The sequence below is a fragment of the Salmo salar genome, chromosome 01, assembly GCF_965601325.2.
Source record: "Salmo salar chromosome 01, fSalSal1, whole genome shotgun sequence".
In the NCBI taxonomy this organism is placed as follows: Eukaryota; Metazoa; Chordata; class Actinopteri; order Salmoniformes; family Salmonidae; genus Salmo; species Salmo salar.
Genome location: NC_138291.1, coordinates 22,867,213 through 22,939,301, shown reverse-complemented (window position 1 = coordinate 22,939,301; position 72,089 = coordinate 22,867,213). Strand labels below are relative to the sequence as shown.

At 43.0% G+C, this 72,089-nt stretch overlaps 1 protein-coding gene and 1 long non-coding RNA gene across 2 annotated transcripts in view; both read right to left on the bottom strand.

The window, feature by feature from the left end:
* Positions 1-50,854: 50,854 nt before the first annotated feature.
* LOC106576162 (uncharacterized) lies at positions 50,855-69,806 on the bottom strand. The gene is made up of 3 exons (XR_001321903.3): positions 69,555-69,806; positions 53,365-53,597; positions 50,855-51,764 (listed from the first exon to the last, which is right to left on the bottom strand). It is a non-coding gene; the product is annotated as an uncharacterized LOC106576162 (long non-coding RNA).
* Positions 69,807-71,893: 2,087 nt separating this feature from the next.
* Positions 71,894-72,089, bottom strand: part of LOC106576115 (hepatocyte nuclear factor 3-beta) — a 2,694-nt gene continuing 2,498 nt past the window's right edge. The window contains exon 2 of the mRNA XM_014153041.3: positions 71,894-72,089. This exon is cut by the window's right edge and continues 1,390 nt beyond it. The gene's annotated coding sequence lies outside the window, so the exon portion shown is untranslated.

Genomic DNA, 72,089 nt, shown 5'->3' with positions numbered 1-72,089 from the left:
ACAAAAATTATGACAATAATAGGCCTGCATTACGGTAGGCAGCTAATTGTTAAATTACATTTCCATCCTTACCTTGGAAGGTCACTGTCGCTGCGCTGATCGCCTGTGAGTGAGACAACGCTAGCTAGCTAACGGGAGCGTAGTAGAACGCCCCTCTGAATAACGGGGTGTGGTTTTGTCTTAACTGCTTTGGTAAAAAGAAAGACGCTTGCCTAAAATACCCTGACTACACAGCTCGCATCGCGTGCGCGAGCGTTGCAAAATAAATTTAGAAATCTATGTTATTCAATTATTGCACCCACACTGCTCGTGTGCATCAACGAGCGTCTGCGTTGCCAATGGCTAAAATAGAAGTCCTTTCTATTTCTGACACAGATAGCGCTGCAAGTCCTGCCTCTCCCATCTCCTCATTGGTTTATAGAAGCAGGTACGTGCCATCTCCTCATTGGTTATACCCACGTGGGTGATTGATAGACGAACTGTGTTGCCAGTCGTCGTTTCCAATCACCATATAAGTTCAAAGATGAGAAGCCTGGAAGGAGGAGAGATGACTAGAAACGATTCGGTTGACCGTTTTATTTGTGGATTAATTGTCGGAGTAGAGGACCTTGTGCATTTCAGGTAAAATAACAACTCAATGTTTATATCCCAGGACAAATTAGCTAGCAACAACAAGCTAGCTAAATAGGACAAATTAGCTAGCAAGTGCAAGTTAACTAGCTAAATTGCCATAAATGTTTAATGCTTTTTGACCTGTCCCCAAATTAATGTCATTGGTTCAAAGTTTGTTTTGATATTTTAACCTGCGCGTCGTGGTCACTTTTGGTGTAGGGGGACAAAATACATTTATGCACGATGGCGCACGCACGCAGCCGGTTTGGGTTCCGTGTAAGCCTACATGTTACTAATGATGCAACAATTTCATCACCAGTCTTGGTTTTTCCTTTTCCACCTGCAACTAATAAAATGTAAATTACATACCAGTAACGTTAGTAGTAATTAAATGGAAAATAAATCCACAAGAGGAAAACATACTTGGAACGATGCCATGTGATTCTGCACATGAACTAGCTAGCTGTTTGCCTCTACTAGCCAGTATTGTAAAACTTCCAGTGGTGTGTACTCATGGATGCCAAGAGAAGCCAGGCATCCTAAAACCATTTACCAATAAATATTATTTTATATGTTTTATAATTTATCTTTTGTTTGTGCTTCATAATTATCCTTCAATGTGCAAGAGGATGAATGTATCTCACCAAAGAAAGCATCCGAGTGAGCGAAACAGCGCCTCTCTCTGTAGACCATCTACTATATCTGATACTGTCTGGTCCAAAGGAGTGTGACATGTTTTCCAACCGTAGCATTGAATGCAAAGCCAGCGAACATTTGGCCTCCCTTGATTAAAAATAAATAAAATAATAGCCAATCAGCATTGAGCTAAACTGAGCGAGCTCCACTGTGAATGGTCCTGGCGCACCAAAAAAAAGTGTCAATGGAAGCCAGTATAGATTTGGCTTCACTCCAATCACATTGCATCAAGAGCATACATCACTGACAGAAACTCATTGTGCATCTCCTTGTGTTTTTGTCCTCAGGTGGCTAGCTAACTAGCTAGCTAAAATTGGCCCATCAAATGCATTTGGTGTCATAGTGGTCTCTGACCCAGTGGTCAGACTGGCTCAGGTAAAACAAACCTAAATTTGCGCCTTTTTTCAATGCTAAATTGAATGTCATTGAGAAACAGAAATGTGTCAATGTATTTTTTTCGAAACTTCCTTTCTAAATTTAAAAGTAATCCAAGAGGTAATAATTTAGTGGTAAAGATGGCACCGACGGAGAAGGGAAACATCTTACGAGTTCCAACCCGTCTTTGCTATTTGGTGACTTTTTCCATGTTTACCTTTATTATTTTTTTACAGAAAGTTCAAAGTATTAGCACATATGACCACCAAGCACTTCTGGACATCAGATCGACAGTTAGTAGCCTTTCCTGCAGTCAAATGACAAAATCGCCCTCTAGTAGCCTCGGGTGGAATGTTATTAATATTTTTCAGAGTTGTATAATTAATTAACTTTTTTTTTTTAAATGACCGCCGGAAATCCAGTGTTTCTATGTCAAACGGTTTTGTTTTATTTCCATCATCTGTGAGGTATATAAAGTGTAATATCGGGATGCAACTCAAAATGGAATACATTTAAACTCTATATTTTACATGATACAGGTGTCTTCTTTTTTAAGCCCATAATCATGTGTGTGAGGTGTATACTTTTGTTTCAAAGTAGATTTGTTTAAAACTACCAAGAAACACTCTGTGTGACCCTGATTTAGCCCAATACAGTAAAAGGTTAACTTCGATTTCGACTTTAAATCCGACTTCAACTCCAACTCAGCTGTTCCCTTGTTCATACCGGACCCCATTCCTTTGATACATGGGATACCAAAACTACACAGACGTAGACACTGGAAACGTGCCGGCATCCTGGTGAGATTGAGACTAAGAGATTATCGATCAGCACTCCCCTCCGTTCTATTGGCAAATGTCTAGTCACTCAAGAAAAAGATGGATAAACTTTGTTCAAGAGTCTTCTATCAGAGAGACTTGATATTATATGCAATATTATATGCCTTGCAGAGACATCACTGGATGACTCTATGTACGAAGGGCTAGACCACTTTTATTCTACCCGCAGAAACGCGTATAAGGCCCTTCCTCATCCTCCCTTGAGGCAAATCTGACCATGACTCTTTTCTCCCGCTTCCTGTTTACTAACAAAAGCTAAAACAGGAAGTACCAGTGATACAGTCAATGCTGAAGTAGTTTTATGAAGCAGACGCAAGTCTACAATACTGTTTTGCTACTACAGACTGGGATATGTTCTGGGATTCATCTGACTGCATTGAGGAATGTACCACATTAGTCACAGGCTTCATCTATAAGTGCATAGACGACATTGTCCCCACAGTCACTATACGAACATATCCAAACCAAAAACCATGGATTACAGGCAATATCCACACTGGGCTAAAGGCTGGAACTACCCCTTACATGAAATGGGACATGCACATGGACACATGCACGAAAGCCCGCTACGGCCTCCGACGCGACATCAGACATGCAAAAGGACAATGTAGAAGGAAGGTGGAATCCTATTACACCAGCTCCAAGGCTTGGTGTATGTGGCAGGGCTTGTAGACGATAACCTCCAAAAGAGCGAAAGGCCTTTTATGCTCGCTGAGGAATACAACACTGAGTCTTGCATGAAAGCCCCTATTGTTCCAGATGACTGTGTGATCTCGCTCTCCGTGGCCGATGTAAATAAAGCTTTTAAACAGGTTAACACTCGCAAGGCGGCCGGGCTAGACGGAATACCAGGGCACGTTCTCAAAGCATGCGCAGACCAGCTGGTAAGTGTCTTCATAGACATTTTCAATCTCTCCTTGTCCCAGTCGGTGATCCTAACATGTTTCAAGATGACCACCATTGTCCCTGTTCCCAAGAACTTCAAGGTAACCTGCCTAACTGACTATCGCCCTGTAGCACTCACATCTGTAATTATGAAGTGCTTTGAAAGGCTGATCATGACACACATCAATACCATTATCCCAGACGCTCTGGACCCACTGCAATTCGCATACCACCCCAACAGATCCATTGACGACACAATCTCACTTGCACTTCACACTCCCCTCTCCCACTTGGACAGGAGGGGAAATAACTTTGTGAGAATACTGTTCATAGACTACGGCTCAGCGTTCACCCTGGGACTGAATACCTCCCTCTGTAAATGGATACTGTACTTCCTAAAAGGATGGGCCCAGTCAGTGAAGGTAGGCAACAGCACCTCTGCCACGCTGACCCTCAACACTGGGGCCCCTCAAGGGTGTATGCTTAGACTTCTCCTGTACTCCCAGTTCACCCACGACTGCGTGGCCACGCATGACTCCAATACCATCATCAAGTTTGTTGACGACTCAGCAGTGGTAGGCCTGATCAATGAGGGCAATGAGACAGCCTACAAGGAAGAGGTCAAGGACTTGGCAGTGTGGTGCCATGACAACAAACTCTCCCTCAACATCAGTAAGACCAAGGAGCTGATCGTGGACTGCAGGAGAAAGAGGGGAGAGCACGCCCCCATCCACATCGACTGGGCTGTTTGGAGGGGGTTGAGAGCTTCAAGTTTCTTGGCTTCCACATCACTAAGGACTTAACATGGTCCACACACACCTGCACAGTCGTGAAGAGGGCAAGACAGTGCCTCTTCCTTCTCAGGGAGCTAGAAAGATTTGGAATGGGCCCTCAGATCATCAGAAAGTTCTACAACTGCACCATCGAGAGCATCTTGACTGGATGCTTCACCACTTGGAATTGCAAATGTACCACCCTTGACCACAAAGCACTACAGAGGGCGGTGCGGACAGACCAGTACAGCACTGGGCTGATCTCCCTGCCATCCAGGACATCAATACTCTTAGAAAAAAGGGTTCCAAAAGGGTTCTTCGGCTGTCCCCATAGGAGAACCCTTTTTGGTTCCAGGTAAAACCCTTTTGGGTTCCAGGTAGAACCCCTGTGGGTTCCATGTTGAACCCTCTGTATAATGTGTTCTACATGGAACCTAAAAGGGTTCTACCTGCAGCCGAAGAACACTTTAAGGTTCTAGATAGAACATATTTTTCTAAGAGTGTACATTGAGTGTACAAAAGATTAAAGACACCTGCTCTTTCCATGACAGATTGACCAGGTGAATCCAGATGAAACCTATGATCCCTTATTGACGTCACTTGATAAAGCCACTTCAATCAGTGTAGATGAAGGGGAGGAGACAGGTTAAATAATTACTTTTAAACCTTGAGACAATTGAAACATGGATTGTGTATGTGTGCCACTCAGAGAGTGAATCGGCATGACTAAATATTTAAGTGCCTTTGAACGGGGTATGGTAGTAGGGGCCAGGCGCACCGGTTTGTGTCAAGAACTGCAACGCTTCTCGGTTTTTACACTCAACAGTTGCTTGTGTATATTAAGAACCACCCAAAGGGCATCCAGCCAACTTGACACAACTGTCGGAAGTTTTGGAGTCAACATGGGCCAGCATCACTGTGCAATGCTTTCGATACCTTGTAAAGTCCATGCCCATGACAAATTGACAAATTGAGGCAGTTCGGAGGGCAAAATGGGAGGTGTTGCGCAACTCAATATTTGGAAGGTGTTCTTAATGTTTTGTACACTCAGTGTATATCAGGCAGTGTCAGGAAGGCCCAACTTGCCAAAGACTCCAGCCACCCAAGCCATAGACTGTTCACTCTGCTACCCTCTGGCAAACGGTACTGGACCATCGGACCAACAGGTTCTGAGACAGCTTCTACCCCCAAGCCATAACCCAGCAAACCAGAAACATTCCCAGAACATTAGATTCCCCTTAAGTTATAGTTAGGGTTTTATCTAGCATTAGGATGAAAACATCCCAAAATACATTCAGAGAATGTTTTTGATCAAATCTGTTAATTTATCAAAAATGTTTTAGATAAAAAATATCCTTTGAATGGAAAACAACTGTAACAACCACCACAGAACATTCCCCAAAGTTTGTATAAAACATTTGTGTGATGTTGCAAGAACGTTCCTATAACTTTGTGGGCTATACTCGGCCTTGTCTTAGGACGGTAAGTTGGTGGTTGGAGACATCCCTCTAGTGGTGTAGGGGCTGTGCTTTGGCAAAGTGGGTGGGGTTATATCCTGCCTGTTTGGCCCTGTCCGGGGGTATCATCGGATGGGGCCACAGTGTCTTCTGATCCCTCCTGTCTCAGCCTCCAGTATTTATGCTGCAGTAGTTTATGTGTCGGGGGGCTAGGGTCAGTCTGTTACATCTGGAGTATTTCTCTTGTCTTATCCGGTGTCCTGTGTGAATTTAAATATGCTCTCTCTAATTCTCTCTTTCTCTCTTTCTTTCTCTCGGAGGACCTGAGCCCTAGGACCATGCCTCAGGACTACCTGGCATGATGACTCCTTGCTGTCCCCAGTCCACCTGGCCATGCTGCTGCTCCAGTTTCAACTGTTCTGCCTGCGGCTATGGAACCCTGACCTGTTCACCGGACGTGCTTGTTGCACCCTCGACAACTACTATGATTATTATTATTTGACCATGCTGGTCATTTATGAACATTTTAACATCTTGACCATGTTCTGTTATAATAATCCACCCGGCACAGCCAGAAGAGGACTGGCCTCCCCTCATAGCCTGGTTCCTCTCTAGGTTTCTTCCTAGGTTTTTGGCCTTTCTAGGGAGTTTTTCCTATGGAGTTTTTCCTAGCCACCATGCTTCTTTCACATGCATTGCTTGCTGTTTGGGGTTTTAGGCTGGGTTTCTGTACAGCACTTTGAGATATCAGCTGATGTACGAAGGGCTATATAAATACATTTGATTTGATTGATAACACATTTAATCTGTTCTTTAAAGGTTCCCAGAATGTTTCATTAGGTTGTGGGAACAGTCTGTTGGGAACATTGTGGGGACATCACAAAACCTATGTTCCCAAAACACAAGTTGTGCGGATGACTCTACAATGTTTATTTTGGGGTGCAAGAACGTTCCCAGAACACATTTTGTCTGTTCTTTAAAGGTTCCCAGAATGTTTCATGAGGTTGTGAGAACAGTCTGGTGTGAACATTGTGGGGATGTCACAAAACATATGTTCCCAAAACACAGAAAATGTCCAGTTGTGTGGATTACTCTACAATGTTTATTTTAGGGTGCAAAAAACATTTACCTGAAGTTACAAGGAATAAATGAGCCCATTCTCTTATAGCTCTTCCCACCATTTTACATTACATTTACATTTTAGTCATTTAGCAGACGCTCTTATCCAGAGCAACTTACAGTAGTGAATGCATACATTTCTCTTTTTTTTTGTGCTGGCCCCCCGTGGGAATCAAACCCACAACCCTGGCGTTGCACACACCATGCTCTACCAACTGAGCTACAGGGAAGGCTGGGGGCCAGCCTCATCTGACGGGCACACACACATACTTTTACAATCATCATTTGCTGCTGCAACCATGTTCTTTATTTTACTCTTATTATTATCTATCCTGATGCCTAGTCACTTTATCCTGCTTTCATGTACATACAGTATCTACCTCAAATACCTCGTACCTCTGCACACTGATCTGGTATTGGCACTCTGTATAGCTCCACATTGATCTGGTACTGGTACTCTCTCTATATAGCTCCACATTGATCTGGTACTCTCTCTATATAGCTCCACATTGATCTGGTACTCTCTCTATATAGCTCCACATTGATCTGGTACTCTGTCTATATAGTTCCACATTGATCTGGTACTGGTACTCTCTCTATATAGCTCTACATTGATCTGGTACTCTCTCTACATAGCTCCATTATTATGATGGTCCAACTGGGACTGGCCGTGAAAGATCTTGCCGTTGAGTCGCGTCCATGTAAATCCGTGTGAATAATGTATTCTACTGCTCATACAGGAAATAGAGATACCAAGCAACGTCATTGCCTGCAATTTTTCAAAACTTTTAACATACAGGTCAGGTAGTCACCATCTTGTTTTTATGTTGCCTGCATCCAGTACTCTCACCTCAATGATGAAAGGAAGCCACCGTGGAATACTGATCCTAGACCATTTGTTTATTTTCTGCCAAGGTTAGAGACTTTTCATATACAGCAGTGTTGTAAAAACAGATATACACATCTCCAGTGGTTCATGAACACTTCTCTAACTAAAGAGAATATCCAGTGATGTGGTAGTTCCATATAAAACATTCCAAATGTGCATCTGCCCTGTAGGCCTATGTTGTATGGTATCTACAGAACATTTTCACAGCGCTATAATGAAGTGAGTAGATGGCCGTGTTTGTAGTGTTTCGCTTGGGGTCTTTCCAAAGTGGGCCTAGTCTTCAGCTATGTGTGACCGGGGCACTTAGTGGCTCACACTAATGACCCTAATTGGGAAAGTGGGCCCCGTTTGGGGGTCATTGATAGACTGACTGGCATGTGTGGAATGTGACTAGGCAGCCCTTTCTCTCCCATTGTCTGGGTCATGCTATCAATTAGCTGCCTGCAATGGATATCTTAGTGGGGGAGAGACTGGTCATAGAGTGATGCTAAGAGTTGTCCACAGACACTGCCTCCAGGTTATGTTACTCACCAGCAGTACCCCAAACACAGTTTTGTCTTATGTGAGACTGCTAATAGCTGGTGTTGCTAACAGAGCTGATATGATGACAGAAATCAATGTTGCTGCCTTGACCCAAATTTCAGCTTTCCACACAGAGGTTTACATTTTTCAAACACCTGTAACAGCTATTTCCTGCAATCTAGAAATATAATCATTATACCTAATTCTATGTAAACAAAAAATATATATATTTTTTCTTTTCTGTATAGGTTATCTTAGCTAAGATACAGTAGTTAGATAAGCTACTCTAACAAGATTGATAGCCTGAAATTGCTTGGTAGCAGGTTATGAGGTTGGGAGGTTGGAAACCTATGTAGCTGGCTAGCTAAAGCCAACTTCATAAAATTGTTAGGTGGCTAGTATTACAGAGAAACAACAAAACATTTTTTGTTTTATTTATTCATCAAGAAGGAATCAATAGGCTAAATAGCATGATCAAATTAATTTACTAGCATACCTCCTGGGAGTTCTGCCCATCACCAGCAGCTAAAATCAAATCGACCTCTGTGTTGTCACTTGACACTCTCTTTCCTCCTCCACTGAAGATACTACAAGCACTAGAGTAAGCTGTAGCATCTCTTTGCTCTATCTGCCTTCGAAGAAACCACTTCAAATCAAATCAAATTTTATTGGTCACATACACGTGATTAGCAGATGTTATTGCGGGTGTAGCGAAATGCTTGTGCTTCTAGCTCCGACAGTGCAGTAATATCTAATAGGTAATATCTGACAAATTACACAACATATACCCTATACACACATCTAAGTAGGAATGAATTAAGACTATATAAACTTAACAAAAAAACGGCCCGTCCCTTTTTCCCTTTTTTAATTTGTAAAAATCCAAATAACTTCACAGATCTTCATTGTAAAGGGTTTAAACACTGTTTCCCATGCTTGTTCAATGAACCATAAACAATTAATGAACATGCACCTGTGGAACGGTCGTGAAGACACTAACAGCTTACAGACGGTAGGCAATTAAGGTCACAGTTATGAAAACTTAGGACACTAAAGAGGCCTTTCTACTGACTCTGAAAAACACCAAAAGAAAGATGCCCAGGGTCCCTGCTCATCTGCGTGAATGTGCCTTAGGCATACTGCAAGGAGGCATGAGAACTGCAGATGTAGCCAAGGCAATAAATTGCTGTGAGATTGCTGTCCGTACTGTGCTGTCCGTACTGTGAGACGCCTAAGACAGCACTACAGGGAGACATGACGGACAGCTGATCATCCTCACAGTGGCAGACCACGTGTAACAACACCTGCACCACATCCTCCTCCCTCATGTGGTACCCTTCCTGCAGGCTCATCCTGACATGACCCTCCAGCATGACAATGCCACCAACCATACTGCTCGTTCTGTTTGTGATTTCCTGCAACACAGGAATGTCAGTGTTCTGCCATAGCCAGTGAAGAGCCCGGATCTCAATCCCATTGAGCACGTCTGGGACCTGTTAGATCGGAGGGTGGGGGCTAGGGCCAATCCCCCCAGAAATGTCCGGGAACTTGCAGGTGCCTTGGTGGAAGAGTGGGGTAACGTCTCACAGCAAGAACTGGAAAATCTGGTGCAGTCCATGAGGAGGAGATGCACTGCAGTACTTAATGCAGCTGGTGGCCACACCAGATACTGACTCTTACTTTTGATTGTGCCCCCCCCCCCCCCCCCCCCCCCCCCCCCCTTTGTTCAGGGACACATTATTCAATTTCTGTTAGTCACATGCCTGTGGAACTTGTTCAGTTTATGTCTCAGTTGTTTGAATCTTGTTATGTTCATACAAATATTCACACATGTTAAGTTTGCTGAAAATAAACACAGTTGACAGTGAGAGGACATTACTTTTACATGGACGAGCGATGTCAGAGCGGAACGGACTAAGATACAGTAGAATAGTATAGAAAACAGTATATACACATGCGATGAGTAATGCCAGATATGTAAAAATTAAGTGACTAAGGTACCGTAGAATAATACAGAATACAGTATATGCATATGAGATGAGTAATGCCAGATATGTAAACATTAAGTGACTAAGATACTGTAGAATAGCATAGAATACAGTATATACATATGAGATGAGTAATGCCGGATATGTAAACATTATTAAAGTGGCAAGTGTACCATTCCTTAAAGTCACCAGTGATTTCTAGTCTATGCCTATAGGCAGCAGCCTCTAATGTGCCAGTGACGGCTGTTTAACAGTCTGATGGCCTTGAGATAGAAGCTGTTTTTCAGTCTCTCGGTCCCAGCTTTGATGCAGCTGTACTGACCTTACCTTCTGGATGATAGCGGGGTGAACAGGCAGTGGCTCGGGTGGTTGATATCCTTGATTAACTTTTTGGCCTTCCTGTGACATTGCGTGCTGTAGGTGTCCTGGAGGGCGGGTAGTTTGCCCCCGGTAATGCGTTGGGCAGACCACACCACCCTCTGGAGAGCCTTGCGGTTGCGGGCGGTGCAGTTGCCGTACCAGACGGTGATACAGCCAGACAGGATGCTTTCAATTGTGCATCTGTAAAAATTTGTGGGGGTTTAAGGTGACAAGCCAAATTTCTTTAGCCTACGGAGGTTGAAGAGGCTCTGTTCTTACTAAGGAGAATGGGGGGGGGGGGGTCCAGTCAGTATGCCCCCTCGGAAAAATACAGTTGACAGATCTTTTTACAAATAATTATGACAACGCATGGGCTTAAAAATGAAGTATAGTCATTCATTTAACATCTGAAAAATATTTACTGGACAAATCTAAGGGGACACGTGCATTTGTGTCCCCCCCCATGCGCATGAGGCCACTGTGGGATAGTAATTAATTTCACACGTCTAAAGTTTTCAAAGGTGATAACTAAGACCGACAAACCCATACAAGGAAATAGTGTGTGAACCATCCGATTCAGAGTACAAGCACATTCCTTCAGTGAGAGGCTGAGAACAGAGTATAGTGTGCTTTGTTACTAAGGGTGTGGTGGGCCATTTGTTTGTGTTATATATTGTAACTGAGTTTCCCAACATTGCGTGGGACCGAGAGGTCTGGATGGACAATACAGAAACTGGAGACTGGAGAATGACTAAATGGAGTGGCTCATACTGTAATGAACCACACCAGAGGTATTCCTCTCTTTGGCACCACAATGCCAATTAATTACCTTTTGAAGTGGTTTCCAATGCATTGTGGCCCATGCCTGTGATGAAGTTATAAATGCATCCTTTGTAAGTACCTTAGTGCCAGAAATATTGCAATCTTTATTTGCTTCCTGTATCTTTCAAACCCTTACTAAGATTGATTCAGTTCACTGGTTTCCTTTTAATATTGTGTTCTTGACATCATGGGGTAGAGGGATATGAAACCACATAACCATAACTGTCTATGGTTTCTTCATAGTAGTGGCGTGCGTCATACGCCTATCTTCCTGAAACGGGTCACATTTGAGCCAACCAGTCTGAGCTCTTTGTTATTCCAAAGAGAAATCTCCATCCACACAAAAACGTGTCTATGGGAACCTGTGATCTAGCATTGGGAGGCTAAATGCATTACTCTTTCTGAATACTGTCTGCCACCTGCAGACCTGCGGTAAGGTCTAGATGTGGCTCCACTAATACCACTACCATGGTACACTGGGCCAGCACCCAGCTGTCTGTTGCATTTGTAGGAGCGTGCGATTAAAGGCTCAGAACGTGCAAACTCTTCTTTTCAGAGGAATTATTAGCGGACACTGCGTTGTGGACTCCAGACACAATTCATCTAGCAGATGTTCATATTGTTAGTAACAGCAAAGAAAACATCAATGTGTTTTCTATGTTATGGTCTAATGGTTCAGTATAGATACCTTTTGATAAAAAGTGAAAGCAAGAAGCTCCAAGATTGGGGAATTGGAAGAAGGATTACTTAAAGAAGTTTTAAGAAATGCACGTATGTGCACCTAGCTATGTACTGTACCTATATTTAGTCATCCCTTTTATCCATGTTATAATATTTGACTCTACAGTGAGCACTTTCGCAGAACTACAAAAAACAATACTTTGTTTAAAGCCCAAGATATCTTCTAAGGAAAATCCAAATCCCAAATCCTTGATAATGAAGCGTCTGAATTCTCATATTGCCAGGTTTTAATTTGTGCAGCTAAATGTAAGCCACTGAGAGCCATGGGCGTGAGCCACGCGGACTCAGGTATGTGTCAATAGTGTTGCCCTGGAGCTGAACCCTCAGATACAGCTAGTTTGGAGGGAGAAGGAAAGGGTGAGGCAGAGAAAGGCAGGTGTGTCCTCCTGCTAGGTGACTCAGCCTGAGCCTGTGACTGCTGAGTGACAAATCAAATGCCCATTGAAAGACCCTGTTTGCTCCAAAGCTACTGGCTCCTTCCTCTGCACAGGTGGTCCCAGTCTCACACATCACACATATGCCAACGAACACGTACACACAGAGAAACATATATTTAAACATTTTGGGGATACAGTAGTATTATTCTGCATAGCTAAGCTTTTACTGAAAAACAATTATGTTTTGAGCTTGACAAACACTCCTGATGAAATTCAAAATCAAATATGGAAAGAGGTGGTGCTGCAAGTGGCGTGGCGGTCTAAGGCACTTCATCTCAGTGCTAAAGGTGTCACTACAGACCCTGGTTCGATTCCAGGCTGTATCACAACCGGCCGTGATTGGGAGTCCCATAGGGCATCGCACAATTGGCCCAGCGTCGTTAGAGTTTGGCCGGGGTAGGCCGTCATTGTAAATAAGAATTTGTTCTTAACTGACTTGCCTAGTTAAACAAAGGTGAAATAAATAAATTCATAAATAAACTGATGCTGTTCTTACAGGTAGGTAAAAACAGCTCACTCTTGCCTATGTCATAACATCTCTTGACAGGCCAATGACACACAGACAATTGGGAAACAGTTTATTTATTTTTATAAAGAAACTTGCACCACTTTCAGATGTCAGTCACCAGGCTAGTTTACCTAGATAGCTTTAGCATATTGTCAACTTTAATCTATAAAAGGTTGATGTTTGCAAAGTAAAGAATCCTTAAGAGTAATCTATTTGCTCACAGGGCCAGTTTAAATAAATGCATTACATAAACTTTTTCAGTATTGGTTTGTAAACACCGGGTGATGACTGCTGAGTAAATGTAGTCTCTGAACACGTGGCCATAGAGGAGCCTGAGGGAGTTCAGTAAATGTTTCAGTGTTCCAGTGACATCAGGTTTTGGGCCAGTGACTGTCTGTCAGAACTGCTAGCGTGTATATCTTCATCCGTCTGTCTGTTTTACCTCGGGAGACATGGATTAATGGCCTATTGTATGTATGGCTGTGTAGAATATGATGAAGAGGGAGGCAGACGGGCCAGATCGTGTCTCATCACCAGTAAAGCCTTTGGGTTGCCAGAAGGGACCAGAGCATCAATCAGACAGGGAGCTGCATAAATGCCCAGTGCCGACCAAGGCCTGGTTCAAGCCTTATCTATAGAACCCCTCTGGTTTTCTCCTAGCCCGCTGCCAACCTGCTATCCCTGTCTGGCAGCAATATGCAGTGTGTTATTGTGTCTGAATTCCGCCATCCCCATGCCAAGCTTTACTCTACGTCAATTGCCTGTTTCAGGAATTGAGGTTGTGATGTGGTTGAAGTACTGGAAAAACAAAGAAGTGATGAGACAAAAAAGGGTGGCTTACACTTTGCTGTACGTATGTATACAGCAGGTGGTGAAAGAAATCTCTGACAGAACCCCTGATCTGTGCAGAATTGTGTTGCTTAAAGGATATTACCACCAGATGCCCACTTGGAAGAACATTAACTTTCCAATCATCTCCTTTCTGTTCAATCCAAACACCATCCGCCAAAAATCAAGCCAAGGCAACATCTTGGCTGTCAGAAAGATAATGAAGACAAAAAACTTCACCAGACTATGTACTAAACATAGGCCTATTCCAAGCTGATATTCCAAGCTGAAATATATGTGGTGACATTAAGATGCTAATAACGCAACCATGCACATCTTTCGTCTTTGTTTTGGGAAGAAGGGTCTGCATTTCAGCATTGCTTGAAACACAGCCATAGATGGCAGCATTTTGCTTCCTTTTCAGGATCTAACACAGTCCAACTGCTACTCTGTAATTATTTTTAGGAGAACATTTCCAGATATAGGCACAATGTATTTGCCAATTGTCATAAGAAAATATGGCTTTGTTAAGATGAATTACATAAATGCAAAAAAGGCAATCATCACTTCAAATATCTTCAACAGTTTGGGAAAATCATTGTGCTTGATTTCAGCTAAATTGTTTTTATGTCAAATGCTTTCTTCTTTTGAAATCATATCATCTGTATTATCCAAATGCACTATTACAATGATTTACATTATTCTATTGATAGTAATATTGATAATATATTGTATTCAGATTAATAAAAGGCATATCTGATTACTGGTCCTCGGGTGCATCAGCATCATATAATGTGTGTACTGATTCATTCTGCTGTTATGTGTTTCAGTCCGCTGGACGAGGAGGATGCATGTTTGTTTAGCCTCAACACACGATGAGTGCGAGAAAAAGAGGGAGAAAGAGAGGAATGTCTTTGTGACAGTTGTGGAGAGTGGTAGCTTTGTCTGCCTCCCTTGGTCAGTGTGGATATATACAGGGAGACCCGTATGAATATGGCATCTAATTGGGCAAAACTGTAGATAATTTGAAAATGGCATGTCAAAAATTCTAGTAGTTGGTGATCTTTTTAGTCTTGTAAAATACATCTTGATTATTTACCCTCAGGTGGGTAATGTATACAAACTGTATGATCAGGTCCTAGACTGGATACATTTGTAACTATTTGAATATTAGCATCATCTAAGTCTTTACCAAAAAAAGGTAATCCCTCAAAATTGGCATGTAAAACATAACAGAGAAAAACTGCAAGCTCTTACAAATGTATTCACACTTCTAATCATTTCTAAAGCATGAACTGTGGTGGTGGTTTTCTTTAAATTACACTTAATTAGTCCAGTTTTTAAAAATGGAAATTCATGCGAAGTGTTCCCTATACATGTTCTTGGCAGCATTGGGGTTCAGTGGTGCATAAGACAACCCTGATATCCTTCTCTTATTTGCTGATATACAGTGCATTTGGAAAGTATTGAGACCCCTTGACTTTTTCCACATTTTGTTACGTTACAGCCTTATTCGAAAATTGATTAAATATTGGTTTTTTTTCCTCATCAATCTACACACAAGACCCTATAATGAAAAAGAGAAAACTGGTATTTGAAATAACTGCACATTTATTTAAAAAAATTAAAACCAAAAATACCTTATTTACATAAGTATTCAGACGCTTTCCTACGATACTCGAAATTGAGCTCAGGTGCATCCTGAGCTCAAACCAAGCCATGAGGTCGAAGGAATTGTCCATAGAGCTCCAAGACAGGATTGTGTCGAAGCACAGATCTAGGGAAGGGTACCAAAACAGTTCTGCAGCATTTAAAGGTCCCCAAGAACACAGTGGCCTCCATCATTCTTAAATGGAAGAAGTTTGGAACCAGAAATACTCCTCATAGAGCTGGCCGCCCGGCCAAACTGAGCAATCGGGGGAGAAAGGCCCTGGTTAGGGAGGTGGCCAAGAACCCAATGGTCACACTGACAGAACTCCAGAGTTCATCTGTGGGGATGGGAGAACCTTCCAGTAGGACAACCATCTCTGCAGCACACCACCAATCAGGCCTTTATGGTAGAGTGGCCAGATGGAAGTCACTCCTCAATAAAAGGCACATGACAGCCAACTTGGAGTTTGCCAAAAGTCACCTAAAGGACTCTCAGAACTTGAAAAACAAGATTCTCTGGCCTGAATGCCAAGTGTCACATCTGGAGGAAACCTGGCACCATCCCAAGGGTGAAGCATGGTGGTGGCAGCATCATGCTGTGGGGATGTTTTTCAGCGACAGGGACAGGGAGACTAGTCATGATTGAGGGAAAGATTATTGGAGCAAAGTACAGAGAGATCCTTGATGGAAACCTGCTCCAGAGTGCTCAGGACCTCAGACTGGGGTGAAGGTTCACCTTCCAACAGGACAATGACCCTAAGCACACAGCCAAGACAATGCAGAAGCAGCTTCAGGACAAGTCTCTGAAAGTCCTTGAGTGGTCCAGCCAGAGCCTGGACTTGAACCCTATCCAACATCTCTGGAGCACCCTGAAAATATCTGTGCAGCAACGCTCCCCATCCAACCTGACAGAGCTTGAGAGGATCTGCAGAGAGGAATGGGATAAACTCCCCAAATACAGGTGTGCCAAGCTTTCTAAAAATCAGTTTTTTCTTTGTCATTTTGGGGTACTGTGTGTAGATTGATGAGGAAAAAAACGAATGTAATCCATTTTAGAATAAGGTTGTAACGTAACAAAATGTTCCAAAGTCACGCGGTCTGAATACTTTCTGAATGCTCTCCATAGGGGATTTGTTGATAAGTTCCACATGAAGAAATTGTGTTCAGACATCAGTACATTTACTTGGTCTTTTGCACTGACTGGGCCAAGGTCAGTTTTATATTCTACTAAATTCAGAAAATGACACTCGAGATAAACAGAATGTTTACACTCCCCATGTGAGCTTGGGGTGATATGTAAATGAAGCCTTATTATTTCATCAAATTTGCATTTACCCTCTTAACCAAACACTACAGGGCTCCAATTCAAACAGCACTAATGATGGCTGGCCCTTTATGGCCGATTGCTGTATCGGCAAAAACGGGAAGAGCAATTTAGCAGGGAATGAATGGAGTAAAGCATAGTAGCTATCTGTGAGTGGCTGACAATAATTGGATCAACTTTGCTGAGAAATGGATGTGTTTTGATGCTCTAGTGCCTAACTGTCAATCACCTGGCTTTCCGCCAATTTATCATTCCCCTTTTATCTGCGGCTGCCAGACCTTTCCACGGCCGCCATTCAAGGTCCCGCTAATCAAACAACTTTTTAATAAGACTAAACTGCATCTCTGCAGCCTGTGAGTGGGCCTGGGGAGCTCACAGCGCATTGAGGGGAATGATGGGCTGAATATCAATTAACACCCTGACAAACTGTTTTAACACACTCTGCCTAACACAGAATTTTACTGAAATTGTCTGGTGGTTTCAGATCTGCCTATCCATCAGTGTCAGACCTGCTCTTAATCTGCCTCTTTGGGCAATATGACAGTAACCACTGAACATTTCTTCTCGCTTGATGGTTGTAGGGAAATGGTTCCCCTTTGTGATCAGTGTAAACATTATTGACTTTCAGTGCAAGTTTTCCCTGTGTTCCTTTATTCCCAAGGAAGCTATTTCAAACAACTCAAACTTAGTAAAACTAAGCTGATGCTTTTTTCATATCAAGGTATTTTAGACATGCAGCAGCAACATAATTATGCATACTTTCTACAATACCAAGCACAAATCAGACACACATAGACCCTTGGATAAAATCCACAAGTGGTCCCAGAAATAGTAATAGTTTTATTATTCAGTTTACTCTCCTTCAGCAGATGTGTTAAAGATGAAAATGATGGTGCCTCCTTGAGGTCTGGACACCACACAGCCTTAAGGCCACTGTCTGTCTAGTCTGAGGGCTAACTGGACCCATATTTTGGCCTGCTGCTTGGCGACACCGAGTGACAGCAATACAGTGGGGCGGTTCAAGGTCCTGCCAACTACAAGCTCCGCCTGTTTTCGCGCCTTGTCCTCAGAGTAAAACTGATGCCTCGCGGCCCTTCTCGAGCTCAGCAGCTGCTGGTGTCCGCGCGGCTATTGAGAAGTTAACAAGTTCAAAACAAAAGAAGTGACAAAACGTAACAAAGGGAGGGAGGGAACGGGGCATAAAGTTGCTGTGTTTAAGGAGGATCCCCCTGTTCGTCCAATACCACCAAAGGAGGGGAGAGAAAGGGGGCCTTGATTCGAGCCCTTGCTAGGTAACTGAGGGTCGGTTGTTTGGAATGCGTCTCCCACCATGTCTCTGATATCCCACCCTGCAAGTACCCTGCCTGTAGGTCACAAAATCTTGAGTCTAAATGACCAATCTATGTATTTCCTTTCCTCTACAAAAAATGTCCTTGCTAGGAAACAACATCCTGACATTTTGAGTGTGCCTGTCAAATTGCTATCTAATTGTAGCAGGGCTGCAGGGGGAGCTGATATCTGCTGTTCTCCCATTCCCTGCCGCGGGCCCTGCCATTCACAAAGCCAGGGGATGCCACACACATTCTGTTTGTTCTACATGAGCAAACAGATTGTAAACTGGTTGATAATTTTTTTCTGACAATGTCATTTACGGTTGCCAGCCTTTTGTCTGCTCTGTTTGCTTTATTCAAATATGAACCGAGTGGACCTCCCCTCCACGCTCACTTCTGCATTAAAATCACATCAATTCACTTCCATTTCGTCTTATCTGAAATTCATTGGAGGCAATCACTTGGTTGAATGCTCTGGCATTGCCATGGAAACCAAAGGTCCTGTGTGGACTTCAGAAGGATTAGGAACTTGTAAGATTTAAGTCTTGAAGTACACAGTTTCTTTGTTGTGCTTCCCTTTGATTTGGAGGGGAGCCTTTTCTAACTTTGGTTACGTGAGACAAATCAGTATCTGCATTTACGTCCTTCAGTGAGATTGATAAATATTCATTTGTCCCCATGCGTTGATCTATCTATACATTTACCAATCTATTTAACAGATGCTCCTATAGTTGTTTGTCTGACCCTGATCTGCATTCATATGGCATGGTGATCCCTGTTCACTGCTCTAAAATGTATTTTTTATTTCAACACAGCTCTGCTTCATTTGTCAAGCAGCAATCTTTGTGCTGAAACTATGACAGTCCAAGTGGCATGCGGTGCCTGGTGCCCTGGTGGCACCTCTTCGCCCCGGGCTGGGGACAATAAATCCAGCTCCCCAAAACGAGTAGGGCCCTCCTTGGGCGCTTGCCTCCCGGGGTTTCCCACTCCGCTCCCGAGGCATCTCCCCTTTGTTCGTTGAGGTTAGGGCATGCAGTGCTGAGTTATTCACATCAAACTGTCTGGCTGGAAGCGACTGCAGATGTTACTGTTTTTGTGTTTGGTTTTGTCTCCTCACTCCCTCTTTTGTCTTCCCCCGTTTCTTGTCGGCGTTGGATGCCAGGACGTTTGGCATGAGACTTTTTAAAAACCTGAAAAAACGTGTCCAGTGAAAGAGGAGCTGAGGCCTTGGCTCCTGCTCGTGAATTGAAGGTTTTTCTTTCCTTTACAGTCAAAAGTACAAAGCAAACAATTTGAAGTAAATTGATTCATTTTTAGTTGTGCCAGGCAACCAAGAGCTGATTCTTTTTGTCCTCTTTACCATCAATGCTAACATCTATTACCCTTCGTTGTCTGCCATGAACTTAACGCATTCCAAATATTTCCCTCACTTTTTACAAAAGAAAAGAACAAAAGAAAACCCTTGAATAGTTTGGACATTTTAAGGAACAAAAGGATTGTCTACATCAAAACACTAAATGAAGTCCCTCAAATATCTTGTAAATATATTGACTAATGTGCATGTAATCAACATGCTTTGTATGTTTTATGCTGTATAGGAAAGCTAGCTAATTTAATTCCATCTGTTAAATGGGACAACCAACATAATGTAAATAAAACACAGTATTCCTCCTCAATACTCAAAGTTAAATCCAGCTATAGGCAGAGATAAGTGGAGAGTGAGGACTATGCGAGGTGATATCGTTCACGTATCTATTGCGTTTAACAGTTATAATGGTAAAGAATGTACAGTATATATGATGTATTTTGAAAACAACCAACATTAAGTTTCAGATCTATATTATGCTACTGTTAATCTCATGCTAATCCTGCTTTTTCAGAGCCAAAACAGTTTTGTAATGCATCAATAGTATTTAATGCACCCACAACATTCTCTGAAATTTGAGGTGTAAACAGAAGTTCCTTCCACTGACAAGCTGTCACCTGAAGCATCTAAACAATCAATGTCCATTTGCAACTTGCTATTTACCCCTCTGTTGACACCCATACTACCTCGGCAAATTAAGGTCATATCGGCAGATATTATGCATGACATTATACATGGCATTTTTGAAAGGACAACCAGAAACATTCGATATAAAGTAAAATAAACTATTCACAGCTTCACATTCAACCCTCTCTGAATTTTGGTTCATATCATTACATAGTGGATTAGTCAACAATGTAAGGACACATTTGTGTCATTAAAATGTTGATTGATAAAAGATTGGTGTTGATTGATTAATCATTGATGCTACTATAGTTTAATTATATGGATAGTTGAGTTAGGCTGTGGAAGTAAGCTTCCAAATTGGATAATAGACATAAAGGAAATCCTAGGCTCCTTTTTCCATCTTGTCTGTTTCCCAGACCTCTGAATACATATAGTGGATTTGCAACAAAAAAACTAGCTTGAGTCATCAGTTTTACATCTCTCATTTTGGCCATGAAGGCAAAATGATTCAACCTTGAACATGGCATAGAGCACAAAGGATCGTCTCTGGGAAGCTTTTGACAGAGTCCTGTCGCTGCCTGTTGAGACAATATTATATCTATGGAAGGAGGATTATTCCCAAATACCAGTCCCAGGTCTGACAAAGGAACCTGATGATAGCAAATTAGGCCTGGGCTTTTCTATATTTAAAGAAGCAAGAGCAATTTCTGAAGACTAGCAAACTTGGTGGTCTCAGATTTTTTATAATTATATATTTACCTGTGGTTGCCATACATTATATAACAAGGTCACATCAAAGTGATAGTGATGAAGAAGGGAAATTAGCATTTGACTCAATATATGGCTATACGTAACATTTATAACTTTCCTGGGTTACAGCAACATACTACTAACTGGGCCTTCAGTGTCATCATGTATGGTCCAAAATAGAATGAAAGGTGGAAAAAAAATTGTGTAGGTTATTCTGTGGTCAAGGACATGTCTTAGTTTTTCGTTGACAGTCTCCACTGTGCTAAGAATGAATCAATAGAGCTGACCTGTCCAGCACAGTGTTCCTATTGGCTGACTGAGGCCAAAGCCAGGAAAGGTCTGGATCAGCAGAGTACACAGGAAACTGAGAAATCCTTAGAAATCCTATAACAAATGAGATGGTATGTCAATGACCAATAAGATAATAAAATAAACTCAACTGAGGATGGATAATTCATTTGTAAATGTTTTATTATCCTAGTTAAAATAGGGGTGGAAAACAACTACTACAAGGTGGTATACCAATGTACTACTTTATAATGGTTGGGTATGTTTATGGAACAAGAGAAAAATGTATGTGTTTTGTTTTTGCACCGGTCACAGTTAGCACATAGAAAAAATTTGGAAGACCGGCATTATATGTGACCATAGATTAATGATAGCGATATCACAACATGTTGAGTCTCACCAGCTCTATCTCCGTTCTGTCGGCGTTGCCCTGTGTGTCCCTGTGTGTCTGTGTCTCTTACACAATCAGCCCCGCTATTGATCTCATTGATGCTGAAGCCACTCCATGTCCTCTGAAAGACTGGCTCACAGAGCGGTGACATTGATATGGCCACACTGAGGTGGGTCTTTTTGTGGCTGCCTGTGTGTGGGACTGGGGGTGGGGGCCGTGCACTGAGCTGACCTTAACAGAACACAAACAACAAAAACTAGAAGGAAGTTATGGAGGGGGGTGCAATAGCTAGTGCTAAAGGGTCAAACTGCTATTTTGGAGGTAAAAAGTAGGAATGCCTTTGACACTATCTCCCATTGGACTCAAAATGTTTCTAGCCTGTCTGATGTCTGTGATGGCTCCTTTGCCTGATTAACACTGGGCTTGTTTTGTAATGCTACCTACCACATGTCCCACTGGATTGGAAGGTAACGTGCTCTTCTACATACTGAGATTACCTATAATAACATTAAAGGAGAAGGTAGCATTAACATTTTACTGCAGTGGGCTAAATCAGGGTCACACAGTGTTTCTTGGTAGTCTTAAACAAATCTACTTTGAAACTAAGGTATACACCTCACACACATGGTTATGGACTTAAAAAAAGACACCTGTAGTATGTCAGATATAGAGTTGAAATATATTCAATTTTGAGTTTGCATCCCAATATTACGCTTTATATACATCACAGAAGACTGAAATATAACAAAACCATTGACACAGAAACACCGCATTTACTGGGTTTAATAATATATATGTTTATGAATTATGAAATAATAATAAAATATTAATAACATTCCACCAATGAAGCCTCTAGGTCATTTGACTGAAGGAAAGGGTTACAGTTGCCAAGTTTTCTTTTTGGGGTGATAAGTAAAAGTAAAGTTTTTTAAATATTCTGTCACAACTAAAGGGTTAGGCCTAACTTATCTTTGTGTGCCCTGTCTGAAAGGGAAAGCGTTCCATCAGAGCGGTGTCTGTCAAGTCTTTCCTCATGTAGTAGACTACATGTAGCTACACGAGGATCGCCTGCACATCTGGCTTTTATTTTGGTAGCTAAGTAGTATCTAAACATTGGTTAATCTAAAAAATGCCTTATTGTAATAGGTCCAGGTGGAAAGGATGTCTGGTTCCACACTCAGCATTTTCATCACACTGATTCCTACCTTTCCTGCATTTCATGCGTATCATATCACTGTCATTAGCCTGGCACTTGCTTTTATTGTTTTGTAAAGGAGTCCATTTTGATAGGATTAGCTGTAGCTGGAAGCCTTGTTATAGTAGACTTAGTTTACTAAATGTAGGGCTGTATTGTGCAGCCGGAGAGAAAGTTTTTAAGAGCCGCGGCCATCCACTTTCTAGATATCCAGAGGTATAACTCTACAGGCAAGGTGTGACCGTTGTCCCCCGGAGAGGAGAGGCCATATCCGTGGCAGGGCATGGAAACTATCACAGATTACAAAGGGAAACCCAGCAGCAAGCTTACAAGTAACGTAAGCCTACCAGATGAGATAAATACCTTCTATGCATGCTCTGAGACTATCAACACTAAACTATGCATGAGGGAACCAGCTGTTCCAGACAACTGTGTGAGTACGCTCTCCATAGCCGATGTGAGCAAGACCTTTAAACAGGTTAACATTCACAAGGCCGCAGGGCCAGAAGTATTATCAGAACACGTACTCAGAGCATACACTGACCAGCTGGCAAGTGTCTTCACTGACATTTTTAACCTCTCACTGACCCAGTCTGTAATACCTACTTGTTTCAATCAGACAACCATAGTCCCTGTGCCCAAGAACGCCAAGGTAACCTGTCTAAATGACTATCACCCCGTAGCACTTACATCTGTAGCCATGAAATGCTTTGAATGGCTGGTCATGGCTCACATCAACACCATCCTCCCAGATCCACTACAATTCACATATCGCCCAAACAGATCCACATATGATGCAATCTGTATTGCACTCCACAGTGCCCTTTCCCACTTAGACAAAAGGAGCACCTATGTAAAGAAGGGTAGCCTGCCGCCCTCGAGCACTAGGGAGGGGGAGCGGGAGAAGGCGTGACATTAGCCCCCCTCTAGGGGCGCCACACGGCGTCCTAGCTGGGCGAGCCCGGCGAGCCGGTTGAGGCGTGGGAGCCTGACGATCCGGCTGAGGTGTGAAAGCTGACGATCCCGCTGCAGCGGAGAAGCCCGATGGGCCGGCTGAAGCATGACGTGACATGAGAACCTGCCGAGCCAACCAAGGCAATGAAACCTCTACAGCCAGCTAGGGTGTGAAAGCCCGACGAGCCAGCTTAGGCACCCCCGGTTCCATCGGTGGTGGAATCCAAGCCTGACGTCACCAACAAAACCAAAAAACTCATGGGCCGGCTGAGGCATAAAAGCCCGACAAGCCGGCTGAAGCATGACCTAGGACTGGAACCTGCTGAGCCAACTGGGGCAAGGAAACCTCTAGAGTCAGTTAGGGCATGACAGCCCGACGAGCCAGCTTAGGCACCCCCGGTTCCATTGGCGGGGGCCCCGGGTCTGACGTCACCAACTAAACAAAACCCCCAAAAACTCCCTGATGCTTCTTGTAATGGTGTCCGCATTCTGTAAGGATCGACGCAGGAGATGAGAAGCATGTACAGGGAGTGAAGGTTCAATAGCTGACGGACATGAAACGGAACAGGAACAGCGTCTGGACAGGAACACATAACAACAATTAATGAGGACACAGGGAACACCACCGAGGGACAGACAGATTTACAGGAGGTAATCAACAACGTGAAGGAGTCCAGGTGAGTCCAATGAGCGCTTCTGCGTGTAATGATGGTGACGGTTGCGTGTAAAGAAAGGTAGCCTTGTGCTCTTGAGCACCAGGGAGGGGGAGTGTGAGCAGGCATGACAATGTGAGAATGCTGTTCAGTGACTACAGCTCAGCATTCAACACCATAGTGTCCTCCAAGCTCATCACTAAGCTAAGGACCCTGCTATTAAACACCTCCCTCTGCAACTGGATCCTAGACTTCCTGACGGGCCGCCCCCAGGTGGTAAGGGTATCCAACAACTCATCCGCCACGCTGACCCTCAACACGGGGGCCCCTCAGGGGTGCGTGCTTAGTCCCCTCCTGTACTCCCGGTTTACCCACGACTGCGTGGCCGCACACGACTCCAACATCCTCATTAACCGTTTACTGCAGTGGGCTAAATCAGGGTCACAGAGAGTGTTTCTTGGTTGTCTTAATAAACAAATCTACTTTGAAACAAAAGTATACTCCTCACACACATAGTTACGGGCTTATAAAAAGGAAGACACCTGTACCATATCAGATATAGAGTTGAAATGTATTCCATTTTGAGTTTGTATCCCAGTATTACACTTTATATACATCAGAAGACTGAAATATAACAAAACTGGATTTTCAGCACGGTTTTTTAAGTGATGTTTGTTAATTATGAAATTATGAAAAATATGAATAACATTTCACCCATGAGGCCACTAGGTCATTTGACCCAAGGAAAGGGTTTTAAATTTGCAGATGACACGACAGTGGTAGGCCTGATCACCGACGATGATGAAACAGCCTATAGGGAGGAGGTCAGAGACCTGGCAGCAAGACAAAGGAGCTGTCCATGGATTACAGGAAACGGAGGGCCGAGCACGCACCCATCCAAATCAACGGCGCTTAGGTGGAACAGGTCGAGAACTTCAAGTTCCTTGGTGTATTAAATACACTGCTCAAAAAAATAAAGTGAACACTTAAACAACACAATGTAACTCCAAGTCAATCACACTTCTGTGAAATCAAACTGTCCACTTAGGAAGCAACACTGATTGACAATAAATTTCACATGCTGTTGTGCAAATGGAATAGACAACAGGTGGAAATTATAGGCAATTAGCAAGACACCCCCAATAAAGGAGTGGTTCTGCAGGTGTTAACTACAGACCACTTCTCAGTTCCTATGCTTCCTGGCTGATGTTTTGGTCATTTTTGAATGCTGGCAGTGCTTTCACTCTAGTGGTAGCATGAGACGGAGTCTACAACCCACACAAGTGGCTCAGGTAGTGCAGCTCATCCAGGATGGCACATCAATGCGAGCTGTGGCAAGAAGGTTTGCTGTGTCTGTCAGCGTAGTGTCCAGAGCATGGAGGCGCTACCAGGAGACAGGCCAGTACATCAGGAGATGTGAAGGAGGTCGTAGGAGGGTAACAACCCAGCAGCAGGACCGCTACCTCCGCCTTTGTGCATGGAGGAGCAGGAGGAGCACTGCCAGAGCCCTGCAAAATGACCTCCAGCAGGCCACAAATGTGCATGTGTCTGCTCAAACAGTCAGAAACAGACTCCATGAGGGTGGTATGAAGGCCCGATCGTCCACAGGTGGGGGTTGTGCTTACAGCCCAACACCGTGCAGGATGTTTGGCATTTGCCAGAGAACACCAAGATTGGCAAATTCGCCACTTGCACCCTGTGCTCTTCACAGATGAAAGTAGGTTCACACTGAGCACATGTGACAGACGTGACAGTCTGGAGACGCCGTAGAGAACGTTCTGCTGCCTGCAACATCCTCCAGCATGACCGGTTTGGCGGTGGGTGAGTCATGGTGTGGGGTGGCATTTCTTTGGGGGGCCGCACAGCCCTCCATGTGCTCGCCAGAGGTAGCCTGACTGCCATTAGGTACCGAGATGAGATCCTCAGAGCCCTTGTGAGACCATATGCTAGTGCGGTTGGCCCTGGGTTCCTCCTAATGCAAGACAATGCTAGACCTCATGTGGCTGGAGTGTGTCAGCAGTTCCTGCAAGAGGAAGGCATTGATGCTATGGACTGGCCCGCTCGTTCCCCAGACCTGAAACCAATTGAGCACATCTGGGACATCATGTCTCGCTCCATCCACCAACGCCACGTTGCACCACAGACTGTCCAGGAGTTGGCGGATGCTTTAGTCCAGGTCTGGGAGGAGATCCCTCAGGAGACCATCCGCCACCTCATCAGGAGCATGCCCAGGCGTTGTAGGGAGGTCATACAGGCACGTGGAGGCCACACACACTACTGAGCCTCATTTTGACTTGTTTTAAGGACATTACATCAAAGTTGGATCAGCCTGTAGTGTGGTTTTCCACTTTAATTTTGAGTGTGACTCCAAATCCAGACCTCCATGGGTTGATAAATTGGATTTCCATTGATTATTTTTGTGTGATTTTGTTGTCAGCACATTCAACTATGTAAAGAAAAAAGTATTTAATAAGATTATTTCTTTCATTCAGATCTAGGATGTGTTGTTTAAGTGTTCCCTTTATTTTTTTGAGCAGTATACTTATCATGGTCCACACACATGAACACAGTTGTGAAGACGGCCCTACAACGCCTCTTCCCCCTCAGGAGGCTGAAAAGATGGGCCCTCAGATCCTCAAAAAGTTCTACAGCTACACCATTGAGAGCATCTTGACTGGCTACATCACAGCTTGCTATGGCAACTGCTTGGCATCTGACCGCAAGGCGCTACAGAGGGAGTACGTACAGCCCAGTACATCACTAGGACCAAGCTCCCTGCCATCCAGGTCCTCTATACCAGGCGTCACAGGAAGGCCCTAAAAGATACTCCAGCCACCAAAGTCATAGGCTGTTCTCTCTGCTACCGCACGGCAAGCGGTACCAATGCACCAAGTCTGGAATCAACAGGACCCTGAACAGCTTCTACCCCCAAACTATAAGACTGCTAAATAGTTAATTAAATAGTTAACCAGTAGCTGCCCGGAATATCTGCATTGACCCTTTTTGCACTAATCTCTTTTGACTCATCACATACGCTGCTGCTACTGTTTATTATCTATCCTGTTGCCTAGTCACTTTACCTCTACCCATATGTACATATCGACCTCAATTACCTCGTACCCTTGAACATCGACTCAGTACTGTGCGCTGAGATGCTGTCTGTTCTATTATGTTAGACCTGTGGCTTGTTCATCATGCTTCCAGGTCAGAAAGATACTTTTTCTGCCACGGATTAAACATTGATAGAGCATACAGAAGCTCAACCTGACAACAGGGCCATGGAGTCAAGCCAGGTCCTTCAACACCATAGACTCTTCAGCGAGGTAGATCAGGAGGTTGAAACTGGACTGGAGACACCACACACTCAAAATGCTTCAATAAAATTGAGAATACAACTATAATCAATGCTTTCTGATTACATGTTGATAGTAGCATGAAGTAGCCATATTGCTAATTCACAGTCATCCCATTGTGCACTGTAGGATGAATGCCATTTTACTCCATTGACAATGCTTTGACATTTCACTAGAATAGGACATGTCTCTAAGGCTGTCTCTAATTAGACCATAATGCTGATCTGTTGTCCTGATTAGCATTGAATAGACTTTGATCACCATGTATTATCAGATTACTGTGATAGCCTACCTTTGGATTAAGACAAGGTCCCTACTCATTGTGTTTTCATGCTGTGAGGAAAGGGGGGTGTGGGCTGGCCCTGGAGTTAAGCCTGATGGCTCCTTTGTATGTTGAAAATACCACTTTATCAGGCGGGGCTGTGGGGAGCCGCGAGGTCCAGCACAGAGCGGGGGAGAGGGCTCCTCTTTCAGTGGAAGCAGCTTGCTTGCCGTGCTTGGGTCTCTCCTCTAGGTCCTGTCCTCTTTGTGCAGCCAGCAGCAGGGCGCGCCAGGGATGACACCTCAGTCCAGTGTGTTTGCTCAAGGAAATAATCACTAATTTCGGAATAACAATACCAGCCCCTGATCAAGACTAATTGAATGGCGGCATGCCATTGAGGCGATGAGGAAGCTTTGCTGAGCATCGGCCCATCAATGGTGTGTTTGGCCAGGCAGCTCTGTGTGATTGATATACAGGCAGAGATATACTGCACACATGATGGGGGCCTGGACCACGGCGAGCTGGGAGGAGAAGCCTGATATAAAAACATCATTAGTCATGAATATGCCTCAATGCCCCTGCAGCGATGATTCAATAAGGCTTTTCAATTGAGGAATGCTGGATTACCCTGCCCATGCTATTGGATAAGTTGTCTGTATTGTTGTGCACACTGGTATGGCTCAGAAAAAATATGTGACCCCCATCACGCTCTATAAAAATCCAGGGCTATTCATAACCCATCTGTGCACATGCATTTCTAAGTTAAGACGTGATGCTTCAATATTACTGGCAGCTTTGCAAAGAAATGACCATCCCTAACCTATAAAAGGGTCAGCAATCTTTACATTTTTTCACAGCATGCTATTATTTGGCACACTCAAAAGACTAAATATGTGAAACTATCTAGAGGACTTAAGGGTGACTTAAGGACTGACATCTCTGTCCTGGCAAAAGACAAGACATAATTCCATCTCCACATTATTCCATCTCCACCAAGGTATTTCACCACAACTTAATTCAGTCCAACTGAAAGGGGATCGGAGCTTTGAATGAAGTGTTGGACAAATTGAATCCACCTTTTCTCTCGGAATTCCACCTTGCATTTAAGCACAGCTTAACCTGACAAAAGAAGTTGCTGCATGTGTTTTGCCGTTGTGTTATATTATGGAAAGAAAACAGCTAGCTGTAGAATGGGATTACAAAGGAAGAGCAAAAGTTCAGTTCGAGAAATGATTAGTCTTAAATAGTTGAACATGTCAACTTGGCATAGAGACTACTGCAGCTGCTTTTGACTTGTTGTAAGTAGGCCTTTTTTGAATTTGTGCCTTGTAAGCATTTTTTTAAATTGCATATACATTAATTTTGCAGAAGCATCTTTGATTTTCAGCTACAAACATATATTTTTTGTGAAATGTATTGTAATATTAAATACTGTACTGAATGGAAAGGAAATTCCACACGTCACAGCAATCTAAAACAGACTGAGATCATTCTGAAATTTTACTCATTTATTTTTTGGAAGAAATAACTATTGCTAAATGAGTTCCCAAACACTAATGTCAATAAATATCACAACAACACATGCAGACAACAAGACCACACAGACATGAAAAAACGGAATGCCTGATATCAAGGCTCCCATCTGCTGTTGGATCAATATTTTGTGCAAGCCTCGTAGGCCTGTCTGTTTACCCTAGGCATCTGTGCCTGGCATACCAACCCTGCACAATGTTTGAGCATGTGACTGTGTAATAATGGCAGATAGGGGAACTAATAGCCACTGCAATATCTGTAGCTTGACCCAATGTGTCCCTCCCTAATTGATCTATAGATTACCATCAGACACATCAGTCAGGGGTTAACCTTCTCTGTTAGCACCACAGTCTTTGCTGTGGATTATCAGGCAATTTGAAGGGTGACGGCAGCGACGCCGGAAAAAGCTATCAGCTATCTTGGTTAAAATTTCAATGCAATTTGTTGTTGCCAGAGAGAAGAAAACATTAAATTGGTGGCCATCGTTTGGCATTTATAAATTGATGTCCTCCTCTGATCGCTCCCTTCCATGGCTGTGTGTCACATGGTCTGCCTGTCTCTCCCCATCCTGGATCCACCCAGGCCCAGCTACTGCAGCCTGGCCACCTGACTCCCTGGCCTGGCCTATATGTACACTTGGTCGGTCTATGTAAACTTTGACATGTGGATGTCAATCTCTCCCATATTTGCCATGGGCTCTATCAGACCGTGATTCGTTTTTAGAGCTCATTTGGAGCAAAAAGACAACATGGCCTGCAGTATGTTAGCCAACCGACTGCACCACTGTTGGGCCCTGAATATTTACATGGGTCCTGGTTGTTTTATTAAGGCTCTCTCTCTCTCTGTAGGTGATGTCAGAGGAGTGCTGCTGGTTTGGCTCCAGCCAAGGGTTTATCAACTACCAACCACGGAGGAGTGTGCCGTTCACATACAGTATCCGGACCTAGCCAATGTTTGTTAGTTAGTCGTGCTACTCCTGTAATTGTACTGTAGATACTTAAAATGTTGTGGAAGTCAACATTGCAACTTTGCTTGTTTGTGAAAACCTGCCATGATATTATCAGTAAGTTTGTCCAGACCTGCTCCTACAAATACAAAGGGAGAGACTTCATATGGATATCAGTAATAAAACAATGCCATTGCCAGGTGTAATCATTTTCTCTGAGATGCTCCCAGTGAACTTGATGGGATTAAACCTGTGGATATTGGTCAATGACAAATCTAAGTGTTTGCCTAAAACAAATGGCCCCTAAATGTGTACTCAAGCCAGAGTAAATTTGATTGTGGTGAATGGGGGTGGAGGAGGTACTCAGTCGCTCCTGTCAACACCGGGTAAGGAAGAGAAACATTTTCTTTGACACGGAGAAACCAAAGACGGTGATGGCATGCAAATACTGCTAGAGGCCACTGAGCGGCTGTCCTCTACAGAGCCATTCTGGACAATAGGGACCTGCGGTGTCTCGGGTATCTGCTGTGTCTCAGGACTACATTGGCTACATTGACCTCTGATAAAGGTGATAACATTTTACTATCATATTATTATAAATTAATTTAGTATTGTTTGGTGATACACGGATCATATATCTCCTTTTTAAAGTGGCGTAAGGCTCTGACTCCCTGCAAGTTAATTTTGGATGATTTCTGAAGGATTACAGGGATAGAAATATTAGTGTTTTTGCAAAAGGTGTTCTCCATCATCTTAGTTACCTAAGGGAGGTTGACCTTCATTTCCTGTATTTTCTTTATATTACCGACCCTCCCTATGGACAAACATATTCCACAGCAAACTGCCTTATCCATACACAATCTGTCTACCATGGTCAGAGATCTTATGAAAAGTTATTAATGTCGATTTTTTTTTTTTTTTTTTTTTACTCCCTCACTCATCATGTTACAATCCGGCCTGGTCCAGTCCTTCTCTGTGCTGCTTGATGTCATGGTAACTAGGTAACGGATGGAACACTGCAGGGTCTCGGTTTAATAAGGTGGTTGGATAGGGGATCGGGGAGAGATTCCTGTATTGACCACTCAGGGAAAGATTGAATGCTGCTGACATTTCATAGGAGGAATTTGCAATTTCCACAAATATGAGGCTGTCGGCAGCCCAGCATGACAGCACATAAAATCAATTCAAATAACCTGAAACCCTAATACCTTGATCCCTGTTAGTGGAGGGATGCATTACAACTAAGACACTGGGAGTGGGAGACACAACCCCCAGGCTGATTCCTGACACTTATCGACTGTCTCCAGGCCAAACACAGACGCAATAACAATTAGGTGGGCCAGTGGGCCAATTCTCTCCTTCACACACATGCACACACGGACTCTCACACCCACAGATTCCTCCGGTGGAGATAGATGTGAGACACAGATATGTTGCCGTGATTTAAGTTCTTTCACTGTTTGCAGAATGCTCATTTATTTATTTCAACATGTAATGGAGCTTGATAGATGAATGTATACATTATCTGATTTAATACTTTGAAAGCCTTGCATACGTTTGGCACATCAACAAACTCACAATAATCAAATGGTATGGAAAAATACTTTGGAAGTCTTTACATGGATATGCATTTACATATAGCCCCACAAGCATCGGGGCTTGTAAATAGACATTGTATTATTTTAAATAATCTCAAACTGGATTGTATCTCATTGGGAACACTTGGATCACACCTGTTGTGACACTCCATGGAGAGTGGAATTATCAGGCTTACTCCAGCCGTAGCCAAAAGGAGATGGTGAAAAGAAAATTGCTCTCCCACGGTATGCTTTTCTTGTGTTTGTTACAAGAGCCCAATTTGAAGGATTTGGAAGTTGTGCTGCACAATGGCTAGTAAGAAGGGAGTTAATGATTTAGAGTGTTTGTATCCTCCATAACCAACCCACAGTAGAGCAGGTGAAGCAGGACAGGTGGCTCCTTTACTACTTCCAGAGAAATTGGCTCCGCTTCAAAACAGCAGCCTGTGAACGTCACACTGGTTTGAGTCTATATAGAGCATGCTCTGAAACAAAGAGATACTCCTGCTAGGGAGAGCATTTGAAAATACATTTTCCGAAATACCCTGTCTCACCCCTGACATCACTCTCAAGCGTACAGTACCTCGCCATGGTCATCTGAAATGTAACAATTACTGTCTTGTTCTCCTTTGTAAGATACTTGCTATTTTTGCATTTACCTTGTCGCTTAATCATCATTACTGTCTCCCAGCAAACTTTCTTGAGGAATGTCCCACAGTTAATTTGACAAGATCATTTATGCTTGGGGCTAGGATTTAGACTTGGACTGTAGTGTACTATGCCCTGACTGGCACACGGTTCATTTCCTGTTGATTACACTATTCTATGGCTTGTGTTTCCACTGAGATGATAATACAGCTCCTGCTGCCTCAACTTCCTGTCTATGTCCTTGGCTGTAGATCTGGCTCAGTGGATGTGGTCTCTCCCATCCTCCTTCCCTCCCTGCCTGTCAGCCTAGCAGAGAGCAGCCTGGCAACACGTGCTGAGACACTGAAATTGTTCAGAGTGACCGCTGGGTGAGTCACCATGAGGCAAAACTCTGACGTGCGTACACACACACACACACACACACACACACACACACACACACGTGGAAACCCAGACATGCATGCATACACATTTACGCCACAAACACACTCTCACTTTCACACACAAGCACGAGCACTCACTCTACTCTCTGTCCTTTACTGGCTACCTTGTCCCCTGGTCCTGGTCTCTGAGTGGGGTGGTTCCACACATTTCTGTGAGTTCTTTTCTACATTCCCTAAGAAGAGTGCTCACTGATGGATGTGAGAATCTGATGCCTGGTCGTAAAGCTCTCCTGTCAGGAGTTATTATAGGACCATGTTGTGATGGAGGACAATTGGAATGCCACTGTGCTGATATCTTAATCTGCGTCTGTGAGGAAGTGGTCACCGCTGGGGGGGGGGGGGGGGGGGGCACAGGTGACCCATGATGCTGGCTGGCAGGTACGGCTGGAGAAGGAGACAGGCCTGGACACCTCTCACCCCACCCTGACCTCTTACCCCTGCAGAAGGAGTGTGTAGCGGTGTGTACAGGTTTTATAAGCCAGGCCGAAGTTAAAACAGCCATCATCATTATGTTGAGAGATTGAGCTGTGGCGGGGTAATGTGTGTGCTGAGTTACTCTGTCTGTTTGTAAGGCCCTCACCAGGAGTGTGTCTGCTGTTGACGTTCTCCATTTAATATCGTTTGAATCTTTCATCAAGATGCCGAGCCTTGTTACAAGAGCCCTTTTGTTTCCAGAGCTTTTTGTAATTTTTGTGTGTGTGTGTGTGTGTGTGTGTGTGTGTGTGTGTGTGCGTGTGCGTGTGTGTGTGCGTTAGAGAGAATAGGGAATACATGTGTGTGCAGGTTTACGTACTTCTGTCTATGTACATTACTTTTTCTTAAACTTTTCAAGTAGAAGGTCATTTTTCTGCTCTCCCATCCATTGTCCATCCTGGGGGAGGGGGATGGGGGGTCTAAGGGTGCGAGGCCTGGAGTGGTCATCATCCAGCTGCAACTCCCCCCTCACTGGCACCTTTTGTGCAGGGGACCCTGACGCAGCCTTGAATACAGGTCACAGCAGGTTACTGACAAAGCTCTGTGAAAGGGGGGTTTTGTGTGCGTGTCTGAAAGGAGCGACGCGCACGGTTAAAATTAGCCTGCCTTCAGTCAATGCAGCGCCAGGCTGGGCCAAGCTCCTGCCTCCATTCAGCCACGTGAAAGTTGATTCTTTCATTGTGCCGCTATCTTGTCACAACTCCTCCTTTACTGCCTGCTTTGTTACCCGCTTTGTAGTAGCGTCATCACACTGGCAAAGTCAGCCTCATAAAAGGAGTTCATTTTGGATTCACTGCCCTTCAATGAACACTGGGAACTTTCTTGCTTTGTGTCTTTATCCATAAATATATGATCACTCATTGGCCTGTCAGTCTGTCACTAAAGATTATTTCTGGAGAATTTCCTCCTTACCTTTCTTTGTGCACCAGTTCACCCACGTAGGTAATCAGCCTAATCATTCACTACTGTGTTTGACTCTTTGGTTGGCCATTACAGCCTTACAAATGACAGGTAAACCTTCTCTTGACTCATATAAATGGCAGGGAAATTTATATTTTATTCAGTAAAACATAATGTGTTCTCAATTCACCTGAGTCAAATTAAAATGCAATGACTTAATCCAATCTTCATAGGTGGTCAGGTGATTTTCAATAGCCAAGTGTTTGTTTTGATTGTGCTGTCAGCTATGACACATCTGATCCTTCAAGAGATTGCCTCAGAGCCTCTGAGCGTACAGGTACAGGTAGATACATGGATCCCACCCATGGAGCAGTTATTCATCAGTGTATTAATGAATCAGCGCTAGGCAGCCAGTCAGTCATTGGGTTAATGGATGAGGAGGACATCCTCGTCTCCATGGCACAGTCCGCTCTGTCAGATGTGGCGCTTTTAGGAAGCAATCGTTTAACTTGCTTGTCATTTGACACCGCCTCCCACTGTTCTCTCTCTCCAGGGCTCTCTCACGTTATCCGGGGCCTGGGTCATGCCAGGAGAACACACACACAGAGAGAGAGAATTGAAATTGAATTGAAACTGAAATTGAATTAAAATTGTTCAATCTACTTGAACAGAGCAATACTCAGTCATGAGGCATCAAAGCCAAAGGAACTGAATAATATTAACAAATGCTATAGATGGATGGAATGTAGTGTGGAAACCTACCAAAAACAATTAGGCAACAACAAATTCAATCCCTTTCAGACAACTTCCTAGAAAAAAACATTCCACTGTAATAGTGAAGGTGTAAACTTGGCAGTAGAAAACCTAAACAGTATATTTGACCTCTCAGCTTCCTATCAAATCAAAAAATTTCAAACAGAAAACTGAAGATAATTTACAAAAATGCAAAAACCTAAGAAAGAAATTGAGAAACCTATCAAACCAAAAACATAGTGTCACGACTTCCGCTGAAGTTGGTCCCTCTCCTTGTTCAGGCGGTGTTCGGCGGTCGACGTCACCGATCTTCTAGCCATCGCTGATCCATTTTTCATTTTCCATTGGTTTTGTCTTGTCTTCCTTCACACCTGGTTCCAATCCCATCAATTACATGTTGTGTATTTAACCCTCTGTTTCTCCTCATGTCCTTCTCAGTGATTGTTTGAGTGTATGTTATGTGCAAGTTATGTTCTGGTGTGCGACGGGTTTTGTACCCAGTTTTATTATTTGGATATTTTGGTTTTCTGAGTTTTGTGAGCACTTATTAATTGGCTGACTCCCACCACGGTAAAGGAGGTGCAGCGGTTCTTAGGGTTTGCCAATTACTACCGGAGGTTTATCCGGGGTTTTGGTCAGGTAGCGGCTCCCATTACCTCACTGCTGAAGGGGGGCCCGGTGCGCTTGCAGTGGTCAGCTGAGGCGGACAGGGCTTTTAGTCACCTGAGGGCTCTGTTTACCTCGGCTCCCGTGTTGGCCCATCCGGATCCCTCTTTGGCGTTCATAGTGGAGGTGGACGCGTCCGAGGCTGGGATAGGAGCTGTGCTCTCTCAGCGCTTGGGTACGCCACCAAAGCTCCGCCCCTGTGCCTTCTTCTTGAAGAAGCTCAGCCCGTCTGAGCGAAATTATGATGTGGGGGACCGGGAGTTGTTGGCTGTCGTCAAGGCCTTGAAGGCATGGAGACATTGGCTTGAGGGGGCTAGATACCCTTTTCTCATCTGGACTGACCACCACAATCTGGAGTACATCCGAGTGGCGAGGAGACTGAACCCTCACCAGGCAAGGTGGGCCATGTTTTTCACCCGTTTTGTGTTTACCCTTTCCTACAGACCAGGCTCCCAGAACGTTAGGGCAGACACATTGTCCCGGGTGTATGACACAGAGGAGCGGCCCATGGATCCTACTCCCATACTCCCCGCCTCTTGCCTGTTGGCGCCGGTAGTGTGGGAGCTGGACGCGGACATTGAGCAGGCGTTACATGCAGAGCCCGCTCCCCTCCAGTGTCCATCTGGGCATCTGTACGTTCCATCTGCTGTCCACGACTGGCTGATCTATCGGGCCCACACGTCACCCTCCTCTGGTCATCCTGGGATCGGTCAGACGGTGCGCTGTCTTAGTGGGAAATACTGGTGGCCCACTTTGGCTAAGGATGTGAGGGTTTATGTTTCCTTCTGCTCGGTGTGCGCCCAGTGTAAGGCTCCTAGGCACCTGCCCAGAGGTAAGTTACAACCCTTTCCCGTTCCATAGCGGCCATGGTCGCACCTGTCGGTAGATTTCCTGACCGATCTTCATCCTTCACAGGGTAACACCGCGATCCTGGTCGTTGTGGATCTTTTTTCTAAGTCGTGTCATCTTCTCCCTTTTCCCGGTCTCCCTACGGCCTTACAGACTGCGGAGGCCCTGTTTACTCACGTCTTCCGGCACTACGGGGTGCCTGAGGATATAGTGTCTGATCGGGGTCCCCAGTTCATGTCAAGGGTCTGGAAGGCGTTCATGGACCATCTGGGGGTCTCGGTCAGCCTTACCTCAGGTTTTCACCCCGAGAGTAACGGGCAGGTGGAGAGAGTTAACCAGGATGTGGGTAGGTTTCTGAGGTCTTATTGACAGGACCGGCCGGGGGAGTGGGCAGCGTTCGTGCCCTGGGCAGAGATGGCCCAGAACTCGCCCCTCCCTCCTCCGCTAATCTCTCTCCCTTCCAGTGTGTATTGGGGTATCAGCCGGTTCTGGCTCCTTGACATCAGAGTCAGACCGAGGCTCCTGCGGTGGACGACTGGTTCCGGCATGCGGAGGAAACATGGGACGCCGTCACCGCAGTGAGGCCCCGGTGTTCGCACCGGGCGACCGGGTCTGGCTCTTGACCCGAAATCTGCCCCTCCGCCTGCCCTGCTGGAAGCTGGGTCCGCAGTTTGTCCTGAGGAGAGTGAACGAGGTTACAGCTTCCCCCCAATTACCGCATTAACCCCTCGTTCCATGTGTCTCTCCTCAGGCCGGTGGTGGCTGGCCCGCTCCAGGAGTCTGAGGTGCGGGAGGTTCCTCCACCCCTTCTGGACATTGAGGGGGCCCCGGCGTACTCCGTTCATTCCATACTGGATTCGAGACGTCGGGAGAGGGGCCTTCATTACCTCATGGACTGGGAGGTGTATGGTCCGGAGGAGAGATGCTGGGTTCCGGTGGAGGACGTGTTGGATCCTTCAATGCTGCGAGATTTCCACCATCTCCATCCGGATTGCCCTGCGCCTCACCCTCCGGGTCGTCCCTGAGGTCGGTGTCAACGCGCTGCTGGAGCCGCGCGTTGGGGGGGGGTACTGTCACGACTTCCGCCGAAGTCGGTCCCTCTCCTTGTTCGGGAGGGGTTCGGCGGTCGATGTCGCCGATCTTCTAGCCATCGCTGATACATTTTTCATTTTCCGTTGGTTTTGTCTTGTATTCCTTCACACCTGGTTCCAATCCCATCAATTACATGTGTATTTAACCCTCTGTTTTGTACCCACTTTTATTATTTTATATATTTTGGTATTCAGAGTTTTGTGAGCACTTATTAAACGACTCCGTTTATACCAAGTTCGTTCTCCTGCGCCTGACTTCCCTGCCACCAGCACGCACACATTACACATAGAGACCCAGAAAACCTGAGTCTACGCCTTCACTATGGTGAATCACTAAAACAATACAGAAATACACTACGGAAAAAGAAGGAACAGCACATCAGAAACCAGCTCAATGTAAATGAAGAATCCATAGATTCTAAACACTTCTAAGAAAACACTAAACAAACAACAACATGAAGAGTTATCTATCCAAAACAGAGATGTATGGGTAAACCACTTCTCCAATCTTTTTGGCCCTAGAACAAACAGCAAAAACATATATATTATCAAATACAAATCTTAGAATCAACTATTAAAGACTACCAGAACCCACTGGATTCTCAAATTACCTTGAATGAGCGACAGGACAAAATACAAACCCTCCAACCCAAGAAGGCCTGTGGTGTTGATGGTATCCTCAATGAAATGCTGAAATAAACAGACAACAAATTCCAATTGGCTATACTTAAACTCTTTAACATTATCCTTAGCTCTAGCATCTTCCCCAATATTTAAAACCAAGGACTGATCACCCCAATCCACAAAAGTGGAGACAAATTTGATCCCAATAACTACCGTGGGATATGCGTCAACAGCAACCTTGGGAAAATCCTTTGCATTATCATTAACAGCAGACTCGTAGATTTCCTCAGTGAAAACAATGTACTGAGCAAATGTAAAATTGTATTTTTACCAAATTACCATATAACATACCACGTAGTCACCCAGCACACCCTAATTGAAAAACTAACAAACCAAAACAAAGGCAAAGTCTTCTCATGCTTTGTTTATTTCAAAAAAGCCTTTGACTCAATTTGGCATGAGGGTCTGCTATACAAATTGATGGAAAGTGGTGTTGGGGGAAAAACATAGAACATTATAAAATCCATGTACACAAACTACAAGTGTGAGGTTAGAATTGGCAAAAAACACACACATTTCTTACTACAGGGCCCTGGGGTGAGACAGGGGTGCAGCTTAAGCCCCACCCTCTTCAACATATATATCAACAAATTGGTGAGGGCACTATAACAGTCTGCAGCACCCGGCCTCACCCTACTAGAATCTGAAGTCAAATGTCTAGTGGTGGCTGATGATCTGGTGTTTCTGTCCCCAACCAAGGAGGGCATACAGCAGCACCTATATCTTCTGCACATATTCTGTCAGACCTGGGCCCTGACAGTAAATCTCAGTAAGACAAAAATAATGGTGTTCCAAAAAAGGTCCAGTCGCCAGGACCAGAAATACAAATTCCATCTAGACACCGTTGTCCTAGAGCACATGAAAAACGATACATACCTTGGCCTAACATCAGCGCCAAAGGTAACTTCCACAAAGCTGTGAACGAGCTGAGAGACAAGGCAAGGCCATCAAAAGGAACATGAAATTTGACATACCAATTAGGATCTGGCAAAAAATACACTGCTCAAAAAAATAAAGGGAACACTAAAATAACACATACTAACACACTAAAATAACACATACTAGTCAAAATGAGGCTCGGTAGTGTGTGTGGCCTCCACGTGCCTGTATGACCTTCCTACAACGCCTGGGCATGCTCCTGATGAGGTGGCGGATGGTCTCCTGAGGGATCTCCTCCCAGACCTGGACTAAAGCATCCGCCAACTCCTGGACAGTCTGTGGTGCAACGTGGCGTTGGTGGATGGAGCGAGACATGATGTCCCAGATGTGCTCAATTGGTTTCAGGTCTGGGGAACGAGCGGGCCAGTCCATAGCATCAATGCCTTCCTCTTGCAGGAACTGCTGACACACTCCAGCCACATGAGGTCTAGCATTGTCTTGCATTAGGAGGAACCCAGGGCCAACCGCACTAGCATATGGTCTCACAAGGGCTCTGAGGATCTCATCTCGGTACCTAATGGCAGTCAGGCTACCTCTGGCGAGCACATGGAGGGCTGTGCGGCCCCCCAAAGAAATGCCACCCCACACCATGACTCACCCACCGCCAAACCGGTCATGCTGGAGGATGTTGCAGGCAGCAGAACGTTCTCTACGGCGTCTCCAGACTGTCACGTCTGTCACATGTGCTCAGTGTGAACCTACTTTCATCTGTGAAGAGCACAGGGCGCAAGTGGCGAATTTGCCAATCTTGGTGTTCTCTGGCAAATGCCAAACGTCCTGCACGGTGTTGGGCTGTAAGCACAACCCCCACCTGTGGACGTCGGGCCCTCATACCACCCTCATGGAGTCTGTTTCTGACCGTTTGAGCAGACACATGCACATTTGTGGCCTGCTGGAGGTCATTTTGCAGGGCTCTGGCAGTGCTCCTCCTGCTCCTCCTTGCACAAAGGCGGAGGTAGCGGTCCTGCTGCTGGGTTGTTGCCCTCCTACGGCCTCCTCCACGTCTCCTGATGTACTGGCCTGTCTCCTGGTAGCGCCTCCATGCTCTGGACACTACGCTGACAGACACAGCAAACCTTCTTGCCACAGCTCGCATTGATGTGCCATCCTGGATGAGCTGCACTACCTGAGCCACTTGTGTGGGTTGTAGACTCCGTCTCATGCTACCACTAGAGTGAAAGCACCGCCAGCATTCAAAAGTGACCAAAACATCAGCCAGGAAGCATAGGAACTGAGAAGTGGTCTGTAGTTACCACCTGCAGAACCACTCCTTTATTGGGGGTGTCTTGCTAATAGCCTATAATTTCAACCTGTTGTCTATTCCATTTGCACAACAGCATGTGAAATTTATTGTCAATCAGTGTTGCTTCCTAAGTGGACAGTTTGATTTCACAGAAGTGTGATTGACTTGGAGTTACATTGTGTTGTTTCAGTGTTCCCTTAATTTTTTTGAGCAGTATACTTTAATCAGTTATAGAACTCATTGCCCTTAATGGTTGTGAGGTTTGGGGTCTGCTCACCAACCAAGAACTCACTCCCAAGAACTCACACTGCATTTCAATGCTAGAGGCATCACTACAGACACCCTGGTTCGAATCCAGGTTCTATCACAACCGGCCGTGATTGGAATTCCCATAGGGCGGCACAATTGGCCCAGCGTCGTCCAGGTTTGGCCGATGTAGGCCGTCATTGTAAATAAGAATGTGTTCTTAACTGACTTGCCTAGTTAAATGAAGGTTAAATAAAAAATATAAAAAATAATAATAATGTGACAAGCACCCAACTGAGACTATGCATGCAGAATTCGTGTATATATTTCAAATGTAAAACACCAAATAATGCACGCAGAGCAGAATTAGGTCGATACCCGCTAATTATCAAATCCAGAAAAGAGCCGTTAAATTCGACAACCACCTAAAAGGAAGCGATTCCCAAACCTTCCATAACAAACCCATCACCTACAAAAAGATGAAGCTGGAGAAGAGTCCCCTAAGCAAGCTGGTCCAGGGGCTCTGTTCACAAACACAAACAGACCCCACAAAGCCCCAGGACAGAAACACAATTAGACCCAACCAAATCATGACAAAACAAAAAGATAATTACTTGACACATTGGAAAGAATTAACAATAAAACTGAGCAAACTAGAACAGAGAGTATACTAAACAGAGAGTACACAGTGGCAGAATACCTGACCACTGTGACTGACCCAAACTTAAGGAAAGCTTTGAGTATGTACAGACTCAGTGAGCATAGCTTGCTATTGAGAAAGGCTGCCATAGGCAGACCTGGCTCTCAACAGAAGTCAGGCTATGTGCACACTGCCCACAAAATGAGGTGGGAACTGAGCTGCACTTCCTAACCTCCTGCCAAATGTATGACCATATTAGAGACACATGTTTCCCTCAGATTACACAGACCCACAAAGAATTTGAAAACAAACCCAATGGGAGGGAGAGAGAGAGAGAGAGAGAGAGAGAGAGAGAGAGAGAGAGAGAGAGAGAGAGAGAGAGAGAGAGAGAGAGAGAGAGAGAGAGAGAGAGAGATCCGAAAGTCTCCAAGGTGCCTCTTATCTCGTTTGTCATCTCTTGATCAGGTCTGTTGTTAAATCGTTCATGCTGCTGCTGAGACTCCTGGGCCCTCCATTACTGAAAAACTGCATTCAACATTTTCCTCTACACTTTTTCACCTGATCCAGTAGAAGATGTCTCTCCCAACAATTGTAAAGTGAATACATTATAATTGGGTCATTTTGGTCCCTTTTATTCTACTTTTAATCAGTATTCCCATTTCCTGTTGTTGTCAGGATGAAGTGACGTACTGTGACTGTTCTAACTTTTTATTCAACCTTTAACCAGGTAAGTAATTGGGAACAAATGTCCAATAATAAAGGTGATGATATTCCATTCGGACTATAAGACACAAGGTAAGTGGCTGAAAGATGCCTGTTCCCAGGTTGTTCTGCTCCTGCATCCTTCCCTCCCCCTCCCCTGCAGGCCTTTTGTTAGATGTCTCTGGGTGCTTTAGTCCAAGCTTTTCCTGCCTCTCTACTGCTGATGGAAGGGATTGGTCATGTTCATTTAAACAACAGGTGAGCCAGCCCAGCTGCTTCCTGCATGATCCTACCTCAACAGCTGTCATACAGACACACACACAAACAAATGCATACGTACACACACACATACACACAAACATGCATGCATGCATACACACACACAAACAAACATACACACACACCCTCCCCCCACAAACAAATGTACAACAAAAAAATTGACTCTCTACTCCACACCATACATTTTTGTTGCATCTAGCTATTATAATATATAAAACTGAATTTAATGCAGTTCACTAGATTTCTGATGTTTTGACATGCTGTCTGTTCATTATAATGACTATATATCTCTTCTAAGGAGTTGGCTGGACTGGTAGATTAATCATCTGTCACTGTAATTTTCCATGCACCTTTGTGACGGTCATAACATTCGGCCCTTAGATGTACCTTATGAATTGCCTTATTTGCAGGAGACCAACAGATTAGTATTTACTCCAGTAATTGAATGGAAGGGTCCTATTTAATGATTTATTTTACCTTTATTAAACTAGGCAAGTCAGTTAAGAACAAATTGTTATTTACAATGAAGGCCTACCCCAGTCAAACCCAGACGACATTGGGCCAATTGTGCGCCACCCTATGGGACTCCCAATCACGGCCGGATGTGATACAGCCTGGATTCAAACTAGGGTCTGTAGTGATGCCTCTTGCACTGAGATGCAGTGCCTTAGACCGCTGCACCACTCGGGAGCCCAAATAGCCTATGTTGTAATCATAAAGAAGAGACAGAGTGTTTGAGTGAATGAGAGGTTATTAGAGGCGTGATGGCGGTACAGCTAAGAGAGCTGTGCTTACCATCAAGTAAACTTGGGTAATCTCATGACTCTGTATCAGAAGGTCAATTTTTTGGGGGGAGGGGGCAGGTTTTAACCCTATCCCAAACCTTAACCCTTACCTTAACCATTCGTAATGACTGCCTAAACTTAACAGGGGACACAGGTAAGGTTGCCTTGTGAGAATTTGTCGGCGAGTGGGTAACACGCTTCTACCATCCGTCCTATTGGCCAACGTATAATCATTGGATAATAAACTGGATGAGCTCCGTTTGAGACTATCCATCCAACGGGACATTAAAAACTGTATTATCTTATGTTTCACGAGTCGTGGCTGAACGACAACATGGATAACACACAGTTGGCTGGGTTTTCTATGCATCGGCAAGACAGAACAGCAACCTCTGGTAAGACAAGGGGTGGTGGTCTGTGTCTATTTGTCAATAACAGCTTGTGAGCAAAATCTAATATTAAGGAAGTCTCAAGATTTTGCTCGCCTGAGGTAGAGTATCTCATTATAAGCTGTAGACCACACAATTTTTGCAGCTGTCTATTTACCACCACAAACCGATGCTGGTGCTAAGATCGCACTCAATGAGCTGTATATCGCCATAAGCAAACAAGAAAATGCTCATCCAGAGGTGGCGCTCCTAGTGGCCGGGGACTTTAATGCAGGCAAACTTAAATCCGTTTTACCTATTTTCTACCAGCATGTCACATGTGCACCCAAAGGAGAGAAAAAAATCGAGAATACCTTTACTCCACACAGAGACACGTACAAACCTTTCCCTCGCCCTCCATTTGGCAAATCTGACCATAATTCTATCCTCCTGATTCCTGCTTACAAGCAAAAACTAAAGCCGGAAGTAACAGTGACTCGCTCAAAACGGAAGTGGTCAGATGACGCAGATGCTAAACTACATGACTGTCTTGCTAGCACAGACTGGAATATGTTCCAGGATTCATCTGATGGCATTGAGGAGTACACCACATCAGTCACCAGCCTCATCAATAAGTGCATTGATGACGTCGTCCCCACAGTGACTGTATGTACATACCCCAACCAGAAGCCATGGAATACAGGCAACATCTGCCCTGAGCTAAAGAGTAGAGCTTCTGCCTTCAAGCAGTGGGACTCTATCCCAGATGCTTATAAAAAAAATCCCGCTATGCCCTCAGACAAACCATCAAGCAGACAAAGCATCAATACAGGACTAAGATTGAATCATACTACACCGGCTCCGATTGTAACGCCCTGGCCATAGAGAGGGGTTTTTGTTCTCTATATTTTTGGTTAGGCCAGGGTGTGACATGGGTGGGCGTTCTAGGTTTCTTTTTCTATGTTGGTGGTTTACTTTGTTTTGGCCGTGTATGGCTCTCAATCAGGAACAGCTGTAGATCGTTGTTGCTGATTGGGAGTCATACATAGGCAGCCTGTTTTTCCTTTGGGGTTTGTGGGTGAATGCTTTCTGTTTAGTTTTGTACCTAGCAGAACTGTAGGCTGTCGTTCATTTTTGTGTTTTGTTTAAAGTGTTTCTATTAATTAAATATTGAATATGAACACTCACCACGCTGCGCTTTGGTCCCCTACTTCCACAGACGACGGTCGTTACAGATTCACCCACCAACAATGGACCAAGCAGTGTGAGAGGAAGGAGCAGAAGGTTCAGGATTCTTGGACGTGGGAGGAATTACTGGACGGAAAGGGACCATGGGCTCAAGCTGGGGAATATCGCCGCCCGAAAGAGGAGCTGGAGGCAGCGAAAGCTGAGAGGCGGTGGTATGAGGCAAGGGAGCGCAACAGGCACGAGAGGCAGCCCCCCCCCAAAAAAATTGGGGGAGGCACACGGGGAGTGTGGCAGAGCCAGGATGGAATTCTGGGCCAACTTCCCATGAGACTAAGCACGCACCCCTGAGGGGCCCCAGTGTTGAGGAACAGTATGGCAGATGTGTTGTTGCCTAACCTTACCACATGGGGGTGGCCTATCAGGAAGTCCAGGATCCAGTTGCAGAGGGAGATCTTTAGTCTCATGGTCCTTAGCTTAGTGATGAGCTTTGAGGGCACTATGGTGTTGAACGCTGAGCTGTACTCAATGTACAGCATTCTCACGTAGGTGTTCCTTTAGTCCAGGTGGGAAAGGGCAGTGTGGAGTGCAATAGAGATTGCATCATCTGTGGATATGTTGGGGTGGTATGCACATTGGAGTGGATCTAGGGTTTCTGGGATGATGATGTTGTGAGCCATGAACAGCCTTTCAAAGCACCTCCATCATTGCGATCAAGACAAAGGAGATGATCGTTGACTACAGGAAAAGGAGGGCCGAGCATGCCCCAATCTCATCTATTGGGCTGTAGTGGAGCTGGTTGAGAGCTTCAAGTTCTTTGTTGTTCACACCCCAACAAACACACCAAGACAGTCGTGAAGAGGGCACGACAAAGCATATTCCCCCTCAGGAGACTGAAAAGATTTAGCATGGGTCCACAGATCCTCAAAACATTATACAGCTGCACCATCCTAACTGGTTGCATCACCGCCTGGTATGGCAACAGCTCGGACACCGACTGCAAGGCGCTACAGAGGGTAGTGCATACGGTCCACTACATCACTGGGGCCAAGCTACCTGCCATCCAGGACCTCTATACAATGCGGTCTCAGAGGAAGGCCCTAAAAATTGCCAAAGACTCCAGCCAATCTATTCATAGACTGTTCTCTCTGCTACCGCATGGCAAACGGTACCGGAGTGCCAAGTCTAGGTCCAAAAGGCTTTTTAATAGCTTCTACCCCCGAGCCATAAAACTGCTGAACAGCTAATCAAATGGCTACCCGGACTATTTGCATTGACCCCCCCCCCCCACCCTTTTTTTTTACACTGCTCCTACTGGCTGTTTATTATCTGTTATCTATGCATAGTCACTTTACCCCTACCTACATGTACATGTTACCTCAATTACCTCGACTAACCTGTACACCTGCACATTGACTCGGTACCAGTACCCCCTGTATATTGCCTGTTATTGTTATTTTATTGTAAAAATAAAAAGGTTTTACTTTAGTTTAATTAGTAAATATTTCTGTAGGTCTTATTTTTCTTAAAACTGTATATAGTGTTGGTTAAGGGCTTGTAAGTAGGCATTTCACGTTATGGTCTACACCTGTAACTTCTAAATTTAACGTTTGGAAAAATGGAACAATACAGAGCAACAGGAGCAACAAAAACATTTTGAAATGTGGATGAACGTCTAATTCTGCAGTGAGACTGTGAGAGCTTGTTGCAGAGAGGTCTCCTGCCCTGTCTCGCCTACGACCTCTATCCATTATCCTGGCAGACGGCCTTTGTCTTGGCACCATGTAGAAAATGAATACTCACTGATGGGTTGAGCGGCACTTCTCTGGGTGAAAGAGGCCAGCTGACAGACAAGGCGAGTGGGGGAGAGGGGGGTCAACATTTACCTGGCTGGAGGCACACCTGTCACTGAGAATAAATCAGATATCAGATGAAACTCAAAACATCCCACTGTTCCAGGAGGGGAGAGGTGCTCCACAGTAAACCAGCTGTTACGTTTTGTTCCACGTTCTTTATGATGATATACAGCAGTGGTATCTGGCCGAACCATGTAAACTAGAACTCTAAGTAGCACAATCAATGAAGGGAAGTTGATGTCCAAAGCTGATCTATTTTTACACTGGGCATGTATCATTTTATATATTCTGTGTGGGTCAAACCCTGCAACCTAATCTCTTAAACAAAAATAGGTATGTTTAATTGCTCTTCTTGTCTGGAGAGAGGTTTGCAGATGCCTGATGTGGAGAGATTGGCCCTGCAGTGACCCATGACAAGCGTGACTGCTGTGTATGTTGCCACCTCCAATGAGCAGTCAACCAATTGAAAGGAACTAAATGGAACACCTGATAACAGGTTATATATATACAGCGCATTCGTAAAGTTTTCAGACCCCTTTACTTTTTCCACTTTTTTTATACGTTACAGCCTTATTCTAAAACGGATTAAATAACATTTTAAAAATCAGCAATCTACACACAATACCCCATAATTACAAAGGGAAAACAGGTTTTTAGAAATGTTTGCAAATGTATTCAAAATAAAAAACAGAAATACCTTATTTACGTAAGTATTCAGACCTTTTGCTATGAGACTCGAAATTGAGCTCAGGTGCATCCTGTTTCCATTGATCATCCTTGAGATGTTTCTACAACTTGTTCGGAGTCCACCTGTGGTAAATTCAATTGATTGGACATGATTTGGAAAGGCACATGCCTGTTTATGTAAGGTCACTCAGTTTACAGTGCATGTCAAAGCAAAACCAAGCCGTGAGGTCAAAAGAGTTGTCTGTAGAGCTCCAAGACAGGATTGTGTCGAGGCAAAGATCTGGGGAAGGGTTCCAAAAAATGTCTGCAGCATTGAAGCTCCCCAAGAACACAGTGGCCTCCATCATTCTTAAATGGAAGAAGTTTGGAACCACCAAGACTCTTCCTAGAGCTGACCGCCCGGCCAAACGGAGCAATGGGGGAGAAGGGCCTTGGTCAGGGAGGTGACCAAGAACCTGATGGTCACTCTGACAGAGCTCTAGAGTTCCTCTGTAGAGATGGGAGAACCTTCCAGAAGGACAAGCATCTTTGCAACACTCCACCAATCAGGCCTTTATGGTAGAACGGCCAGACAGAAGCCTCTCCTTAGTAAAAGGCACATGACAGCCCGTTTGGAGTTTGTCAAAAGTCACCTAAAGACTCTCAAACCATGAATAACAAGATTCTCTGGTCTGATGAAACCAAGATGGAACTCTTTGGCCTGAATGCCAAGCATCACGTCTGGAGGAAACCTGGCACCATCCCTACAGTGAAGCATGGTGGTGGCAGCATCATGCTGTGGGGATGTGTTTCAGCAGCAGGAACTGGGAGACTACTCAGAATCGAGGCAAAGTTGAACGGAGCAAAGTCCAGAGACATCCTTGACGAAAACCTGCTCCAGAGCGCTCAGGACCTCAGACTGGGACGAAGGTTCACCTTCCAACACCTTCCGTAAGCACACAGCCAAGACAACGCAGAAGGGGCTTTGGGACAAGTCTCTGAATGTCTTTGAGTGGCCCAGCCAGAGCCCGGGCTTGAACCCGATTGAACATCTCTGGAGAGACCTGAAAATAGCTGTGCATCAACTCTCCCCATCCAGCCTGACAGAGCTTAAGAGGATCTGCAGAGAAGAATGTGAGAAACTTCCCAAATACAGGTGTGCCAAGCTTGTAGCGTCATACCAAAGAAGACTCTATGCTGTAATCGCTGCCAAAGGTGCTTCAACAAAGTACTGAGTAAATGGTCTTAATACTTATGTAATGTTTATGTATGTATGTTTTTTTTATATCAATTAGCAAATATTTCTAAAAACCTGTTTTTGCTTTGTCATTATGGGGTATTGTGTGTAGATTTATGATGACTTAAAAAAAAAAATGGAATAAGGCTGTAACGTAACAAAATATGGAAAAGGTCTGAAGGCACTGTATCTACAGTACCAGTCAAAAGTTTAGACATACCGTCTTTTTCTATAGCTTTACTATTTTCTACATTGTAGAATAATAGTGAAGACATCAAAACTATGAAATAACACATGGAATCATGTAGTAACCAAAAAGGTGTTAAACAAATCAAAATCTATTTTAGATTTTAGATTCTTCAAAGTAGCCACCATTTGCCTTGATGACAGCTTTGCACACTCTTGGCATTCTCTCAGCCAACTTCATGAGATAGTCACCTGGAATGCATTTCAATTAACAGGTGTGCCTTGTTAAAAGTTCATTTGTGGAATTGAAGGTCTTCATGTCAAATATTTCAATGCGTTTGTGGGAAAGTGATTTCATTATATAGCAAACTAAAGCATATTTCCTTTAAATACAAGTCAACACTATCCATCCCTTGATCACCTTTTCTAGAGAGGAGTCAAGTACATTGGTGGTGAGCTTTCTTTTCAAAGAGCATATCATTCATGAATTACATTTTCCATAGAATGGAATATTCCTTAATTGAAAGTGTAGGCCTGACAAAAGACTAGGGGTTAATGCAGTGCATAGCAGCTTAGGCACACTTTGCTCTTTTGAAATTTTAGCATTGTGCCTGCGACATCAAAAGGGCCTTTGAGCATGTCGCTATGTTCAATGAGCTTTCATCTTCTTACCTCATTACTGGAAATAGTTATTTGATTGAGCCGAGTTTCATCCGACAATAGGCTAGACAACTTTGACAGTAGCACAATGACTTGGCAACAAAGCTGTTGTCTGAAATCCTCCCGAGATGGTTGGCCCCCATGCTTTAACTCAACCCCCCCACGCTTTGACTCAGATCCTGCATGTGAATTATAGTAAAATCTCAAAGTGAGGATTTGTAACTCCTCAGATCAGACTGTTCACAATCACCTCACATTAAATCCCCACAGGGATCTACTGTATGACATGAGTTGAGCTGATCAGATGGGTCTCCTTGGTTAGTTTCTATTGAGGCCTGAACAGCATGTCCATAAAGAAAGCTTACAAGAAGTGAAACATACTGCTATTCTTTCAACTGTCCATCTTCTTTTTCAACATTTTAGCAAATTGAAAATGGCAGGTAGTAGCTACAATAAACAATTGCAAAGAATTTCAGGCAATAAAAGGTAGAAAACATATTTCTTAAAAAATAATACTTTGAATTATAGATAGTGTTTTTATTATTTTCCATTTCCAATATTCTACATCAGGACCCCAATATTTCTTCAATCAGTTTCAGGAGGAGAGCAAACACAGCTTTGAGTGAGTCCCTGGATTGTGTACACACACAAACTCAGAGAATTGGGCTCAAAAAGTCAGCTAGATCGTAGAGTTCCAAAGGTACTGCTGGCCTCAGAGGAAACTAGTTTTGACCTCCAGCTCATTCTCTCTCTCTCTCATCCCCCCCCCCCCCCACCTCTCTCCAGCTTCATTTCCTCTCCTGTTGATTTGGAGTGTTTGTTTTTAAACACTTTTATCATCTCAGCTTTACAGGCTCACTGTAATTGCAGGGTATGAACCGAAAGACCTGCTAACACACAAATAAATATTTGACTGAAACAAAAGCTGTCCGTCTGACCCTGGTCATGTAGATTGTAGAAAATTACAAATCTAATGAATTGCCCTTATTGTGGAGACTTTCCATGCTGCATTTTTTCTATTCATAGACCAACCAATCAGAACCACACTTTTGTTCACGTTATCATGCTGTTCATTTATCTCGCTGCCGGAAAGCCGTGTTCAGATAACGCCAACATATTATATGATTGTGTTATCAAAGTTGTGCTACAGAACGCTCTCAGTCGTTTTACAAAGGGACAGACGTTATTAAAAAGAAAAGGGTTAAGTGCCCAGACTGTGTTTATAGAACCTTGAAAACAACTCAAGAACATTTTCAGAACTCAATCAAATCAGAACGAAAAAGTATACTTTGTTGACAGAAAATATGCTTTTATGTATTCATGATTTATTCGTCATCCTCCTGTCATGAAACATTCATGAAACAATCAAATCAACCACTCCATTTTCTGAGAATCAGATTGTCTTCCTGCATATTTCTGAGAACCCATAGCACCTTTCTGAATATCTCGCTCTCATTTCCCACTACGCTTCCCAAGTACCGGAGTGTTGAACCCTGTTTGACACCAGGGTCACTGGAATTGACACACTTTAGGAAAACCACATTTGGTTTGTTTTAGAAAGTGAGAAATGGAACACCATTCATATGTTTGCTCTCCCTCTATACTCAAGACCAGAGCAAGTGCCAAGTGGGCTCCAGTCCTCACATTTTATTTGTTTGTTTCTTTGGAGAGTGGGAAAATTTGTGGAACACTCGGAGGACATTGGACTTGGGCTGTGGTGAGTATCTCCAGCCACTGCGGTCAGTGACAAAGCTAAGCTAGCCAGGGAGTAAGTAAGGGGATGGGCTCTCATTTAGCCAGGCATTGCTGCTCTTGTTTGTGGTTGTCCCTGACAGCGTCTGCGACGGCAGTCCAAAGCACCTGTGTTTGCTCACTAGCGTTCCCCCAATCTGCTTGAAAAACACTGCGAGCAAGTCACATGGCTGCAAGATAACCCGGGAACCATGGGAATAAAAAAGCCAGGACTTTTAGAACAGTTAATCATTAATGGTGCCTCTTTTTTGTCCCTATTCAGCGCTGCCTGACACAAGCTTTGATATTTCATAGATGCAGACAGGTCAGAAGCAGACGTAGCCAGGTAGACATGCACTCAGAGAGGAAAGTGCCTTTGTGTGTCTGTGGATCTGTGGTGATGCGGGGAGAAAGCCGTAGGCAGGACTGCATCGATCCCATTGGTCCCATTCCACACATAAGTCAAGGTAGGCCGTCTCCATCTGTGGAGGATAAAGCCAAAATAACACAAAGAGTTAATCCCCAACAAAACACCTCTCAGAAAAACTTCTTCAACACTGCTTTCCTCAAATATACAACAGCACAAGACTTCAACCATTATAGCATATCACTGAGCTTTCAATATGTCGTATAGTGTCAGAAATGGTGTGGTGATAAGAACGAGAGCTTGACATTTCCCAATAAATGTGTATTTTGATCGAATCTAATCAGGACCACCTCTGTTTGTCCAACATTGTCCCTGTTTTACCCACCCATAGTTCATTAAAATACCATATGCTTGGTTTGCTCCCTAGTTCATGATGTGAATGAGAAGTCCAGGGCTCATTTCATGGCTGTCAAAATGGGCTTTATGGCAGAAAGGGGAAGCATAAACTAGCTTTCAGAAAGGCCACATTTATCTTACAGGAGAATTAAGTCTACACAGCCTCAATCTTATAACCCACAGAAAGGGGCAGCGACAGCCCTTATCTCCCATTTGCCTGAACTTGCCGATGGTTTTCTAAAGAGAGTTTGTCACAGTCCACCCACTCCAACCCCCAAAGCCAATTATACTGTATGAGAGTTGGAGAGGGTTGTGGAAGCTCAAGGGTGTATGGCTGAAAATATAGTGAAACGTAAGTGAACAAAGTGGCTGCCATATGTAGGGTATTTTGCAAACTACGAGTCAATCATTAACGCGGCGTATTCAGAGATATCTGCTCTCTCCTAGTGAGGAGAAGTGAGAGATAAATGGAGGTTTGTGTTTCAAGGAACAGTGTGAAGCTGGGACTAAAAGTGCTTGGCACACAGCAGTAGAGAAACTACAGTTAAAGAGTTTTCATGCCAGAATCTCACTCAGAAAATGTCACCTTTGTTCCATTAACAATTAGGTCAAGTTGATTCATTCAGGTAAGAGTAAGGGATCGTATTAATAGTAGTTTTAGAAAGAACTGCTATGAACAACTGATGTTGTTGCCTTGACTGAAAAGCTTTTACTACATCCCCTCACTTCCCAATTTCTCCTTGCCTCAACTCCCTTCATCACTGATACAACAACATTCAAAAACAATTGGTAAACAGCCGCAATAATATTTATCCATTTATTAGCTCTAATGACTTGGAAATAATTGCTTCCTTCCTTTCAGATCCTCTTATCCATATTGTTTGTCTTATGTTGTTAGCCATTTTCTTTTCAATTTCATACCCTTGAACCATGTGCTTGTTTATAACAGGCATGTCTGAACGTCATAGAGTGGAAATCCTCCCAGTACATGTGTGTTGTCTTCCATGGCCAGTTTATTTGCTAATCCTGGCTACCCATGATAAGGACAATTGCTGCCCCTCTCCATAACTCACCACCTCTCCTGACCACAATCAGCCACTCTTCTCTGAGTCATGTAAATACATTAGCATTGTATAATTTTTTTAAAAAAATGGTCAAAACTAAGGTGGCAATAAATTCCATGCTGCTTCACCCACCAGGAAATAAATTGGGTTAAGCCGAGTCAAAGGGTGGCTTAACGACTGTATGCTTCTAACAAAGGTTCCTGTTCCAGAAGGGCAGGTAGGAGATGGATGGCTTGGTAAACATGGCTGACATACCTGGCGGGTGCCATGGGGCGGTCACAGCACAGCCCACGACTGAAGGGACATTGTGTGTGGCAGTCAGATCCATCTGCTTCTTCTGTCCGAACCAGTACTCTCCTTCTATGTATCATTATGGCCTCCTCTACTCTTATCCCTCCTTACGTTGAGGCCTCCTCTCCTCCCTATCCATCCTCTCTCCGAAGGCACCTCTCCGACGGCACAGCCATGGAGCTCTCCCCAGCAGAGCCCTGATAGACAGAGAGAAAGAGAGAAGCTCCGTAAACCCTTTTCCCTTCTTTATTTGATGTGTGGTTATAGCTCTGCTGTGATCCGTCCTCAGAGACCCAGCATTTCAAAACCACTCAAACAGGCTGGATGTGCTGATAAGCATGGGATGGCGACACTGAATTCCCAAAGCATAACATTTTATCCAGTCACAGTTAAGAACATACAGGCTATTGCAAAGAGAAATCTCACAGATTATACAAATGAGAACTTGTTCATACACATTTGACTTCTTAATGCTGTTTTATACCAATGTCTATCCTAATATTTCGGCAATAACACAACATATACATGCATACAACTTTTAACATTAGCTTTGATATTGTCCCAAAAAAATAGGTTGAATAGAGAGAGGTAAATTGTTATATTCCCTGTGAGAAAGTCAACTTTGCATTGTGGGAGACAGAGACAGAACTAAAGCAGCTCAGTGTGGGTAGTGGTAGGTAGGTAGGTATAGAGAGGAGAATGGGGAACACCCAGGAATGTTTAGCCAACTTGCCCGCCACATTCAAGCACGTGTGTCAAAGGTGTTTGCAGGGTGTTGACACCTCTGCATAGTGAGAAAGGTAGTGATGTGAACGACATGGTCAGTGGGCTGCTTGTGCTGAGTACTCAGTGTGTTTAGCGGACCCCATGCAGAGGCACAGTATAAACATATACTCAGAAATACCACAAAACAAGTGCCACACAATAGGCACACTGGCATAAAACAAATATAGAATATTGAGCAGGATCTAAAATAAAATTGCAGTCGTAAAATATGTAAGTTTCCCATTTATATAATATATGGTCATTTGTCTGTAACCGGGGAAAGGAAAAATAACTTGAATTCAACAACAAATCTTAGATTAACAATTGTCATCCTTTTAGAAATTGATGGATGGATGTATGTTGCTCTTTTGTCAATTACTCAGTCAACATCACCTCCATTTTGGGATATCTCAGAATTATATACCATTTCGGGATATCTCAGAATTATGTGCCATTTTGGGATATCTCAGAATTATATTATGACCCTACATGCTGAGGAAGAAAATTTGCTGAATTTTCTGTCTGTTAACACAACTCCAAGACATATTAAATTATTTTTCAATTATGTTCTACTAATGTAATTAATTTGGTCTTAATTTTCTATTTATAGAATTCAAGAAAAACAACACAGTTACATAATTATAGTCAAATGTCATGTAATTGAAATAGTAACTTTACGAAACCCACAGACAAATGGGTCAGTATATTGACTTTAATTATTCTCAAAATCCTATGAAAACCTCGGAACTATCTCACAAAAATTATAGAAATAAATCATTGCATTTATAGAATGCTAAGAAATGCTTTCCTATTCATTTGACATTCTTCCGTGGGGAATAATGTTCTTGTTCATTTTCTATAGCTCTCGCAAAAGTAAATAGTATGTAGCCCTACAGAAGATGTGTAATATTATCCACACAGTGAAGTCATTTCATTATGAAGGCATTTCATGATGTATCTATTTGCCTCTAAATTATATAATATACAAGGACAACTTGCAGTTCTCCTAAAAGTTTTAATTGTAGTACATAATTGTATATTTTCCTTATAGGAGCTACAATCCTTAGTTGCTGCATTCATTTTTGGACTTATACATTAGTGATATACCCATTGATTCTTGAGCTTATTTCAACTGTCATATCCCATCAGAACCAAAAATATAAGCTTTTTTTAATCCAATGTTTGTAAACAAAGGAAATGTAAACAAACACTGTATAGCCTCAACAACAACAAAAAAAACATTTTAAACTATAATTGTGATATTATGGATCGTCAGCCCTTGCATTCATTTCTCTGTCTATGAATTTGAGGATTTACATTTTTCCAGGCCCATCCCTCAGCTTCTTCCCAAAACAGAGACGGGGTGTCCGCTTTGTTATTGTTTCAACTACAGATTCTAGCTTTATAGGTTTGTAAGATGCTTCATAAAAACAAATAAAAATGGTATTATATTGTACAAAGTCTTTCAGTTGATCAAATCAACGTATCGTGAGGAGAGCTTAAATGAATGTCTTACTATGTGAGATATGGTTTAGTTAAGAAAATAGAAAAGGCCTATTTACCAATATCTTGTTCTGCAATTTAATTCAACATAATGTTCTAGTGGTTATCAAATCGTGAGTGAACATTGACATACAGTACATTGTTGAATCAGCTGTTAATTCAATCCACCACAAGCTGCAATTTAAGAAAAAAGACAAATAATGCCCTTGAAAGTATATACTTATTTGAAGAGAAAAACTATATATTTACATTTGATTGCATTTCCCATACAATGGCAAACTAATATTTGCCAATAAAACATGCATTTTTAAATACATACAATGCAAAGTGCATCACCTCATTCAACTTCAGGAGAAGCCAATGACAATGAATTCTGCCTATGACCATCCACTAGGAGCTGCAGGGCCTGATATTTCACGGCTGTGAATGTAGCCTCATGGCTTTAGACAACCGTACAGGTGACAAAAGACCACCTTGAACACAGTACATGTCAGACGGCCTGAAGCATCATAACATAAACTCTGAGCGAGTCCTCCGAGTGCTCTCTGACACAAGACAACAGCACAGTGAGCTAGAGGTCGACAGTGCTTGGGGTAATTGGAGGAGTGTTGTACGTTTTATCTTGTATGACTCACTGGCTCATTCTCCATGTTTGAATGCCAGGAGATTGTGTGTTGTACGGAACCCAAAACTGATGTTCTCAGAAGTCATAAATTACACGGCCACTGACAACCTTAAGCAGTGTTAAAATGCCTTGAACATAGCTTTATTTCAGGGTCATTGGAGCGTGAAGCTGAGAGGTCTGCCAAGCCCGGCACCACCCACCCCACAGGCGGCTGCAGCTCCGCTCACACAGCCCAGTAAGAAACGCATTTCTCCTCCCATACCTGAGCTCTGACATGCTCACCAAACGTTTAGAGGCACAATAAACTGTCAAGCTGCTCACTCTCAACCAAAACAAGCACTTATTGTTCCTTAAAGAAGATTTTCTCTTTGCTAATATCCAAGCTACATTTGATCTATATTTTATATTTGATCTCTTTTGTAAAATCATTGACATAAAATTGCTCCCTCTTTGGGTATTCAGCTCCACTTCCATCGTGTTCCAGAGTTCATTCGGAGCAGGTATTAGCACATCTCTTTGAAACATGACCAGCTTGTAATTGCCCATTCTTACACTGGGATAATCAGGCTCACATGCTGTCCCTCTGAATTGTAATCCATGCATAAAATGCATAGTAGAAATTGACAAGTCAATGACAGGAATTACCTATAAAATGGAAGCAACCTCACAAGGTTCATTGTAACTTTGAATTAAAGGCACTATGTTCCACCACCATCCTCTCACCATCTGGATCTGACCACCCACAGGGCCCTGTGACATTACAGCCTTTAAGGTGGGGGATGGGTGTGTATTTGAGTGTGTGTGTATGATATCAGACGTTTTTTGGAGAAATTGTTACCATTTTTACATTTCCTCAGTAGACTACAAGAGGGAACTGTAGTAATTGCTGTTCCTGTCAAATAGACATTACAAACACTCTGTCTGAATACAAATTCCACTAATAACTAGTCAATGTAACGCAAACACAAACTAACAAACTGAAACAAAAGACCACAACATGGATCCTGGTCTCAGTCAGGGCGACTACTGGCTTTATTTGGTTCTAACTTGAGTTGACATTTGGTAATTGAATGACTGCATCTGATCGCTCTCTCAAGGGCCGTCTGCAGTATTCAGCAGTATAGGAGCCTAAAGGACATCTCTGTCAACGTCTGAGGCTGAAAAGCAATGTTGAAATGTCTATTTCACTTTGGTGGCTCCTCCCTGTGTCTTAGTTGTGTATTTGAGCTGCGTTTCCTTCATGGTGAGCCCTGCTCCATGTGAACTATACATATGCAGTATGAAGTAACTGTTGATGGGGATCATTATCATATCCTGTTCTTGACTTGTGCTGCCTCCTTTCTGGAGAGAAGAAGGGTCATACGTTATTCCTCCACCCTAACCACCTCTCCGCTGTTTAGCGAAGAGAAAGGGATTCAAGCCTTAAACGGAAGCACATGCTAAGGTGAACCTTAGCCACCGAGATACACAGGCGATAACCCGTTCAATTAGACAGAAACATCATGTCAGGCAGTACGTAGGCAGATAAATGACGATACAGTACGGTGTACAATGGGAATTAAAAGTATAGGGCAGCTGGGCTCTTATCTGGCCAGGGCGAAGAAAACCGGCAACAAAGGGAGGCCTAAGACTAAGAGGCTTGATGCATGGGAAAGCCATCCGTCGGCCATTGTGGCTGCCCTTCTGCTGAGCAAATAGTCCAAACTGTTCATTCCCCATCTCCCATTCTCTCCGTGGTACATTGTTTGTGTCCTTGCATTTCATTCTGACTGAAGAAGATTGCTCTCAGGGCCAGTGAGCAAACAGTCCAGAAAAGAGCCGGCTATCTCCTGCCGTTCCCAGGAGAACTAGCATTTTTATTTCAGCTCCAAGCTGTCAAAGGATTGGAGAGTTTATGTCAGGATCCTGAATTAATTAGTTTTAAGCTGGGGGGGGAGGGCGGGGCGACCACTGCGTTTTATCACCAAATGTTCAGTCAAATGTTTCCTAGCAATTATGCACCCCCGCCTGCTACGTATAGGCTTTCAGTCACCAGACATTTGGTATTGGATACATACAGGATGGATTTCGGGAACACAAATGATGCGTTTAGTTGTTGTAATGGCAGTACAATGGTATGAATAGTGATGGACCAACTTCTGTCCAGGATTTGGTGGTACGGGGGTGAATTGAAAAGTTTCTTGTTTGTTTTTTTCTATGATGATGATGATAGATACATGACTCAGGCTTGGCAGAAAATTGACAGAGCTTGCAGATGCCGCCATAAAACATATCTGGTCAGACATTTGGTGGAATGGGATATAGAGTCTGGAACCTCCGTCAGAACAGCTAAAGTGACCTTAGAACCTTCTGTCACCCACAAAATCATCCCAAATCACTGCTTACTTAGCAACTAGATATGAAACATTTTGGAGACATTTTGGAGACAACAAACCAGACAACTGTTCCTATTCAGTCCTACTTAACAACTCCTCTATCATCAGAAATGTCTTGTTTTACGGTGCAAACGCCATACGACGCCACCCTGACTATGACAGGAGAATTGTATGTGTTGATCTTATAGTTTGTCTAAACATGAAAACCAAAACACAGTGTTATTCAAACCTCTGTGAGAGGCTGGTATGCATTTCCATCCTCAACTCATTAGCACTGTCCCACACGATGCTGTAGCATTTGTATGGATTAGTCCTTTACAAACTACCTTTCATAAACACATCACTGACAATCATCAATCTGCCCAGTGGTTTACATCAGCTTACTGACTCAGTGTTCATTTTAAGTATGACCCCACCTGAAATTTGCATCATTACAGTAACGCAACAGTCTCTGAAACCTCAGACAATCCCAAACACACAGCTACTGTAACTGGAAACAATATTTTTCAGAAGAAATGTCAATGGGGTGTTGCACCAATACATTGAAGAAACCAGAAATAACATGTTTTATGTGTCTTTGGTATAAATAGTTGAATACTTGCCGCTATAGCACATAGGGAAATAAAGGTATCCGATCATGGATGGGTGACTTCTTCATCAGACAGGATATTAAACCCCAGTCCAGACTATTTCACAGACAGCGGTGAACAGGCGATGGGTTAAATCGTGTGTATCAGGGGAATAGTCTGTTAGAGGAAACGTACAGCTCTTGTCTTTAATGATAATCTGCTCAACTGCTCTATAGACACCAACGAGCTTTCCAGGACCCTTCAGTTAAGCATCAGCCTGTACATGATAAACGCCCCAGCCATTTATATGGGATTCAATTGGGGATTTATTTAACTCAAGTCAGGGTATGAGAATTGATTAAATGGCTGACAGTGCTGCTACACATGGAGGGAATTTAATTTGAATCCTTGGAGGATACCTCTATGGGCCGTGGGAGGTCATGTTAAAGTGGGTGGTTATTGTTCTACGCTTAGTTTTCAATTGACACTTATCTTTACACACTTTGCCATGTTATTGCTGTCGATTGGTTGTTATTAAATTGAGTTGAAATGTTATTAGATGAGGGCTTCCCTGGGCAAGACTGAGAGGGGTGGGTTGCTTTAAAGGGTTGAAATAGCCTATGCATGGTAAACAATGCACAGATCAGGAGCAGTCCTCTGTACTGTTATACCATGAAGGAGAACAAATACAGGATTTAACAATGATTTTTTTTCTCACTCGTATGGTATTAAAATGAGCACATTATTTGAATGTCATTGATTCTCATGAATGTTGAAATGGCATATATGTCAGCCTCCCTGACAAGCTGAGGCAGTGTAAAGTAAAGGTATTAAATTCAACTTGGAAGCAGATTACAGAATTCACCCCTGCAGAACACTTTTTCCCCGCGTTCAATAAATTGGACAAGTCCCATTGTAAGATGGCCTATCACACTGAACATGTCTGCATAGGGAACTTATACAGAAGAAAATATTACGTAGTTTGTTATTCAGAGCGTTGGGGGGCCACACGGGCTTGTTTGCCTTTGCTGGAAGAGGAGATTGCTTTGGGGTTTAAATGAATCGCTGGCGCACTGCGTTTATAGGTTTCATTAACTTTTAATGAGTTGTATGTCCTTCGCTTTGACTGGCCTGTGGGCTCAGGCCTCAGCTCCCTAGGATTGGAGGTGGGTGAGGAGAGAGCTTAGCAGCCATTCCTGTGAATGTCTGCACTGGATGGACACAGGAAAAGGAAATACAAGTCGTGAGTCCAAGGCAGAGAAACCTTCAGCTAGATATCCATCAGTTATGCCAGTCTGAATTTAAAACCCCACTCAAAGGTTTTCAGGCTTCAGGGGGAATAAAGGAATCATGTCGGATCAATATATGATAACTGAGAAGAAATCTCTTTACCACAGCTGAATGAAATAATGTTTTATGGTGGCTTTCCAACATAGTTCCCTCTCAAACACTTGCATCAAACCCATAGAGAAATGTGACTGTCAAATTCATATACACGTTACAGAAAAAGGCTATAGAAGCACTTAAACAACACAATACACATGCATAACTTCTCCATTTCAATCCCGATAATACCTAGATTCATATTTTGGACTTCTCTAATCTTGATTTAATAAAGTGTCTTGCTGCATGGTTGAACACATGTATTATCTTGCCATGGGCTTCCTGAGCTTCATGTATGTCTTTGGGAAGCTAATCTTCCATCCTAGCATGCCTGAGCCTCTCTTCACTGTTCTCTCCTCAGAGACAAAGGCCTTGCCTGTCCTCCCCATTTCATGTTCTTCTGCTTTATTCAATAAGAATCAACACCACTTGTACATTTTTGATCTTATTTCTCACTTAATCCTGTTTATCCACAAGGCTGTGCATTCTGTATTGCTGATTACTTAGTATCCACATCACTGCGTATATTTTCAGATGACTCTTCGGTAAATTTAGGTTAATATCTCTCCTCACCATGACGACCTACAATGCATACTGTAGGACAAGCACCGACAATCCATCCACTCTGAGTGATACAAAAGCAGCAGGGGACTGAGAGGCACCCCATCCTGCCCTGAATAGGTTGTCTTCAGGTCCGTGCTTGTCCCATCAGCTGCTGCCTCCAGACAGTCAATGGGTATTGTTGCCTGGCCTCTCTGTGATGCCAGCACAGCCCTGTGTGTGTGTGTGGATGTGTGGACCACACGGCCATGCGGCCTGGCTCAGGGTGAGTGGAACCCCTGGTCTGAAATGTCACACTGCCGTGTTAGAGAGGTACAGACACATCACAGTCACCCTGTCCCCCTCCTCCTTTTCCTATCGTGTCAGGTATTTATACTGACCCTCTCTCTGACCACTACCTGCTCTGCTCTGCTTGGTCAAATCCGAAATGATGTCTGGAATGTATCTTCTGAGAATATCAATAAATAAGAAGCCAGCTGTAATGTATAGTGTTACCTTTACTTCAAATAGGAGTTGTTTCCTCAAAACTGTCTCTATATTTTTTCCCCCGATATATCTGTTCATATCTCAGACATTGTGTATGGGAAAGAGGTGTGTAGAGTTAAGAGGTGTGTCTGGGAGGAAGGTGTGTATAGGAGAGACGTGTGCAGCCTATAGAGGCAGAGGTATAGGAGAGAATTTGTTTTAGTTTTTAGTTTTTCCCAACAAAAGGGATTTATTACAAACAGAAATGCTCCTCAGTTTCATCAGCTGTCGGGTGGCTGGTCTCAGAAAATCCCGCAGGTGAAGAAGCTGGATGTGGAGGTCATGGGCTAGCTTGGTTACAGGTGGTCTGCAGTTGTGAGGCCGGTTGGACGTACTGCCAAATTCTCTAAAACGACATTGGAGGCCGCTTAAGGTAGAGAAATTGACATTCAATTCTCTGGCAACAACTCTGGTTTCAAGTTTCAAGAGAGTTTCAAGTTCCTTGGTGTCCACATCATCAACGATCTATCATGGTCCAAACACACTAAGACAGTCGGGAAGAGGGCACAACAAAACCTCTTCCACCTCAGGAGACTGAAAAGTTTCGGCATGGGTCCCCAGATCCTCAAAAAGTTCTACAGCTGCACCATCGAGAGCATCCTGACCGGTTGCATCTCAGCCTGGTATGGCAACTGCTCGGCATCTGACCGTAAGGCGCTACAGTGGGTAGTGCGTACGGCCCAGTACATCACTGGGGCCAAGCTCCCTGCAATCCAGGACCTGTATAATACACAGTCAGAGGAAAACCCATAAAATTGTCAGAGACTACAGTCACCCAAGTCATAGACTGTTTTCTCTGCTACCGCACAGCAAGCAGTACCGGAGTGCCAAGTCTAGGACCAAAAGGCTCCTTCCTTAACAGCTTCTACCCCCAAGCCATAAGACTGCTGAACAATTCATCAAATGGCCACCGGACTATTACATTGAACACCCCCCCCCCCCCCCATTTGTTTTGTACACTGCTGCTACTCGCTGTTTATTATCTATGCATAGTCACTTTACCCCTACCTACATGTACAAATGACCTCTAACCTGTACCCTCTAACCTGTTATTGTGTTACTTTTTATAATTTTTTACTTTAGTTAATTTGGTAAATATTTTCTTAACTCTTCTTGAACTGCACTGTTGGTTAAGGGCTTGTAAAGTAAGCAATTCACAGTAAGGTCTACACTTGTTGTATTTGGCGCATGTGACAAATAAAGTTTGATTTGATTTGATTTGGTGGACATTCCTGCAGTCAGCATGCCAATTGCACGCTCCCTCAAAACTTGAGACATTTGTGGCATTGTGATGTGTGACAAACCTATACATTTTAGTGTCTTTTTATTGTCCCCAGCACAAGGTTCACCTGTGTAATGACCATGCTGTTTAATCAGCTTCTTGATATGCCACACCTGTCAGGTGGATGGATTATTTTGGCAAAGGAGAAATGCTCACTTACAGGGGCGTAAACAAATTTGTGCACAACATTTTTGAGAAATAAGCTTTTTGTGCATATGGAACATTACTGGGATCTTTTATTTCAGCTTATAAAACATGGAACCAATACTTTTTTTCAGTATTTATGACTTCCGATATTAGTAATTTTGAAATTCATTGAAAATATTGGTAAAAATGATTTGAATAGGCACATCAAAGCAGGCCCAATGAACCTGTGAATTTGTAAGGGAAACCTGGCCATGCATTCAAATTTATAAAAGGTAGCCTACTGTATATAAGGTATCCTTTTACATTTTTTACTTTGCATAATTATCATAACAAATTAGAAATATTGTAAGAAAAAGTGCAAGTTCTTTTTAACTTGATATATTTTCGCTTATAAATGAAAATGAAAAGAAAAACAAAAATTGTTGTCTGACACCTAGTTTTTCCCCATATATTGAAATGGCCAGAACAGGCTACTCAAAATTCTTATTAGTAAGAATCAGTAAATCAATTGGTTTTGTTATCTGTAGTTCTCAAAAAAATCTTTTGAATGTTTATTTTTCGTATGTGCCTCTTGGTCTTATACAATATTTGTTACACTGAACAAAAATATAAACACAACATCCAACAATTTCAAAGATCTTACTGAGTTACAGTTCATATAAGGAAATCAGTCAATTGAAATAAATAAATGAGGTCCTAATCTATGGATTTCACATGACTGGGCAGGGGTGCAGCCATGGGTGGGCCTTGGAGGGCATAGGCCCACCCACTTGGCAGCCAGACCCACCCACTGGGGAGCCAGGCCCAGCCAATCATAATGAGTTTTTCCCCGTGAAAGGGCTTTATTACTCAGCACCCCAACCCTCCCTCAGACGATCCCACAGGTGATAAAGCCGGATGTGGACGTCCTGTGCTGGCATGGTTACACGTCGTCAGGGGCGGAAATCCCGGGGGGGACGGGGGGACACGACCCCCCCATCCTGGGAAAAATATGATTTGTCCCCCCCAATATATCACTGAAACATAACTATGTAATTTAAATAATATTAATAATACGCAATGAAAGCAATTGTGCTGATTATAGACACTTAATAGCGCGTTTTTAAGTTTCAAAAGATTGCAACCCCCCCACCCTTTGCCTCACAATGGTTTGATCCACTGCCAGTTCCTTAGCTTGCTAGGTAACAGAGAGGTCGTATCTACTGTCTGAAAGGCACTCAATGCACGTAACCGACGTGAGGTTAATCCAGTCAATCGCGCACACACACTAGCTGAATATGCAGAGCTAGCGCGCAAATATTAACTATTAAGCTAGCTAGTACCTATTCCATTTATGTGGCGTCGTCAAAGATGGAATCAGCATGCAGATGATGTAAGTTAGTGCTTCAAAGTCCCTGTGATAAGGTTAGCGATAAACTGAAATCCAAACTGAACAGAACTACACTCTCTTCAACCATTGTCTTAAATATATTTAATGGTCTCGTTGCAAAAGCTAAATTGTCGCAAGTGAACTTTATTTATTTATTTTATTTCACCTTTATTTAACCCGGGTAGCAAAGATTATAGCAAACACCACTGAAACTGAATTGGTGCTGGCTAGCTTTGCAAATTCAGCTATTGTTGGAAGCCAGCCAATATGAAACAAACTATTAAAATTACAAAAGGTTGCAGCATATGTTGTGTAAATGGTGAACTCATACAGCTGTCAACTCTTGTCATTTTAATCCGTTTCACATTTGCTAGCTACCTTTTAGATCGAAGCCCAAATAGAATGATTGAAGATGATAGAAGCCCATCTCCTACTGTAAATAACCTACACACTGTGTGTGTGTGTGTAGCCAGCCAGCCAGGTAGAAAAATGGCAGAAAAATAAAAGACGCACATCAGAGTATTTTTCAATACACCAAAACGCATAGTAAGAACCCTAGTAGCCTAATATCTCAAAGACTAGTTGATAAAATGTTCATAAGAAAGAAATTAAATTCTAATGGAAATGTTTCACAATGATGTCATTAGGCAGAGCAGGCAACAGATGGCACACAGACAGCAGAGTTGGGGACAGATATGCAGGGACAGACTGGCAGAGACAGGGAGTCTCAGGTAAGTTTGTTGAGTCTTTGTTTGGCAACATTATGAAAGGTTCTCAATTTTTTTTACTTGTAAAATAGGAACATAATTGGAAAATGCCATGGATACCCCCACTCTCAACTTAAACTGGTGACTGAACTAAGATTTGTTAAAGGTAATGGTATTGCTGTTGTGATTAGTTGTGTAGTTTTGGGTACCGGTAGTTAGGAGTACGGCAAACACCTTATTTCTTTGGTTCCTCAATATACATTTACCATATTACAATGGAGGCTATGTGTTACAGCACTACTTTTGGTGTCCCCCTCAGGAATTGCTCTTGAGAAAATGTCATGTAATTGTCCCCTAACTAGTTGATATCAGATTTTCGCCAATGCACGTCGTCTGCTTATATGAGGCCAGTTGTACGTACTGATAAGTTCTTTAAAACAACGTTTGATGCAGCTTCTGGTAGAGAAATTAACATTAAATTATCTGGCAACAGCTCTGGTGGACATTCCTGCAGTCAGCATGCCAATTGCACACTCCCTCAAAACTTGAGACATCTGTGGCATTGTGATGTGTGACAAACCTGCACATTTTAAAGTGGCCTTTTATTGTTCCCAGCACAAGGTGCACCTGTAGAATGATCATGCTGTTTAATCAGCTTCTTGATATGCCACACCTGTCAGGAGGATGGATTATCTTGGCAAAGTAGAAACGCTCACTAACAGGGAAGTAAACAAATTTGTGGACACATTTTTTGAGAAATAAGCTTTTTGTGTGTATGGAACATTTCTGGGATTTTCAGCTCATGAAACATGGGACCAATACTTTACATGTTGTGTTTATACTTTTGTTCAGTGTATATATCCCTTTCATACACAGACCAAAATCCCACTAATTTACCATGCCTGCATTTATATACCAACTTTTTTATATATCTGAAAGGGGTTGGGGGTAAAAAACATGGAAAATAAAAGTCACCTAAAGACCTACTCACGATTCCTGCAATTTCACAAACCCTGTAACCAAAATACAGGTATTGGGTCTGTGTGAATGATTCTCTGATTTTTTGCAGGTAAATTCATTACACTTCCATTGTTAACACCTCCCTAATTTGAACTGCAAACCGCCCCCATGGTTTAAAGGCCCAGTGCAGTCAAAAACGTGATTTACCAGTGTTTTATATATATTTCCACACAATGAGGTTGGAATAATACTGTGATATTGTGAAAATAATGATAATCCCCTTTTAGTGTAGGAGCTGTTGGTGAAGACCGCCTGAAATCTTTGCCTGTTTTGGTGGGATGGAGTTTTGACCTGCCTGGTGACATCACCAGGTGATAAATTAGTTAATAGACCAATAAGAAAGAGAGTTCCAAACTTCTCTGCTAATAAGAGCTAGCTCCCCACTCAGATCACTTCCAGACAGTCTTAGCAAAATTCTTGTTTGAGAAATTGTTCTTTGCTAACAACCTATTTTTGTTTCTTTTTGACTATTTTAATTGAAAACAATCACAGTAAGGCACTTTGTTACCCTGAAATGATTTAATAATTAGATAAAACGGCTGCATTGGACCTTTAACAACACCCCCACCTCTCTCAATTGACCAGTTACCCACTGATATTTGTTAAAGGGGTATACCTGCGAAGAAGTGCTAAATAAGGGACTGTTTGAGAGGGGGTCATATAAACATTGCCTCATATTTGATCATCAATTTAATTTGATCATCCATTTCAAAGGAGTAATCATATCAATAGTCTACATGGATAATAATAATAATAACAACAATAATAATAGTAATAACAATAATCATCATCATCATAAACATAATAAAAAACAAAAATATGATTATTTACTCACAGTGTAAAAATAGGTTTCCCCCAGCAGCAGACAAGCTATGTTCCCTTTTTTTGTATGAATCTATTTAGATAAAATAATTGCAGGCCTATATAAATGTATAGGCCTAGATGTATTGTATCCTAAGCGTATACACTTATTTGAATAGCATTGAAAAGTATTCATGCAAAGTGTCAACTTGTCTAATTGAGAAAATGGCCACTAATGTTAATGTTAATTGAAGCGAGATGGGTGGACATGATGAGCGTAAATCATGAGAGGAACTGACTGCTAAGAAACCATGGGTGGCTTTGAGTTTTGACTTTGTTGTCCTTTAATATACTGTGGGATAGCAGTTTCCCTTGCTAAGATATGGGATTAGGAGTATTTCGCGTGAAAGAGGAGTTAAGTCGGGGTATGTGGACGGTCCCACCCCTGCAATAGGCTGAAACAGAATTACAGCTTGTTAGACCGGTGTCCCGCTATCACCCGGGAGACCGTTCTACTTGGGTGTTCCAGGCCCTGGTGGCTGAATGTGAGCTTAGGCTACTAGTGCTTTCAAAGGGAATATAGGGCCAGAGTTGGAAACCCATCAAAACACAGGTGTTAATGTAGGCCTATATGCCTATGGGACTATGTGTATTTACTGCTAGAAATTAAATTGCTTTATTCAACTAATGCAATTCTGGTTCCAGTAAGAACATGAACTATGGCAATTTAGATTATCAAGAACAATACCCCGGGACAACAATATATGTTTTAAAAATAAATACCTATTTTTAACCTGTTTCAAACCTGGACATCTTGTTTTGATGCTTGTATCGATTTATCCCAGTGTTATGAGAAACATTATCCCAGTTTTGTTCCAAAGCTCGTGCAATAGAAAAGCAAACATAAGGACAGATAAGCTTTCAGTAAATCCAGCCTCAGACTCTAGAGGGGAGCATGAATGGACAAAACCTGTCGTGATCACTGCAGGAGGAATTTCATCCAAGTTTGACCACAACTTGTTCCAAGAATTCCAGACTAGGTTTCAGTCTGGAGGAATGCCATTGGTTCCTAATCTAGAAATATGCAAATAGGAAGATCGGTAAGAACTGTAATTAAATTGGGTTACCAATTTAAGCTGTACAAACGCTCATCTTGTTGCTATAACAACCGTGAAGAGGTTGCCACTGATGGTGCGCCCATGACCTTAGCAGAGGCATCTCTCTCTGCTGACATTTCAAACCCTTTTTGGTGTGTGTGTTTGTGTGGACGCGTGCGTGCGTGCGTCTACCTGGCCAGGGCATCTGCTCATTATCTCTATTGTCCATTTTTCCTATTTGAGCGAAAACAACTTTTCGGAGGTAGGCCTTTTTAAATGGTCCTACACAATAATGAAGGTTCGCCATGTCATGTATTTTAGGTAACTAAATTGTATTATGTAGGCCTAGGAGACTGATGTCAGTGGCGTAAACGCTCGTGTACGTTTGGTAAAAAGGTTCTCCAGTGCAGATTGAGGCCGGTTACCTTTGAACCAGGGTTCCAAAAGGCCATTCCCATTTCACTCCACTCTGGAGGACGCTTGACTGGGGTTATCCCCTCCATCAAAGGAAGAGTTTCGGCATACGCTCATTTAATAATGGGTAATAGGTATTTTCGAGGGCTCTTGCTCCTTGTGAGAGCGAGATTGGAGGGGAATTAATTATTGAAAAACTGTCCCCAGTGTTTTTAGGGCGCATTATGCGGTTTTATCTCAACATTACAAATGTTATTACTTATATTTTCTAAACACAATGGTATATTTTTTATACAGTACGATTATTAAGCAGAAATAAATGAAGCCTTGTTTTTTTCTTATTATTATTATTATTAGCCATAGATTATCATTAGAAGTCCTTAACCAATTGTAAATGGGTACCAATGAGATGGTGAAAAGAATGAGGATAATTTATGATAGCTAATTAATGGAATAAAAAAATGGTGACATTTAGAATTCCACATAGGCCTATTGATTAAAGTGTTTGAATTATTCTCAAGCAGTGTGCGTAAAATTATGTTTAAAACATCCCCAAAAGAAAGCCAATAGAAAATTGCAAACCCAATTGATTTCTGAAAACCGGAGGCACACAGCAGAATCCTCAAAAATGGATAGGCTATAAACCAACCGAACGCCAACATTTTAATGTTGTAGCCGCAGGGTTTGATAGTGTAAACCTGAGTTCCATACGCAAGTGCTCCTCTGATGACATCAATGATATCTATCAGCTGTAATAGCTCTATGACACGCCATTTAAAGACACTGAGGCCACCTCTATCACAGAACTTGCAAATCACCTCAGCCTTTTTGAAGATTTGAACTCCGTTGTCATACAATCCAATCCCTCTTGCTCGAGGACCTTTCTCATGAGCCCAGGTTTGAGTCAACGCTCAACTCTCATCTTGCCTACCCCAAACAAATAACTCATATCACAAAACGATTGAATTGAAATAAATTTAGGAAACATACAATCAAATCAAATGTCCATACCTGTGCAATACAGTCGATGCTTATTGGCAAGCTACCGGAGCCCATTGTGCAACCTCGCCTTCAGCTACTGCAAAGGGCTGGAGACATCACGGCATTTATTTGAGCTCAAACTCTGTCACTGTTGACTTTAGCACAAAGCAAAGATTTCAGTGCCCCGCTAGTTTAAAAAAAAAAAAAAGTATTGTTTTACCAAGATATCGATCAGTGTGCTATAAAAAAAATCAGCTTAGCATTATGTCTAAAAACAAGAGAACGAAATGTGCGGTGACGTCCTATTCAAAGTTTACACTCCTGCAATTTGGTTGTGCATGTACACTTCCTATATTGTGGGCATAGCCTCGACTCCATTGTTTACTGCCTTTGTTTATTCGCAGATCACTGGTGTTTAAAGTACGATTTGTGAGAGGGACTGGAGAATAAATGCACCCTTTACGTGTTCAGAAGGTGAACCGGTGTCCTATCTGGCAGGGAGACAAACTTCCTCTCTGCCCTTGGATTTCCAAGCACATCGGCAGGGGCTTGGTATCCCCCGGGTCTGTGGAGTGAAAGATTGGGCGTCTTGTCGTGTTGGGAATGTGAGAATTTTGATTCATTTCGAATACAACTATATCTTATCTTTAGGCCCATTGAGAAGGGATCTCCAAGTAGTTTAAAAGAATCCCCAGACAATGGCTTAGTGATACAGAACAAAGCAGGCAGAGCATCACATTCAGTAGACACTGTTCTCAATCAGCACTGTTCTCAATCAGCACACAGCTATTCTCTGACGCTACGGGATACTTTTATGTAATAATGAAACACATTTCCTTGAAAGATCTCAACTTTAGTGTGTCTTCCATTAGGGGGGGACTCACACTGTGTTTGTGTGTGTGTGTGTGTGTGTGTGTGTGTGTGTGTGTGTGTGTGTGTGTGTGTGTGTGTGTGTGTGTGTGTGTGTGTGTGTGTGTGTGTGTGTGTGTGTGTGTGGGTGTGTGTGTGTTAAAGAGGGAGAGAGATACTGTATGTAATAAATGTGATAATGCGTTATGTTGTAAAATAGTCTATAGACACGACTAGCGAAAGCCTTGTGCCAATGTAATTACTAGTAATCATTAATAGTAATGATTAATATAGGCCTAATAATTTTATTGAGCACTTAGGACATAAAGCACATTTTAACATTGGTCTTCATTCTGCACTAAGATATGAGTAGGCCTGTCGTTGTTGTTTCTGCTTTTTGACATTGAGCTGCCCTTGACTATATGGTATCATACACGACTGTACGTTTGAAAAAGATTGACACCATAATATTATGACAGAAAACACATGACTGTGTTGAGCAGAGCTGGAGGATATTGTTTGGTGCATGTCCTCACCTGTATATCATAGGTTGACTGCTTGTGGCCATGTCGTCAGCAGCTCCACCCTCCACCCCTATTTCACAACTGTCACTTGGAATCTAAAGTTTGTGACAAATCATAAAGCTATACTTTAGCCTATGTTTTGCTGTTCTTGTTTGCTAAATATCTAGGAGCCATGTGGTCAATATTGCTGGTTGCGTTCGCCTAGGAATTGTGTACATATGAATTATATTATAGCATTTATTATTAATTATATTAATATCATTAACATTTTCGATATAAAATGGTAGATGGAATTCAATCAAACATATTTGGCCAAAGTGAGAATAGTCTACTTGTTACCCATGGCAGGCACAAAAAAAGATCGTTGTGAGACCTAAGGCCCTTTTTAGACATTTTTGTTCAGGGGACATGAAGGTGCAGATCTCAATATAGATGAATAACTGCAGTCAAAAAAAATCTACAAATTTGAAATGCTAAATATTCTGCATATAAATCTAGTGTATTTCTTGCCTCTTTTTTTACTATTATAAGCCTTTGCTTTTTTGTCATTGTCAAAATATGTTGCCACTTACTGTAGTCATTGATAGGATCAAAACCTTTTTTTCCTCCATCTTCAATACACAACTGCATAGGACGCATCTCGATACGTTATGAACATGGGTGACAAGATAAAAATACGCTTTTTTTCGTGGTGTAATGTTTAAAGTAATTCCTCCTTCAAGTGTTTTTCTTCGACATAATATACCCCTTTTTTAATAGTTAAGAGATGCTGATGTTGATATTTTCAATAAAAACGAATATTGTCATTCTAAGTCAAATATATAAGGCATGGGTTTATCTGGTGCTGCCGCTGTTGATGCTGCTAATGGTATAGGCCTATGCACACACCTACTACAACCACTACTACTAATAATAATAATCATCTTTAATATTGTATTATTATCATAATTGCATTGCTGCGTAGGCTATAAATAAATAAATAAATAAAATCCACCATTGTGTTCAGAAAAAAATCCAAATAACACTTTAATATAGATTCTGTTCTTGTTGTCAACTACAAGAATACACATTTACAAGCCATAAATAAGAATTACACAATTGATTGAAGAACTTTAGTCTCCCACAATGCATTAAAATCATTTAAAATTCCCGCTATTCAGATGCATTTTACAGTAGGCTAATCGTGTTTTGG